This window comes from Gossypium hirsutum, chromosome D03 (genome assembly GCF_007990345.1).
Source record: "Gossypium hirsutum isolate 1008001.06 chromosome D03, Gossypium_hirsutum_v2.1, whole genome shotgun sequence".
In the NCBI taxonomy this organism is placed as follows: Eukaryota; Viridiplantae; Streptophyta; class Magnoliopsida; order Malvales; family Malvaceae; genus Gossypium; species Gossypium hirsutum.
In genome coordinates, this window is record NC_053439.1 from 35,731,579 (window position 1) to 35,803,667 (window position 72,089).

The following is a 72,089-nucleotide window of genomic DNA, read 5'->3' on the forward strand; positions in this document are numbered from 1 at the left end:
GGCAACAAAAACTTGACGCTTGCACAATTCATAAAGAAGATACAATCCTATGAGTTGATGTTGAATGGCGGCCAGTCAGTCTGAAGAGCAGAAGAGAACAAAGTTGTTGCTTCTTCCTAAAAAGGGAAAGGAAAACACGGTAAGAAAGGCAAAACTAAGGTCTCTAGGCCACCACAAGTGGAAAGGAAGAGAACTAGTAAGCCTAAACAATTATCTAAGTCTAAATGTTTCTTCTGTAGTAAGAAAAAACACTTTAAGGAAAATAGTAAAGAGTGGAAGGAATACCTAGCCAACAAAGGCAAATGTATAGAGCTCTTTATGATAGAAGTTTTTTTAGTATAGGAATTGATAGACCATTAGGTCATTGATTCAGGAGCCATTAATTATGTTTGTATTTCTCGACAAGGGTTCGAGGAGACAAAAGATCATAGAGATAACAATCTATCATTGCGGACTAGAAATGGGAAAACTGTGGAAACTGAAGTAGTAGGAGATGTACATCTTTACTTTGATAAATTTTGGAAGATTATTTTGAAAGACATTTTCTATGTACCAAGTTTCAAAAGAAACTTAGTTTCTGTTGCATGTTTATATAAAGACGGCTTGATCGTGACTTTTAATAATGCAATTGCAATATATATCACAATCTTATTTGTAATGGATGAATATCAAATAATCTATTTTATCAAACCAAATATGTACACACTGCTTGAGACAAAAAAAATAGAATAAAAGACTTAAAAATTCTCACTCTAATGAGGCGTACCTTTGGCATTTGAGACTTGGTCATATTAACCAAGAAAAAATCACTAGACTCGTGAAACACGACATCTTAAGTTTACTTAAAAAAGTTGATCTTCTATAATGTGAATTTTTCTTGAAAGTTAAGATGACTAAATGACCTTTTAATGTAAAAGGAACGAGGGTTGGAAAACTCCTAGAACTTGTGCACACTGGCGTATGTGGCCCAATGAGCATTAGTGCAAAAGGTGGTAACAAGTATTATGTAACATTTATTGATGACTATTCCAGATATGGGTATGTATACCTAATGCACTGCAAGAGTGAAACCTTTGATAAATTCAAAGAGTTTCGTGCAGAAGTGGAGAAACAACTAGGTTTACCCAGAAAGGCACTTTGGTTAGATGGAGGTGGGGAATATTTATCTGATAAATTCTTAGGGCACCTTATAGAGAATAAGATTCTATCCCAACTAACCGCCTTAGACACTCCACAACAGAATGACATGGCAGAGAGAAGGAATTGAACGCTATTAGACATGGTACATTAGATGTGAAGTTATTCGAAGCTGCCAATCTCTTTTTAAGGATATGTAGTACAAACATATTTCTATATCCTGAATGATGTTCCAACTAAGGAAGCATCAAAAACTTCATACAAATTGTGGTATGACAGGAAGCCAAGTCTAAAACATTTAAGGATTTGGGGATGCCCAGCCCACGTATTGGACAAAGAGTGGTTTGTTTTATAACCCGAAAATGCAAATTGTTATAGTGTCAACTCATGCTACTTCCCTTGAAAAAAGTTATATGAATGAATTCAAACCTCTGAGTAAAGAGGTACTCGAGGAACTTTCAGGAAATATATAAAACCTTAATGAAACAATTACAAAACCAACTCCTAGTAGTAGACTTGCAAACGATTAATGACATTGTGTGTTTTGTCACAATGGAAAGGTCTCTCATAGGACTGAGTTCTTCCAATCTAGTAGAGCTACTTTTAACACTGAGTTTCCTGAATAGGAAGATGATGACCCACTCACGTATGACGAAGCGATACAGAGTGTTGATTCCAAGACTAGGAAATAGCTATGAAAGTTGTGATGGATTCTAAGGATTCCAACTCAGTGTGGGAACTTGTAGATTTACCAACTAGGATAAAACCCATAGGGTGTAAGTGGAGCTACAAGAACAAAACAAATGTGGATGGAAAAGTGGAAACTTATCAGGCCGAACTTGTAGCAAAAGGTTATACTTAGAAAGAATGTATCGATTACGAAGAAACCTTCTCTCCAATTGCCATGCTCATGTCAATCCGCATATTGTTATCTATTGTGGTGACTTTCGATTACAAGATCTGGAAAATGAATGTTAAGATTGTATTTTTGAATGGTGATCAGTTGTAAACGTCACAGCAATAATACGAAAGCATACACTATCGATGCAAGTATAGTAGACAGATGTAAGTCTGCCAAATATCGAAAAAGATGGTTGTCTTTTGTCTATTAATTTCGGTGCAATAACTAGATAGAAACAAGATAAATTGTGAGGATATTTGTCAAAGTAATAACTCAAAAAATATAAGATAAAGTATGCTATGGATAAACTGGGTTCCCCAACGTGAATCTTTAGCAGAATACTAAGTACTCGCAAGCTATAAAAGATGGGTGATTGTCGACGCAATAAAATTCAATGTATGTCTTACTAAACACCACTCCTCTATTTAATCTAGGACTTAACCATGCACATTAACCTCACCTTCCGATGAGGGCAATATAGCACTATTAAGAACAAGTGGACTAAATTCCTTTAGCCCTTACTCAACTTCCGCTGTAATGCTTATTATCTCAAATTGTCACTACACCTTCCAGTGTTAGTGACTGCAATAAACTTTCGTGTTAAAACATTCAAACCCCCAAGATTAAATAATAAAATAGATTTAATAAGATAAAATTTAACCAAGAATTCATTGTACTTCCATACAATAGAAAATATAGATTAATCACCAGCGTTTCCAAATAAATAAGAAAGAATCGAGTGGAGAAGACTATTCCTAGTTAACTTGACTGCATCCCTCGATTTTCTCTTGTGTTGCACTTAGAACTCATCATCAGGAATGGATCTGCACCAATCTTCACATTGGCTCACCCAAGGAAAGTTTAAGCTGCCACAGCCGCAAGCTTCAAAAATAAGGTAAGAAAAAATGGTGGTCAAAAGAATTCCTCCTTTCATTCTTCTCACGTTAACCTTTTATGTTTTCCTCAACAGTACAGGTGTCCTTCCCTCAGGATTCTTCTGTCCTTGTTCGTACAAGGCAGTTACACTGCACTGGACAACTCACGTATTTTTGGGTTTTTTTATCCAGATAGCTGTCAATTGCGACGACAATTCTGGACGCAATCTGGAATTAATTAATGCAGCGACATTAGTGCGAAAAGATAGCAAAATTAAGGATAAAATAGGCTAGGATTCATTGGGTTATAAAATGTAATTTACTAAACTGAAAATGCTAAACTGTATGCTAAAGATAACAAAATGGGAAATTAACCAGTAGGTGGGGAGAAAACATATGTTCTTTCTAGTACAATCACACTTCCAAACTTGAGTTTTTACTTGTCCTCAAGTAAAATAGAAACTAGCAAGGCTACAAAAATTTTACTAAGTTAAATGATCATTCTAGCAACTTGAACCCTCTAAATTCCCAATGAATGAATCACATTTAGATGAAAGAATATTACATCGAAAATACATAAGCATGAATGACTAAAATTGCACTTTCATCAAGGCCAGCATCATGCTTCAAATCCTAAATTCTATCTACCAATACAACATTTATTGTTCAATACTAAGTATTTATATATATATATATATTTCAAAATAAAGGATATCGTTGCATTACTGTACCCTTATTCTTGAGAAGTAACAATGGGGTGCAACAAACCCCTAGGGAGTACGTAATTGCGTCGATACACACTCATGCAGCGATGGCCTTTGGCCAGATTTATTTTTCTAACGCTTGTATTGGAGTGTACCCTTTTTAACATTCCACAATACACCAACTTTGGAGTGTCTCTTATTTATAACTATCTATATATACATAAGTAACCTAGTCAAGGAATGCTACTAGTCATTTATTACTAATGCAACCTAAATCATTCATCAATGTATTGAAGATACACCATTCAATCAAATTTATCCAACCCATTCATTGACAATTCGCATAATCCAAGAATTAAGCATCAAATATAAAAAAAATTTCGAGCAATTGTGCATAAACCTTGCATGCTTTAAAAAAAATTGAAATATGGGTGTATTTCCAAATCACATATACATTCCCCCCAAACTTAAAGATTGCATTGTCCCCAATGCACTGACATGAATATGTAATGACAATAAAAATACAATGACAATGTGTACTAAACAAAATGTGACTTACAACTATATGCAATGCATGAAAACTACAGCTACAACTTTAAAATAAAACTAACTCAGTTATCTGCAGCCATTGCTATGGCTGTATGATGTTTCTTCCTTCTCATTTTCTTCTCCTCCTTCTTTTGCTTCTTGTCCTTAGAGCGCTTTCTTTTCTTTTCTTTAGGCTGTGTATGGTTTTCAGATTGCTCCTCAAAGTTTGGTACAGCCTTGGCATCATCGGTTGCTTCAGCAACTTCTGCTAGTCTCACTCTATCTAGCTCTAGATTATCAATATTTACACCCACAGACTCGGGTGCGTTGACAATGTTTACATCATTGTCTTCCTCTTCTTTTTCTTTTTTTTCTTAAACAACTTCTTCTTCTTTAGCAATGATTTCCTCTTCTGTAGCAGTAGCTTCCTTCTCAACAACAGTGTCCTCTTCACCAGCAAAAATACCATCCTCAAACAAACTATCAATCTTGCGTAGACATTCCTCAATGTCCCTATATTTTTCATCTTTGTCATTATTAGAGACTTGCACGATGGGAGGAGATGTCATCGATCGGTCTCGGTCTTCGAAGTCGTTATTCGTAGATGAATGTTTATAGTTTCGAATGATCAGTGGGAACGCTGGGAATTTTGGTAGTGTGGAGGGGTTCAATTGACTTAATGTGGCGACAATGGAACTGTTCCAGGCTTTAATGCAAGCATAAAATAAATTCTGGGAGTTCTCCATATCCTCAATTGTAGCGAAAAGTTCAATCTGTCTGTTGCTGATGGAAGTAACCATTTTCTCAATATTCTTCAGCTTGAGCCATAATGATGTCTCTGTATGCAGTTTTGTTCCACTACTGTCGGCTTTGGCCTTGCCCTTCTTTATCTTGCTGGTTCTTGCCTCCTTCAGTATTGGTGTTTCTGTGCCGCGGGTCTTTCTTTCGACAGAGGCTTCATTAATTGGACCCTTATTATCCATGATTTCTTCATCTCCCTGGGGTACAATTCCTTTCTATTGACACAGTGACATGACCAATGATGGGAAAACTAAAATGTCGGTCTACCTAGCGGTGTATTCAGTAATTTCTCGATGGAGTATTACACCTATATTAATTCTTCTACCCTTGATAATGGAATGTATCAGACACATTTTGTCAAGGTTAATGGTGGTCTTGTGGGTTGATGGCAGCAACCTGCAATTAGCAAAGTGAAACCAAATTTTACTGTGTAGCATTAGAAAACGGCGGTGCATTGTAAAATTCTTTGAATGCGACCCTACCCGCACTGCCCCTTCAATACACAAGTCCTATAGCAGCAGGTTCCTTTTTTCGCCTGTCACTTTCGTAAAGAACTCGAAGTGTTCGTTGACATTGACCGTAATGTTGTACAGCTTATTGATTGTTTTGGCGTCCCATGGAATGAGACCTTCATGAACAAAAATAAACTTTAATTCTTGGTCATAGAGGTTGGCATAGAAATCACGTACCAGGGAAGGGGAATAGCTTCCAAGGTGTGCGCAGAAATTTCCCTATTTTAGTTTAGAAATGGTTTGGTGAATTTTTTTGCCCAACTCCTATTGTTGCAACAGGGAAATGCCTTGTTCAGGGTGAAAATTTCACTGCAATATGTTGTCTTGAAATCATTCCCTTGCCACTTTATTCAAAAAGATTATTGGTTCCTTTTCTGCACTGGTCTGGAGGATTCTGACTCACGAACTACGATAGCATAGGACGCATGTTCTTCAGTAGATTTGTTGGCTTTCTTGGTCGAACCTCTTGTTCTTGCCATCTTTTGTAGAGGGAAGACAGTTTTAAGTGAAAAAGGTAAGATCTTGAGTAAGGAAAAAGAATAAAAATGGTTGCTTGGATGCTTTACAGTCGGCACAGTGGTGTAGACTTTATAGGGACTGAAAAAGGAAAGTGTAGAGTCGTGATGTTTTGTGGAGAGATACAAAGCTATCGAGCAGAGTTGCGTCCAATAAGAATTGTGCCTGCTCAAACAGATCAAATGGCTAGGTGGGTTTTGATCCAATGGTGGAGTTTGAATTTCCCTTAATTCTGATTAATGGTAACACAGTGGTACGGAATGTGTTGACAAACAAATCTTATTGTGTCAACCTTGGTACCTTATTATTCTACAGAAAGGAAAGAAAACAAGCTTTACAAAACAGGAATAAAATAAGATGAAATCTCGGAGTAATAAATTAAAAATTTAAAATGTTTGGACCAAATTAATGGTCTCTGCCTGCTCTTGGTTTTTATTTCCAGAATAGTGTTTCAATATTTGTCCATTGACTTTGAACTGGTATCCATCATGTAAATCTCGAACTATGACCGCACCATGGGGAAATACATTGACAACTTTGAATGGTCCAGACCAACGTGAACGCAATTTACATGGGTGTAATTTAAGTTGAGAATTGAATAATAAAACCTGTTACCCCGCGATAAATTGTCGCTGCTAAATAATCTTGTCATGCAAAATAACTTGTTACCCTCCCCAATGGAGTCTTGTATGTTGTTCGGAAAGCCCATATAGCGTCATCCAGTCGGGAGGACCAAACTTTCCTCGAAAGGTCTACAACCTTCTCGAGAATATTCTTAATTTGTCGATTTGATACTTTAGCTTGTCCATTGGTTTGTAGATGATAGGTAGTGGCCATTCTATGATTAACTTCATATCTCTTTAATGTGGCTGACACTTGGTTGCAATGGAAATGTGTACCCTGATCAGTAATCAATGCCCTTGGTGTACCTAAACTAGTGAGTATATGCTAGTGAAAAAATTTAAGCACTGTCCTTGCATCATCTTTTAGGACAGCAATAGCCTATACCCACTTCGAGACATAGTCAACAGTAACTAATATATAAAGATTTCCAAATGACTTTGGAAATGGTCCCATAAAATCCACTCCCTAAACATCAAACAATTCAACTTCCATAATTGGCTGTTGCAACATTTCATTGCGTCGGGAAATAGAACCGATACGCTGACATTTATCGTATTGATTCACAAAGTTATGAGCATCCGTGAACAATGATGGCTAGTAAAATCCTGATTGGAGAAACTTAGCAACAACTCTCATACCACCAAAATGACCTCCATAAGGAGCATCATGACAGTGCTTCAGAATTGAGGGCATCTCCTCTTCTAGAACACAACACCGAATAATGTTGTCATTGCATACCTTGAATAAATACGGCTTGTTCCAATGGTATCTCACTACACCATGAAGAAATATTTCTTTTTTATGGCCCTTGATACTCAATGGGAGCTTTGCACACACCAAGTAATTAACCAAATCTGTATACGAAGGAGTTGCATCGACAGCGAATAACATCTCATCTGGGAATGTGTCGACAATTTGAAGTATTTTCCAGTCTTCGCTACCAATTTCCAATCTAGACAAATGATCGGAAACTTCATTCTCTAACCCCTTTCGGTCTTTTATCTCAATGTCAAATTCTTGCAACAATAATATCCATCGTATCAGTCTTGGTTTGGCATCATTTTTCGCAAAGAGATATCGTAATGCAAAGTGATCAATAAATACCGTAACTTTTGCACCGATAAGATAATAGCGAAACTTGTCAAAAGCAAATAGTGGTGGTATAGTTGAATTGAGTCTCTGTAAGAGTTCTGCTAGCATAATAAATGGCGTCAAAAATTTTCCCTTGCGTTATCCTAGCACTGCACCCACGACAAAGTCACTTGAATCGCACATAACTTCGAAAGGTTGAGACCAATCCAGTGCAATGAAAATGGGTACATTAACCATCTACTTCTTTAATTGAATAAAGGAATCCAGACATGCCTCATTAAAGATGAATTTTCGATTCTTTTCCAGCAATGAACACAATGGTTTTGCATTTTTTGAAAAATCCCTAATAAACCGCCGGTAAAATCTCGCATGTCCAAGAAAGCTACGAATACCTTTCACATTTTTTAGTGGGGATAATTTCTTGTTAATTTTCACCTTAGCTTTATCTACTTGAATAACCTTATTAGAGATGCGATGGCCCAACACAATGCCTTTAGTTGACACAAAATGACATTTTTCCCAATTCAAAACAAGATGATTGTCCTCACATCGCTTTAGTACTTTATCTAAATTGTCAGCGTAATGATCAAAATCATTCCCATAAACTGAAAAGTCATCCATAAAAACCTCTAAAGAGTCTTCGATCATATCTGAGAATATTATCGTCACACACCTTTGAAATGTGGCTAGTGCATTACAAAGATCGAAAGGCATACGACGAAAAGAAAAAGTACTAAAGGGGCAGGTGAAAGTTGTTTTCTCCTAGTCCTCCGGTGCAATAGCAATTTGGTTGTACCCAGAATAGCCATCTAGGAAGCAATAATAAGCTTTACCAGCAAGCCGATTTAACATTTGTTCAATGAAGGGAAGTGGAAAATGATCATTCTTTATAGCCGCATTCAATTTGCGATAATCCATATAAACACGCCATCCCATGCGGATGCGTGTAGGTATTAATTCATTATTATCATTGCAAACCACTGTGATGCCACTATTTTTCGGGATGCATTGCACTGGACTCACCCATTTGCTATCAAAAATCAGGTAAATAATTTCTACATCAAGTCATTTTATAATTTATTTCTTCTTAACTTCTTTCATCTTCTCGTTTAACCTTAATTGCAATTCAATTGATTGCTTGCCTTTATCTTCTAACTTGATTTTCTGCATGCAAAAAGAAGGACTAATACATTGAATGTCCGTAATATTTCAGGCAATAGCTTGTTTGTGTTACTTGCGAATGTGAGTCAACTTATTTTATTGTGTTTCATCCAGTGTTGCAAAGACAATAACTGGAAGAGTATTGTGGTCACCCAAAAAAATGTATTTGAGATGATGAGGTAGTGGTTAAGTCTAAGGATTCAATTTGCCATCTGTGCTTGATTTCAACATTACTAGCTTCAACCGTGCTACCACAATTGTCTAAGGGTTTCGCCTCAGATGTCACTGTAATTTCTTCAGCAAGGACTGTGCTTTGGTTGTTGAATTCTTCCTCCATTAAATCATCTAGCACATCGATAGTATGACACTCTACTTTATCCTTGCGATGAACAGACTCAAAAACACTGAAGGTAATTTACTCATCGTTAAGTTAATGGTTAGTTCTCCTTTATAAACATCAATGAGAGCTTAGCCGGTACCTAAAAATGGTCGTTCCAAGATTATGAGAACCTCATTGTGTGCCTCGCATCAAGTATGATAAAATCAGTCAAAAAATAAATTTATCGACACGAAGTAAAACATCTTTTATTTACCCTTCAGGTTGAGCTAAAGATCGATCTGCCAGTTACAATGTCACTGCAACAGGTTTCATGTGACCAATTCCCAATTTTCTGAAAGTAGATAATGGTATAAGGTTGATGCTAGCTCCCAAATCACATAAAGCCTTGCCTAAATAATGGTTTCCAATCAAACATGGAATGGTAAAGCTTCTAGGATCTTTCAATTTAGGGGGCAACTTGTTTGTCAAAACAACACTACAACCTTTTGTGAGTGAAATAGTTTCAATATCAGTGAGTTTTTTTCTTCTTGGACAAGAAGTCTTTCATAAATTTTTTATAACTAGGAATTTGTACCAGAGCGTCCACTAAAGGAATGTTGATCTGCAGTTGTTTCAGTGTATCCAAAAACTGTTGATACTATTTATCATTTTCATTCCTCTTGAATCTTTGTGGAAAAGGTACACGTGGAAGTACATCTGGCTGCGGCGGTACTTTTGGTTGCATCCACAATTTCGAGGGTTGAATATAAGGCATGTGAGTGACAGTTTATGGTACTTCATTGTTGGATACATCGATAAGCTCTTCAGATGCACCCTTCCCATCAGGGCTTACGTCATCAACAGATGTTATAGCAGAATCTATAACCGACTCACCATTTTGTTTACCACTCCTAAGAGTGATGGCTTTACAGTGCTCTTTCCCTCTCGGATTGGGATTTTCAATATCGCTAGGTAATGAGCCTTGTGGTCGAGTATTAAAATTTGAAGCAAGCTGTCCCAATTGTGACTCCAATGCTCGAATGGAAGATGAATTTCCTTAAATAATAGCTTCTGTGCAAGTAACATGCTCCTACATTAACGCCTCAAGAGCAGTTAATAAGTCAGAAGTAGAAGCTTGTGTATACTGTTGTTGCCGCTATCCTTTATCATTTGGATTCATTATTTGTGGCTGCATCTAAGTTTGACGTGATTGTATCTGACCTTGTTGTGGATACAACTGAGGATGCTGATTGTAGTTCTATTGTTGATTGTAATTCCCTTGTCGTGGAGTATTCCCATATCTGAATGTCGCAGCATTTTTTCCAACATTCTAAGTTCCCCAAAAATTTTAATGGCATTCAGAGTTGTTGAAAGAACTTCCATGTGAGTTGTTGCGAATATTACTGACATAACATGCATTTTCTACAAGTTACGAACAATTTTCATAACTATGATTGTCACCACAAATTTCACAGCAGAAGACAGGAACATCCAATTGTTGAGCCACCTGTATAGGCGCGACACCACTTATCCCTTGCATATTTTTAATCATTTTTGTAAGCGAAGAGACTTGGGCACTTAGCATAGATATTGCATCTAGTTCAATAACTCCTAGAGTAGTTTTTGCTTGTGCAGCTCTAGAGATGGGATATTGATAATCATTCTGAGCAATTCTCTTAAGAATTCTCACAGCCTCATTATAAGTACAATCCAGTAGAGGTCCATTAGCTGACTCATCAACAAGATTCCTTGAATGAGAATTCAGACCATTATAGAAAATTTCAATTTGTGTTTTTGGTTGAATATCGTGCATGGGACAATGTCAAAGAAAAGACTTATAACGTTCCCATGTGGTGTGAATATTTTCATCATCCAACTGATGATAATTGGTAATATCATTTCGAAGACGAGCATTCATTGTTGGCAGGTTAAAGTGCAAAACAAATTACATGGCTAGAGCATTCCAAGAAGTAATTGATCTAATAGGTAGCTTAAGAAACCAAGTGCGAGCTCTTCCCTGCAAGGAATAAGGAAATAATTTCATCTTTAAGGCATCATCAGGAACACTTTGTTGGCTAAAAGAAGCACAAATCAATAAAAATGATTTAAGATGTTCTCTTGCATTTTCACATGGCAGTCCAACATACTGGCCATTGGAGTTCAGCATTTGAAACATCATTCGCTTGAGTTCAAAATTCCCAGCTTGTATTACTGGTCTAACAACTTTCGGTTGTAAATCATCCAAGATAGGTACTACAAATTCTCGTACAGTTCTATTTTCGATGTGAGCATTATGCGGTAACAATAGGTTATAAACATTTTACTTTTGCATCGGGGCTATGGCTGCATCGTCCCTTTGTAAATCCATATTTCTTTGTTCTCGAAGTCTTCTTTAAACAGTTCTTTCAATTTCTGGATCAAACTCGGCAAGAAAATCTAAGTTGCCTCGAGTCATAAAACACCTAAAAAAAAGTCCAAGAATTAAGAACAAAGAAAAACCAGTTAATGAGTACTAAATATAATACAAAGAAAACAAAATGCAAAAAACACATAAAAACAAAATAAACATTAAATAAGTGTCATCCCCGGCAATGGCACCAAAAACATGATCAGCTATAAACGTCACAGCAATAATGTGCAAGCGTACATTGTCGATGCATGTATAGTAGAAAAATACGAGTCTATCAGATATCAATCCCACAGGGGTGATTGTCTTTTGTCTATTAATGTCGATACAATAACTAGATAGAAACGAGATAAATTGTGAGGATAGTTGTCGAAGCAATAACTCGAAAATAATAAGATAAAGTATGTTATGGATAAACTTGGATCCCCAACATGAATCTTTAGCAGAATACTAAGTATTCGCAAGGTATAAAAGATGGGTGATTGTCGATGTAATAAAATTCAATGTATGTCTTACCAAACGCCACTCCTCTATTTAATCTAGGACTTAACCATGCACATTAACCTCACCTTCTGATGAGGGCAATATAACACTATTAAGAACAAATGGACTAAATTCCTTTAGCCCTTACTCAACTTCCGCTGTAATGTTTATTAGCTCAAATTGTAATTACACGTTCCAGTATTAGTGACTTCAATAACACTTCTGTGTTAAAACATTTAAACCCCCCAAGATTAAATAATAAAATAGATTTAATAAGATAAAATTTAACCAAGAATTCATTTTACTTCCATACAATAGGAAATATAGATTAATCACCAGCATTTCCAAATAAATAAGAAAGAATCGAGTGGAGAACACTATTTCTAGTTAACTCAACTGGAACTCTCGATATTCTCTTCTGTTGCACTTAGAACTCCTCATCAGGAATGGGTCTACATCAATCTTCACGTTGGCTCACCCAAGGAAAGTTTAAGCTACCATAGTCGCAAGCTTCAAAAATAGGGTAAGGAAAAATGGTCGTCAAAAGAATTCCTCCTTTCAGTCTTCTCACGTTAACCTTTTATGTTTTCCTCAAAAGTACAGGTGTCCTTCATTCAGGATTCTTCTTTCCTTGTTCGTACAGGGTAGTTACACCGAACTGCACAACTCACGTACTTTTTGTTTTTTTATCCAAACAGCTTTCAATTGTGGTGACAATTCTGGACAGAATCTGGATTTAACTAATGCAGCGACATTAGTGCAAAAAGATAAAAAAAATTAAGGATAAAATAGGCTAGGATTTACTGGGTTATAAAATGTAATTTACTAAACTGAAAATGCCAAAATGTATGCTAAAGATAACTAAATGGGAACAAATTAACCAATAAGTAGGGAGAAAACATATGTTCTTTCTAGTACAATCAAATGGCTGTCTTGAATAGAGCATTTATATTATGCAACCCATTAGATATATAACTAAAGGAAGCGAGCATAATGTTTGCAAACTGCTTAGATCCATATATGGACTTAAGCAAGCATCTCACTCAGGAATTAAAGATTTGATCAAGCGATCAAGACTTTTAGATTTGAGCAAAATGTAGATGGACCTTGTGTTTAAAAATATTAAGGGGACGGAAAAGTGGTCTTTCTTATTCTATATGTCGGTGACATTCTATTCATTGAGAATGATGTAGGGATACTGTCATCAGTTAAACTGTGGTTAACCCAACAGTTTAGCATGATGGACTTGAGAAAAGCTAATTTTATTCTAGCCATTCAAATCCTAAAGGATTGAAAGAATAAAGTGATAGTACTATCTCAGGCTTCATACATAGACAATATATTGGAGTGTCATGCAATGACTGATTCGAAGAAGGGAAATCAACCCACCATATTAAAATTTCATCTCTCTTTAGAGGACTATCCTAAGACAATGGAAGAAAGAGAGAACATGAGAAAGGTTCCTTATGCTTCGACAGTAGGAAGTCACATGTATGTATGTAATGCACACACCCAAATATATTTTTTTTGCAATGGGGTTGGTAAGTTGATATTAGGTGAATCCAAGGCTAAGGCACTGGCAAGCAGTCAAGCATATACTTAAGTATTTATGGAGAAAGATTATATACTTGTGTATTTCAGAGAAGATCTTACTCCTATCGGATATATTGATTCTAACTTCCAAACATGTTGGGATTTGAGAAAATAGACATCGGGTTGGGTTTTCATCCTAGGCGACGATTTCATTGTGTAGAAAAGTTTAAAATAGACTTGTACTAGTGACTCCACTATAGAGGCCAAATATGTGGTTGCTTCTGAGGCTAACAAAGAAGCAATATGGCTTTCAAAGTTTCTCATGGATCTTGAAGTCGTTCTTGGTATGAGAAAAGCTATAGTGCGGCAATAACTAATACCAAGGAGATGAAAAACCACAAGAGGATGAAACATATCAATTGAAAGTATCATATCATAAGGAGTTGCGGACGAAATCGTGTATATAGTCAAGGTCACATCTAAGGACAACCTTCTGGACCAATTTACCAAAACTCTACTAGCTACAAGTTTTGAGAAACACGTGGAGAGCATAGGAATACAGAATATGGCTCATCTACTTCACTAGGGCAAGTGGAAGAGTGTTGGACTTAGTGCCCTAACTGTAGTATATTCGTTTGTAAACATGTAATTTTTTTCGATCAAATTGGTTAATAAAAAAATTCATTGATTACAATTAATATACTTTGTATTGTTGTCCTCAAATGGTTTTTGAACGCAAAGAAAAACGGAATAAAATTTTGTCGATTGGTTGTCTAATGTTTAACTAATACTAAGCGGTATTACGCGGTCGGGTCGTAATACGAGAAGTTAACTTGTATTAGTAAACAAGCCTAAACATGTCCTTAGTTTAGTAAAAATGAGTAAACCGATTGAAAGACTAATATGTCGTCTATGAAGTCCAATTAGGGAGATGTATTGTCTTGGGCATTGAAACAGATGACTCCCAGAAGATAAAGGCATAGATATGACTAACTAGACTGACAGTACATCGAACATGACCCAAGCAAAATAAATCCTAAATTCGTTTATAAATTTATTCACTTGTGACATTCATAGTGTGGCATACCTAAATCCTGAATGGATGGTGGACTATGTATGTGTGAATCATACAATTTGATGTAAGTAAAAGCCTGAGTTTGAATAGATAAGGAATCGAAAGATGGTACATTGGGTGTACAACTTCTATAGTAAGTAGCATTATTAAAAATAGGAAATTCATAGCCCGAGACATGGGTAAATGATATCCTCTAATTGGCATTACATGGTTGATGAAAATTAAACATGGTGATGGTTGTTGATATTCGTGATGAATGACTTTATTTCTATTTGGTAGTGATTGACTTTTTATGAAGGAAGATGTAATGGTTACCATGAGATAAAGTAGGATCATATTAGGAGAGTAGATATTATCCCAAAGAGATCAAAGATATCCTATGAGGGTAACACACTTATGACAAGATAATTGGATGGGCACTAATTAGATGCTTTTGTAATCGTATGTCGTTAGAGAGAGCTCAGTCATGATACTATAGTGGAATGACTTTGTGACTAAATGAGTTTATAATTAATAGGTGAAAGTCAGAACTTAATTATAAATCATTTAAGCCCTAATTACATATGTCCAATCAGTCCCTCCGCTAGATCGTTGAAACTATAAATGAATTGTGTGTTGAATCGAAAATGAACATAATGAATACAAATAGAGAAATAGAAGACATTCAGAAATGATTATGGTTTTCTCCGAAATGGATGAGAAATGATTCATTTGCAAATGTTCATAGATTATTCAGAAATGACTAAAAGAATGAGTTTATGTTTTTGAGTAGTTTTAAAGCCCGAAAATGAAAATAAACAATTCTGTCATAGTGAACAAATTGTACTGTGAAATATTGAATATATTTTCTTAGAAATTTTATTGGGGGTAAAATCGTCAGAATTTACTAGGGGTAAAATTGGGATGTGAAAATTATTTAATTGAAAAATTAATGTTTATTTTGGACAATATAAAAACATGTATTGGGTTCGATTAAATTATAAAGTGTTGGGTTAAAAGTCCAGAAAGCACATATAATTGAGCCCAATACAATGAGAGGCCTGAATCCCCATTATAATAAATATGAGGGAAAGCGCACTCTATTAGCCCCTTTCTCTTTCCTAGTTAGACTAGGAAATTGTTTTTATATTTAAAATAAATCTCTACAATTCAACAAGTGCTTTACCTTTTCTCCCTATAAACAGATGGTATCAGTATTGGTATTTACACAACTTCAAGAGATTGTTACTCTGCCAAAAAATAGAGAGAATTTATTCTCTACTATTAAATATATTTTTTCAGAATAACAATTCTACTGGTTTCTATTAAAAAATAGAGCTTTTTGTTTTCACCCTAAAAGGAAAACAAAACCTTTTCTAGTTATGTGTTTTAATTCAATTGGTTAGAGCCCACACTCAAAGTAGATCGTGGTACATGAATAGTAGAGAAGATCGTTTGGTTGAAAGCTAAAAAACATCAAGGATATGTTTATCCGAAAACACAAGTACAATTTCAATCTAAGGTTTATTGCTATAAATATCACAAACCGGGTCGATTTTCAAATTTTAATTTTCCGCTGTGCAAGAAAACCATTTTCAAACCAGATTTTTTCCAACACATTTACCATAAGTTGAAGGAGTCGAGTTCATGAACACCAAAAGAGACTGATGATCAGACTTAGGCTTGTGGCGATGATGGATTGTAGCATTAGGAACAAAGGAGTTCCAATGATAATTACTAAGATATTTTTCTAGGCGTTCAAAGAGATTTCCTTGATTCCAAGTGAACATAAGTCCTTGAAACCCCATATTATGGATGCCATCTTGAAATAGAAAAGAGCGAAAAAAATTACAACTCGATCATCTAGTTATTGTACCAAATTTCCTCTCTGTACAATTTAGAATGAAATTGAAATCTTCGGCCATGACTTATGGTTAGCAAGAAGATCCAGATATTCCCAAAGAATTTTTCAATTGGTCGGCTGTGGGCTTGTACAAATTGTTGTACACAAAAACGAAGTAAGACCGAAATTGCTTTGAATGCGCATGTGGGCGAACTGAGGATGGACTATCAGAACTTTCACAAAAGTATTATCATTACAAAATATCCAAAGACCACCTGCATAACCATTAACTTCAACTCGAAAAAAATTAGCAAACCCCAACTCAGTAATAACATCATCTACTCTTTTTCCGTTAATACATGTCTCGAATAAAGAAACAAGATCAAGATGAAACTCCCTCCTTTATTCCTTAAGAAAATCATGAAATCGAGGATGACCTCACCCTTGGCAATTTCAGAAAAGCATTTGCAGATTCATAATCATAATAATATAACAATAAATTATGAAAACTAGAAAAAACAACTTAGGCCAAATTAGCATCGAGAAGAGTCTTGCCATCCAACACATTAACCAAACCATTGCCTCCTTATGTAGTTGAGCCTCCTTTAATTACTTGAGATAGTCTCTGAGCTATACCTTCCAATGCCATAGACACAAGTATGGTAGCCTTACCCTCGAACATACACTACATAGGTTCTTGCCCCGTGTTTTCCCCAATTTTAACTATCTCAACTATTATTGGTATTTGTCTTGTATTTTCTCTCATACTGCCTTGATTTTTTTCCACGGAAGCGGCACTTTACCCATCTTCGAAGGCAATTTATTTTTTGGTTCCACAAATTTCACTGTTTTGTTCCCGTTAACATCTAACTTTTTTACTCACGTTAATAGCTTGAAAGATAATTGGCTCGCTTACAACATCAGTACCTTTATGCCCCATCCGTGACCCATCATCAAAAGAATTGGATACTCGACCCATGGAGGACTCCCCTTTCCTATTTGAAGGCTTTAAAATATTTAGAGTAATTTTCAACCCACTTGACACCGCTATTCAGTTTCCTTTAGAATTTTAAATTACTTTTTTAGAAACCTCTTTATTAGTTCCATCTTGATCACATTATTATCTACCTCAATGCTCAAAATCTCACCCTTTAAATCTTCAATATTCTTTCCAACTTTAGAATTTCCATTAGGAGCATTATTCCCTTGATTCTTACCTAAAGTTTTGAAACGTGAACCTTCATTGCATCCACCGTCTCCACCATTCCCTCGACTCTCCGTCGATTGTGGCCTCTGTATTTGACAACGGTTGATCCAGCCTTTCCCTCATCAACGATCTTGTTCCAGATTTTAATTGGCATATGTCTTGGTTATGGCCAAATCTTCCAAAACGAAAACAAACATTGAAAAGAGATTCATATTCAATGCGATGCATTTTTCCATCAATCTTAACTTTCGAGAATAAAGGTTTTCTAAGTCACAAAACACAACAAGTTTCACAAACCGTCTTCTGGTGCTACTGTCTATGTTATCATCAATCTTATAAATCGGTTCAATGGCTCCACTAATAACCTTTAAGAGGTACTGTTCATAAAGTCCTTCAGATAATCTTGGCAATCGGATCCAAACCACCATCTTTTGGGGGGCTATCTTGAGTTGTGGAAAATAGAGGAGACCACGGTTGTACTGTAAGGTATTGCCCAAAAATGATTTGTTAGAGTTGAGTTACTTGAATCCTTGTTAAAATAAAATACAATGGTAAAATAAAATAAAAGTAAAATCCATATCGAACTATAGTTCTTTTATTTGACATTAATTAGAACAAGGTTTTTCAATCTATTTGACACTTCACCTATTCGTATTGTGGTAGATAAAGATGCAGGCAGTTCTTGCGCAAATGGATTTGGAGGATGCCTTGCTAGGGTAGATAAGATGCCTTCAAAATTGACAGAGGAAGAGAATAAGCGTAAAGATCGAAAGGCTTTAAGGAAATTACATTTGCTTTTGTCGAATGAAATTCTACAAGACGTGACAAATGAGAAGACTGTCGCTGCATTATGGGAAAAGTTATAGTGGCTATGCATGTCGAAAACCCTAACTAGCAAGTTACATATGAAGCAGCGTCTTTATACTCATTGTTTAGAGAAATGTACATCTGTGCACGAACATTTAATTGTGTTTAAAGAAATACTCTCAGACCTATAGGCCATGGAGGTTCAATATGATAAATAAGATTTTGTATAGCCGTGAACCTCTCATAGTTGATGAAGTTTATGCTTCCTTAACCTCATATGACAGGATGAAACATCTTGTGGTTGGATCCAACTCTTAGGGAGAGGGTTTCATTACTCGTGAGAGACAAGAACGAAATACTAATGATAATTGTAGGAGGACATATGAACAAAATCTTCGTGGTAAATCTAAGGGTAGGTCGAGATCTTCAAATAGAGGTAAAACATGTAACTTCTTCAAGGAGAAAGGACACATTAAATCTAAGTGTTATCAGTTGCAAAATAAGATCAAAAGGGAGGCTGCAAATAAAAGGAAAACAACCAAAACAATCCAGTGAAGCTGATGTGGCAGAAGACTACAGTGATGGTGAACTTCTAGTTGCTTCTACTGACAACTCTAAAGTGAGCAAGGAGTAGATCCTCGATTCTGGTTGCACGTTCCATATGAGTCCCAATTGGGGTTTGTAATAGCCCGTTTTTAGTGAAATCAGAGCAGTGATTTTGGGACCACAAATCTGAAGTCAAAAAATTTATTTTCTATTATTTTATTGTCTATAGCATGGTAGTAGTACCACATAAAAATTTCGTTAAGAAATTTTACTTTTTACATGCTCAATTTGATAAAAAGGACAAAATCGCGTTAAGTGCAAAAGTTGAGTTCTAATAGCTAAAGGTGTTACATAGCTATAGAACTTTAAAGTGGAAGTCATTATATGATAATTAGACCATAAATAAGATAGTTGAATATGATGGCTTGGCATTTTGTGCAATTTTTAAAGTTTTTAAAGTTTATAAAAGTAAATTAGTAAATAAATGATAAATTAAATAAAACAAAACCAAGTATCATCTTTTTTCCATCATCTTCAACCGAATTTAGTGTTAAGAAAAAGCCATTGGAGAGCTTTATCATTCGGTCACTTCTCTTGCTTGTGTGGTAAGATTTTTCATCCCATTTTTAATGATTTCTATGTTTTCGATATCATTGCAGCTTAATCTAACTAGCCCAGGGACTAATTTGTGAAAATGTTAAACTATTAAGGTTTTACCATTGATGCATGTATATGATTTTTGAAGTTTGATGTTAGAATATGGATGGTTGTTGTTAGATAAACAACTTTTATAAAGGAATTTTTGGTGAAGTTGTCAAATAGGGATTAAATTAAAAAATAGAAAAATTATACATGGTGAAATTGTGAAATAAATGAAATATAGGGTATGCTAGGGACCTAGTTGGTTTTGGGCCATAGTAGGGTGTGGTGAAATTTCATAAATTTCTATTTTTTATGAGCCAGAGACTAAATTGCAAAGAAATTAAAAGTATAAGGGCAAAATAGTAATTTTCCAAACTATGATTTTGGGCTAAATTTAATGAATTATATATTAAATTGGGCTAAATTAATCGCCTCTGTATTTGCGTATACTTGTCGAGGTAAGTTTGTGTGATTAAATTGTATTTATATGTTTTATATTGAATATTTATGAATGGTGAATTGTTATAAATATAAATGGTTGCATATCCGACGAAGTTCGACAAATACCGAGTCCCGTTTAAACCTTAGGAATCTATCGGATACAAATGACATGTCATTAGGGTTACATGATTTGAGTACTGGTCATGAACATTCTACCGACGGCTGAGGTCCTGCATGTGTTGCGGATACTCCACAGCTCGTGTGAGCAGCATTGTGTAGCTACGTTCTGACCCACAGCTCATGTAAGCATACCGATTTATAGCTCGTGAGAGAATACCGATCTACAGTTCGAGTGAGCATACTGATTCACAGCTCGCATGAGCATACCTGTACATGAATTGACAGATTACAGTTATATGAGCTAGCACACTATGTGTGAGCTATCCCAGGTATCCAACGGTATTCTAAACGGTTCAACGAGAAATGTTCTGATACAAAATGATAAGTGTTCGATACGAACTATTACAAGTATATACATGAATTAGATCAAAATGTTATTACATGGTATATAGAAACTTGAATTGGTTGATACATGTATTTGGAACTTGATCAATTGTTGTATTCATCCATGTTTATTGGCTCATATATGTGTTTACATGGCTAACATGGTTGGTGAATATGTGCTTAGGCATTTGCCCAAATTGTGTTGGAATATGCTTGGTTTACTTACCTATTATATGACTAAATGGTAAGTTAAATTCTATGCTATACGAACTTACTAAGTTTAAATGCTTACTCTATGTTATTTTTCGTGTTTTATAGTAAATCGAAAGATAGTTTGGGTTGGAAGCTTTTCGGAGCTATATCACACTATCCATCAGCTCTTTTGGTATATTCAGTTGTTTAATTTGGTTATAATGGCATGTATAGGTATTTTGGCTAATGTTGGCCTATATGTTTTGTTGTTAATATGGCCATTTGATTTGGCTTATGTTTTGACATATTTTGGTATGAATATAAGTAGCATTAACATGGTTGATGTGTGGCTTGTTTTGTGATTGAATAATGAAAGGTGAAATGGTAGTTAAATATGTTTTGTGATATGATGAAATTGTGGTGAATTGGTACTATAGTATACATAACTTATATGGTGATTTGGTGCTAGTTTATAATGGCATATTTGGTACCAATTGAGAAGTTCTGGTAAGTAAACTAAATGGCATGAATTGATGTAAATCTAGTTGGAAGTTAGTTGATCATTTTGACCAAAATGAGTACATGATTATACATGTTTGCATATTGTCATTTGAGGTGCCTAAGGGCATATTGGTTGTATGATATTATACCATATGTATATGACTTGTTTATGCTTGATTTGGATGCCTTGTTATGGCTTGTAAGTATGTGCAATGTTGTATGTACGTATATGCCAAATTGGGTGAGAAAAATAGCTTGTAAAATAGCCTATTTTCATCCACACGGGTAGAGACACGAGCGTGCGTCTCAACCGTGTGTGACACACGGCTAGGTGACAAGACCGTGTGTCCCCTGTAGCTTTCAAAGAGTTGCAAGTCAGGCTGTCACACGGTCTAGCACATGGCCTGGCACACGGGCGTGTGACTTAGTCGTGTGACCCAAGTCAATGAGTTACTCGGGCACGAATATAGGTTGGGACATGGTCGTGTGTCCCTACTTCGAATGCCTATACAACCTGAGACATGGGCGTGTCTCTTGACCGTGTGAGTCACATGGCTTGGCTACATGGCCGTGTGACCCTTGCAGTGTTGAAAATTTTCAATGTTTTCTGAAAAATTCTCTGAGTTTCTGATTTAGTCTCGACTTGTTTCTAACGCATATTTAGGGCCTCGAGGGCTCATAGAAGGGAAAATATGTATGATTTGACTTGGATTTAATATGTTTATTGATATGTTATGAAATGTTTGAAATTTCTGTCCATTTAATTGTAAACTCCGTTAATGCTCTGTAACCCTGTTCTTGCAATGGATACGGGTTAAGGGTGTTACAGGATTGGTTTACCACATATGAAACTGTGTCTGAAGGTGTTGTTTTGATAGGAAATAATGCTTATCACAAGTATTGGTACGATCAAAATTTAGATGTTCAATGGAGTAGTCAAAACACTTAGTGGCGTACGACATGTACCAGAATTGAAGAGGAATTCAATTTTTTTGAGTACTCTTGATTCAAAAAGGCATAAGTACACAGCTGAAAGTGGGGTTCTGAAGATTAGCAAGGGTTCCCTTGTTGTGATGAAAGAGCAGAGAAAGATTGCAAGTTATATGTTTTGCTAGGTTCTACTATTACTGGTGATGAAGTCATTGCTTCCTCTTCCTTGTCAGATGATGATGTTACTACACTTTAGCATATGCATCTAGGGCATATGAGTGAGAACGACATGACAGTATTAAGCAAAAAAGGACTTCTTGATGAATAAGGCATTAGAAAACTGAAGTTTTGTGAGAACTACATTTTGGGAAGTTTCACTAGAGGAATTCATAACATGAAGGGAACGATGAATTATATTCATTTTAATCTTTGGGGGCCATCTAGAGTGCCTTCAAGGGGTGGAGCTAATTATATGCTGACGATCATTGACGATTTTTTTAGAAAATTTTGGGCATTCTTCTTAAAGTAGAAAAGTGATGTGTTGTCCATGTTTAAGAATTGGAAGACTATGATCGAGAAGTGGACAGGAAAACAAATAAGCACCTCCACACAGATAATGGTTTGGAATTCTATTCTGATGAGTTTAATGAGTTGTGCAAATCAAAAGAAATCATGAAACACTTGACAATTCGTCATACTCCACAGCAAAACGGCATTACAGAATGGATGAATAGAACAATCATGGAAAAGATTCAATATATGTTGCCGAATACTCATTTACCGAAGTCGTTCTGGGCTGAAGCAACCTCTACAACATATTTTTTGATTAACCAATCTCCGTCCATTGCCATTGAGAAAAAGACTCCACAAGAGGTATGGTCTGGTACTCCTGTTGATTATTCTGATTTGAAGAATTTTCAGTGTTCTGCGTATGCTCATGTTGATAATGGGAAATTGGAACCTAGATCCATTAAATGTGTTTTTCTTAGTTATAAGGCTAGTGTTAAAGGGTATAAGTTATGGTGTCCTAAAATTAGAAAAGTTGTGACTAGCAAAGATGTTATTTTTGATGAAACTGCTATGTTACCTAACTTATCTCTTAAAGAGTCTTCCAATGAATACTAACAAAAACAGGTGGAGCTTCAGACTGATCTAGGATCTATAACAGAGTCTATTTCTCAGGTTAAAATAGAAACTTAGAGTAGAGTTGCTTATTCACCACAGTCAGCACCACCATATTCTATTGCCAAGAACAGACCTAGAAGAGAAATTAAACCTCCAAAAAGGTACGCCGAGGATAATCTAGTTGCTTATGCTTTAAATGTGACTAAAGATATAGATGCAAATCAAGAGCCATCTACTTATTCCAAGGCAATTAGCTGTGACGATTCAGAAAGTGGATGATTTCCATGTAAGAAGAGATGGAATCGCTCCATAAGAATAAAACATGGGATCTAGTGAAGCTTCCTAAAAGTAAAAAGGTTGTTCGCTATAAATGGGTGTTCAAGAAGAAAGAAAGGACTCCAAAAGTTGAAGAACCCAGATATAAAGCAAGGCTAGTTGCAAAAGGTTACAATCAAGTTCTAGGTGTAAACTTCACAGATGTGTTTTCTCTAGTTGTGAAGTATAGTTCGGTCCGTTCCTTGCTTGGTATTATGGCCATTTATGATTTGTAGCTTGAGCAGTTAGATGTAAAAACAATATTCTTACATGGAGAACTTGAGGAAGATATTTACATGCAACAACTAAAGGATTTTATAGCCTCAAAAAAATAGGACTATGTTTGGTTGCTGAAAAAGTCTCTTTTATGACCTGAAATAGTCACCAAGACAGTTGTACAAGAGGTTTGATTCATTTATGACTACTCATGATTTCAAAAGATGAAAATTGTGTTTATTTTAAGAAAAATAGTATGGTTCTTTCGTATAACTACTCATTTATGTTGATGACATGTTGATAACAGCCAAAGATAAGGGAGAGATAAGAAAGGTTAAAGCCTAGCTTAGTGAAGAATTTGAGATGAAAAATTTGAGAGATGCAAAAAAGGTACTTGGGATGGAGATTCTCAGAGATAGAAAAGCATGTAAATTGTACCTAAGCCAAAAAGGGTACATTGAGAAAGTTCTTTGCAGGTTCAATATGCAGAGTGCCAAGCCTGTTAGTTTTCCATTAGTAGCCTACTTCAGACTTTCATCGGCTTTGTCTCCACAATTAGATGATGAGATTGACTACATGTCACATGTTCTATATTATAGTGCAGTAGGATCTCTCATGTATGCTATGGTTTACTCATGTCCAAATTTATCATATGCAGTTAGTGCAGTTAATAGATATATGGAGAATCCCAATAAAGAACATTGGAAAATAGTTCAGTGGATTTTCAGATATTTACGAGGGAAAACTGATGTTTGCTTACAGTTTGGAAAAACTAGAGATGAAGTCATTAGGTATGTTGGCTTTAATTTTGCTGGAGACCTTGATAAAAAAAATCTCTCTCATAGGGTATATCTTTACTATTGAGGGTTGCACAATTAGTTGGAAAGCCACTTTGCAAACTACAGTTGCTTTGTCTACTATTGAAGCTGAGTATATGGCGATTACTGAGGTTTGTAAAGAAGCTATTTTGTTAAAGGGACTCTTTGGTGAACTCAGTAAAGACCTTTAGATCAATACAGTGTTTTGTGATAGTCAGAGTGCCATCTTCCTTACAAAAGATCAAATGTTTCATGAAAGAACAAAGAACATTGATGTTCGATACCATTTTATGCATGATATTATTGCTTGTGGAGATATTTTGTCAGCAAAATTAGTACTCATGAAATGATGACTAAGTCACTTCCTATAACCAAGTTTGAGCATTGCTTGGACTTGGTTGGTGTTCGTTATTGAAGAAACACCCCTTAAGAGGTTTCGTGGAAGAGGTGGAGAACTTGTTCGTTAATAGTTCGTGGTAAAGAACTTGTTCATTGAAAATTCGTGTCGAAGTGGAGATTGTTAGAGTTGAGTGACTCGAATCCTTGTTAAAATAAAATACAGTGGTAAAATAAAATAAAAGTAAAATCCATATAGAACTATACTTCTTTTGTTTTACATTGATTAGAATAAGGTTTTTCAACCTATAAATAGATGTAGTCTAAACTCCTCTTGTATCATTCGAATTCGACATTAGTGAATTTTCTTCTCATTTGCCCGTGACTTTTCTCGAAAGGGTTTTCCACATAAAATCTGTGTGTTTTATTTTTCTTTTTCTTATTGCTTTGCGATCGTTCTATATTGCCATTATCGACGTTAGTTTCTACAAGATCCATGGTCCACCAATCAAAGCAGCAAAGTAGTCCTCATCATCCTGAAATTTCACCAAGTAATAATCGTTTTCTAGTTCCATCAATTGTATAGGTTTCTTTGGTTTCCAAAGACTTTGAACATTCCCAAAAAGTGTACTAAAGGCTATCCTTCTACCCATCAGCTTGATAATCACAATCCTAGTCATACGCTTCTCAATATGCTTATGCACCCTCTCTGAGGAAGTAATTGATGGAATCTCATCCACAGTTTCCACTGTCACATCTCTATCAATAAGTTTAAATTCCTCCTCTCAGGTTGCTCTTGTCTCCTAAGAACCAATCCTTACAAGTTTATCTTTCCAAGACATCTTGCCCTTCAAACCATCCACTTTCACCCCATTCTCATAAACAATTGAATCTTCCAAATCAAGCAGATTTGTTGGCCACTAACAAGACTTTCTTGGTCGAACGACCAAGGTTTTTGTTCAGTTGAGTGAGATTGGAGCCAATCACAAAGTCTCCATAGGAAACTTTCATTACATAACACTAACTATATATTTTTAGTAATACATAACATATTTAACTATTATATATGATTATTTATTATATTATGTAATGCTAATCACATCATATAAAATATAGCATATCAAAAGTTTATACATGCATTAAACATTATAATATCATGTAATTTTATATCTTTTAGTATAATCTATAATATATTAATTGTTATGTATATATGCATCAATAGTTTTAGTAATAATTATATAATATGTTGTCATATTATGTAGTAGTATATCATATGTTACAGTTAACTATTAAAACTAACTTAATTGATTGAATCAAGCCAATTCCACAATTCGATCAAATTGGTTTGATTCAGTTCCGTTAAATAGGTTTTTCTTTGACTTTTTACTCCATGTTTGCTTGGCCTTTTCTAGTTTTGTTTTTTTGGTTCTTTCACTACTAGATGGTGGCGATGTTTACAAACCAAGCTTTTATGTTTTATCTTTTTTTGTTGCTCATCAGCTAGTTGTCACTTGTAAAGAACCGGTGCTTATTAAATGAAGGTCTTGTTTTATCGAATCTTAAATTCACTCTCTAAAATCCAAACCCAAATATAAACAACACACTATTTAAAACCTAAAAAGAAAAAAGAAAAAAGGAAGAGCTACTAGTGTCTACATAAAAAAAAAGTATGATGATATTCTACTTTCTATTTTTTTAATACTATTTTTCACCGTAATTTATAAGTTTAAATTTTGGATGTTTTCCTTGCAACTTTGTATAATTTTATGAATTTAAGAATACTTTTTTTTATTAACATATAACATATGTTACAAGATCTGTGTTGGATATCCAACGGCATTTGTTCTAAGTGGAAACCCATTATTACAAACGAGAACAACATAATCACCCATTCACTTAATCAAGCATTGAAGCGATAGAAGCAAGCTTGAAATAAAGGAGGGGAAACACACGTTTAAACATAAGCACGCTGTACGGTAAATTGCTTATTGAATAGTTTAGCTTCTCTCACGAGATAAATCAAAACACGCATTCAACATACAAAGTTGCAACAACCAATGGGGAAAACAAAACAGTCTCACGATGACAAGAAATAAATAAAAGACTCGGACACGACATAAATGGCTAATTAATGTTTAACTTGAGTTATGGAGTCTTGTGGAGATCAGTTCCAAAGTGACCCTGTGGATGGATTTTCACAAACAACAAATTTAATCATGAGTAGATTTAGAAAGCCAAAAGAGAAGAGATTGCACCATAAAAAAAATGTAAAATTCTTAAGAAATAAACAAGATGAACTAATATGATAAATGAAATAACTTGCTTTATCACCTGAAACAGGGTATGAGGAGGATTGCCATCATTCTCCACTTCAGGATTTGCTGCTCCCAAGGAGGAGCCAACAGAAGAATCAGGCACAATTCCTAAATTATAAATCGAAAAAATAAGAACAGGATGATTAATTCAAGGGTAAATCCAACTAAAAAAAAAAGCAATTTTCGTTAGTCCCATGATAAATTTTCAGTTAAATTCTATTATTAGTCCTTGTACTTTACGAAAGTTGTGAATTTAATATCTTTACTTTAATTTGATCAATTTTAGTCTCCATTCTTTTTAGTTTTTGAAATTTGAAATTTGAAATTTTAGTCCTGACCCAAACAGTATCAATTAAATCCGTTTGTTTAAATTTAATTACTAATCATATACTATGCGTAAAATTGTAGATTTAGTCTATATTCTCCAATTGAATCATTCTAAGTTCCTATACTTTTTGAGTTTTAAAATTGTAGTTTGGACTCAAGTGATAGTTGCTAACCTATTAATTGAATTTTCAATATGTGAAAATAACAAGATGACATGGCATTATATATATATGATAATATGTTTGCCGCGTCATTTTTTTAAAATATCAAAACTTAACTTAATATATTTAATAGGCATAGTTTGGTGAGGATTAAAATTTACAAGGCTAAAAATTACCGAATTAAAGTACAAAGACTACATGTGCAACTTTCACAAAAAATGTAAACTAATAGCAAAATTTAACCTTTCTATCCCAAATGGAGGAGGGAATTAAAGAAAATAAAATAAACAAGATAGAAACCAATATGATAAATGCAAAAAAATAAAAATCTATTACCGGCACCAAGCTCATAGTTGAAAAGGTTATTGTGATTGTTCGTAACATCAAACTCGGGCAAATCATGATTTGTACCAAGGAATCCAGCAGCAGAATTAATCTCAACCCCTAAATTAACAGACAATTAAATGAAAGACCTTGAAATTAACCAGCATATCTAACACCAAAAGAAAATGCAAATTCTTTCCCAAATTTTGGGGAGAATAAAAAAGCAAGACATAAACAATAAAAACCAAAATATAAGATGATGAATGCAGAAACCTGCTTTAGTACCATGACTATTTGGGGCAACAGAGGAAGGGCCAGCAGCAATAGAAGCAGCAGTGTTGTTATAGTACTGGCCTGCAAACATGTTAAAAGCCTATTAATACAACACCAAGCAATTCAGTAAAGGTGTGGCTTATATAAATTACCAAAACCCATTTGCTGATACAAATTGTCCATGGAAGCTTGAAAGTTGGTTGCCCTACTCACTCCCAATCCCGATAATTCATTAACATCTTGTACAACAAATCCAGAAGTTGATGAAACTAGATCATGTTGCACATTGGCTTGAGACAGAAACCATCCTATGGACTGGAATGAAGAGTTAAGTTCATCACTCAATAGAAGATGGGAGACTAAAAAATTATACACAACATAATTGGCATACCTCATCAAAAGAAGTATAGCTTTGCCCCTGCAATGGAAGGGAAACGTATTATTCATATCCACTTTATGAATAAATGATACATAGATTAAACCAAAATTTGAGTGCTATGCAAAAATCCTAATAGATATAGATTATTATAAAAATTGTTGAACTATGTAATTCAAGTGGCACTATGGGTGCAAGTAATTGGGCTATAGGTCTCAAGTTGGAGGTTTGAGTCCTCCTCGTTTAAGTAGTTCCATAATAATTTTCAAGCACAATACTAATACCTCTTTTAAGTTTTGTAGCTACCATCAACTGAGGTGTTTTTGACTCAATGAACCAAGCCCATCGACAAAGATGAAGCCAAAAAATTACTTAAAAGAGCAGAAATGAATCATAAATTATTAGAGGCCCAAAGTCCAATTTAACTATTATACTAACATATAATTTTATAAAAAATAAAGGAGCTAAATAGAAAATCTACCTTTTAAGGGAGGGGGCCGGCAATGCCGCTGTTTGCCCCCTTGCTTTTGTCCCTACCCATTGGAAAATCCCTCCCTATATGTTGACTCTCAGCATAGAACTAGAAATAAAACCCCCTACCAAGTGGTTGCTAACTGCACACTGGCTCTCGGTATACTATGGGAGACAAAACTTTGGTTGTTAGAAATCGATCAACTACCTCACAGACAATACTTTAAAGACTTCTTTAGAATAAGTTGACCTGTCGATAAAAATATATAAGCAATTTTTTTAATGGGAAAATTGTTTAGAAAATACAAATCTCCGTACATCAACTTCCCATCGAATGGGAATTTGCCTCATCAATGCCTCGTTTGCTGTCTGAAAAACACAGTTATCTTATAAACAAAAATGGGTATTGTTAGGTTATGCTTAGGAATCAGCACAAGTCTTCCTATTAGTAGGAGACTTCAAGGTTTCCCATGTTCCAAAATACAATTATTTCTAATGATCATATATGCATGTATTCAAGGCCAACCCTGACATATATTGACCTACTGACCAACTAATTTATTATTGTTTAAGCTAATTATTGTTCTAACACAACGATAATAATCTAAGAGAGAGAGCTGAACCTGTGCCTCAAGTGTAGTCTTAAACTGTTGAATACAATTTTGCATATATTGAATTATAGACTCGTTTTGCTTCAACTCCATTTTCATCTGCTGGTTTTCAGTTTGCATCTGCTTGAAGATTGGGAGCATTTCATAGTACTTGGTCTTCACCTGTTCAAGCTCCTCTAGCCTCCTCTTCAATTATAAATAAACACTCATTAATTAATTAAAGACATAAATAAACAATGGGAAAAAAGGAAAGAAAGAAATTTGATGACGGGTTAATCACTGTACTTTAGTTTTCTGCCTGTACTGTACGCAACGGGCGTTATGAGCATCCTTTTGAGCTCGGGTTTTCCCCGATTTGGTACCTTTACCCTCCATTAATGAGCTTCAGTAATATACCACTATTTTCTTCTAACCTTCACTAAGTTTTTGACTTGTTTTCTGTTGTAAAACTTTAGCTGCATCTCGATTTTATTACCCACAATTATCTACTATCAACTATTTTCCGTTCCAAACCATTTGATTTGCCTGAATCTTTCGAAAACTTGATGATTGACTCGAAGTCAACACTTCTAGATAAAGAACAAAACTGAAGAACAGGGGAGATACGAACAAAAGGAAGAAAAAAAAAAGAACAGGGGAGATAGCTCAATAGATAATGATAAACCTTTCTAAAGTCTAAAGGCTAAGAAAAAGAAAGTGATGATCTGAGATTTACGAGGATAAAGTGGCCACTGGCAGCTCCCCCCGTTTATATTAAGCAAGGGAAGGTTGACTAAACTCGCGTCTCATCGCGAGCTCTGTGCTCGCGCGAACATTCCGTATTTAATTTTGTCTCTCCCTTTTTTGGCAGGATTACTTTTGCCATTTAGACAAGCGTAATATATGATGTTATAAAACAATATTATAAATAAATCAAAATATTTCTTTTACGATAATGATATTTATAATAATGAATTCTTATTTTTTTAGGTTTTTAATTTAATTTGATTTTTAAAAAAAATTATGCATAAAATTATATATCACATATAAAATTTAAAATTATTATTAAGTTTCAACCAATTAAAAATACATATTTAAATACATTCGAATTTATATATTTTTTATTGTTACAATAGCATTGAATTAAGTTACGATCAATTTTTAAAGAATTGAATTACAAAAGCTTTTTTTTCGCAATACATGATTTTGTTGCAGGTTTTGATCTTTGGATTCAATAAAAGAAATCTTCTTCAAAGATTTTAAGTTGTAGATTTTTAAAAAATTATTTTGTTTGTAGTCATTATTTTAAAAATTAATTTTCAAATGCATGGTTCTTAAAAAATTAATTTATCAAATATAAATAAAAAAAGTTATTCGCTTTTTGATTTATCTATGCTAAATTAGTAAATTTAATGTAGGAGGATGTAGGTTCGAGCATGCTAGAACTTATTATCCTCCTATTTATGGGTTAGAAATAATTTTAAACATTATGTCAAAAAGAAAATATATGATCAAAATATTAGAAGAAAACTATATAATAAGAATGGTTGAAACCAAACGAATAAATGGATCTGAAACATATAATACATGAAAATTAATAAATTAAAGGCAAAAAGAAAAATTGTGATTCATTTATCCCCCTTCTACTCTTTAAGCGTGGCGTGTCCTATACTATTTAATAAAAGAAATAACACTTCACTTACCCAGCAGCCATATATGACAAATCATTCTCCTCGCGATGATACTCGTACGACGATCTCGTCGGATAGCAAGCGTGGCGTGCCTCGTCGCCACATAACACTCAAGTTTTTTGGAAGTTTCTAATTGTAAGCCAAGGTATTAAACAAAATGTTAAATGGGCAGCATTTTAATACAAGAGGTAAGCAAGGCTTTAGTCTTAAAAATGAAAAAGAAATTGTAATTTAATTTTTTGTAAATGATAAGATTATAAATTAATAATATAATAACTCCTCAAAAATAAAAGTAAAAAAAAAAATAGAATCACAAAAACTTATAAATATCTGAAAAAGAAAGTGAGATACCTGAGTATTTTAGACAATGTGAATATGAATTCCAATTGAACGCTCGCGCGATGGAAACGCTCGCGAAATGGAGATCTAGACTACTTCTTCGAATTCCTTTTTCTTTCTTTAGGATGATAATCAGTTTCTTTTCTTCAAAACCTCAAAATGGAAGAGCAAAAGGGAAAAAAACAGCATCGAGCAAAGATGCAGGGTACAGGTGGCGGTGCTGAAGCTGGAAGCCATTCCAAACGACCTCGTACCGGTCCTGAAAGGCATAAACTGTATCGAGAGATAAAAAACGTAAGAGTGATTCCTTAAACCATCATCGATTTTTTTTCCTTTGTTTATATATGTCTTCATTCAATCCTTGCCTTGTGTTTTCATGACTAAAGTGGATGTTTGAGGAGCTTCAACTCGTCGAAATAGATTATCACGAAAAGCTTCAAGAGTTGGCCGAGAACAAGAATGAGCTGGAGCGATGCAGATCAGAACTTGGAGATAAGGAAAATGAGATCCAACAACATAGGGCAACTCTTGAGGCACAGGTTCTGCACTGCCCATTTCTCTCTCCTTTTACACTAATATGGTGTCATGTCAATAGTACTAATTAACTTAAACAATCATAAATTAGTTTGAATCACATGCTTGGTTTTGTATATACTAATATATGATGATTATAATTAAGAGTATTTTGCAACATGTTTGGTCTTGATTCTTAGATCACATAGTTTCAGTGGAACACGGGAAACCTAGGGTTAAAGTGGAAATAAAGAATTGTGCTTTTTCCCTAAGCATTTATATGATAATTGTGTTTTCTCAGAAAGCAAGCATGGAATTGATGGAGCAAACCGTCGTTCATATAATGGCACACTTGGTACGGAAATTTGTATAGTATTAACCGTTTCTCTCTTTTTCTTACTAAAGATCTGTTGCTTATATATTTTTATAACAATATATTTATTATGCTTTTTACTCAGTACCCAACACTTGGTTAAATCCATGTTATCTTCTAATCGGATGAGTAATTCATTTCTCTTCAATTGCAGGGGCTTAACTGTACTTCTTTTAAGGAGGTATGCCAATTATTTGTATTTAATAATTCTGAGTTTCTGATACATTAGTTGAGTGATGAATAGGGGTGTAATCGAGCCGAGTCAAGCCTGAATACTGTCAAGTTTGAGCTCAATTGAACATCTATTTTTAAGCTCGTTTACCAATTTTTATATTCAAGCTCAGCTCAATAATTAAGCTTAGGGTTAATAATATATATTAAGGGCAACAATGTAATTTAGTAATATAAAAATATGAAAAGTTTGATAAGGCTCGCGAGGCGTTTGAGTCAAGTATTACTAAACTCGTGTTCAGCTCGATAGATAGCTCGAGTTGCTTGAGCTCAACTCAATAATTACCAAATCGAATTCAAATTTTTTTCGAGTTGAACTTGAGTAACTTACAAGCACTAGTGGCTCATTTACACCCCTAGTGTTGAACTTTATTCTTCATTGCAGATGGAAGAACGGTTTCTGGCGCAGAAGTATGTGGGAGATCATCAAGGTTCAGCAACTGTGACCGCCAACTTTCAAACTTCCATGGCTGATTTTTGTCAGCCAATGGGTCTTGGTAATTTTATAAGCCACAAGCCACCCCTTGATTAAATTGCTTAGTGTTGTATTATTGACTTTTAACAATGTTTTCAGGCCAGTACCAAACCAGCATTGCTGCCTCTACTGCTGCTGGCTCATCCTCTTCTGCAGGTTTTTGGATTTGTCATCATATATTTTGGTTCATCCTGTTGATCTTTTTCCTTTTTTTCTCAATTTTTGGCATAGGATTTACATGTTTTGTGGTATTAAAGTTTTTGTTTTCTTTAATGTGAAAATTAGTTAATTTAACTCTTTGATTACATGCTCTTCTTATGTCTCTCTAAATTTCCTTGTTAATTTAGGAGTTTGGATTAATTCTGCTGCACGCTCTCCCTTTGGCACAAATGATATCTTGTCTGAGTATGGTGATCCGAACAATATTGGTAACCATTTCGGCAGTGACCTTGCTGCTGGTAATAAATTTAGTTTTTTGCATTTATCACATTGGTTTATCTTGTTTAATGTATTTTCTTTAAATCAGCCCTCCAATTGGCAAAGAAATTAATTACATGTTTTTACTTTTTATCATGCTAAAAAATTTTCACTTTTAGAGCTGTTTTACAGAATTTAATCAATTAGAGGGCATTTGGTTAGTGGAAGATAAGATTTTGTTATTTGGTTGATGGAATGTAAAGACATAAATTACCAACTTTTATATTATTAAAACATAGTATTAACTATGGTTTAAAGGTAAATTTGACCAAAATGATAAATAAATAAATAAGGGAAAGACATTTCTATCCCATTTTTTGACAGTTGTTTAACTGTTGGGAATGTGAATTGAGATTATCGGCTAAGATAATATTTGAAATCCAGATATGAGAATCCTATTTTGGTATCTCATATTACCCTGAAAATGTTCCATTTCTTAGCCATCTCTCCAGGACATCTAGTTTTGTTAGATTGTAACCTTTTCTCACCTTACTAAAAGAATCCTTTACAGTGTTATTTTATTGACTTTTAACATGTTTTCAGGCCTGGACTACACAAGCATTGTTGCCTCTAGTACTGCTGCTGGCACCTCTGCTCCCCCAAATGGTCATGGTAAAGCAGGTTTTTGTATTCATCATCATATATTTTGCTTTTTCTTGTTTACATCTTACTCTTCTTTTTTTCCCCCAAATTTTGGTAAATGATTTACCTGTTTTTCGGGTATTAAAGTTTTTGCTTTTGTTTTGGGTAATTTTATTGTTGATTATAAGGTCTTCTCATGGCTTCCAAAATTTTACTTTCTTGTTTAGGAGTCTGGATTAATTCTGATGCTGCAAATTATGACTCGTGTGAGTTTGGTGTCCCTTACAATGAAGATTTCCTTCTCAGTGATTTTTGCCTTTTCATCGATGACCTTGATGGTAACAAATTGAAAGGTTTTTTTTTTTTTTTCTGCATTCATCAGATTGGTTTATACTTTTTTTTAAATTCTTCCCTACAATTGGCAAAGAAATTACATGTTCTTTTTCTTTTTGGGGTTAATAGTTTAGGAGTTGTCACTGATTTGCTGCAGGAAATGATCATGAGAATGATGGTGGTCCTTTCCCCCCGTTTCCTTGATGCAGGTAACAAATCATGTTTTGCATTTATCATATTTACTCATCTTGTTTATTTCTTATTTCTCCTTTTACATGTTTTTGATGGTGCAATATCTTCTCTTTTGGCTTCCCAAATTCCCTCATCCTTGCTTAATTTTCTTGTTAATTTAGGATTTCAGCTTTGTGAAAATCCATCTTCGGAGTCACTTTGGCAATGGCCCCCAGATCCTTTATTTATATCTTATTATCGCCATAGTCTTTCCTCCATTGTTTTGCAACTGCGTTTTTGATTGATCAGTTTGAATATGTTAATAGAGATGCTTGATTATTCAGTTGGTACTTTTAAGACATCTTTCTCTTGATGACTGAGTCACCTTTGACACGCATGGTTTCCAATTTCCTTTAAAGTTAAATATCAGTTTTTGTAGATTAATGTGAACAATGATGTATCATGTTGTATGCTACGGTTTCAAATTTGAATATGGTACAGCATTTATTTGCCTTAGAAACAAATAGAGCTACCCATCATTGAGACTTTTAACTTGCTTCTTCCACACAAGTAGGATGAAGATCATAATCACAGGCATCACAAGAAAATGCCCAGAACTTCCCTTGTCTTTCGCAATAATTGCAGACATATGCTTTAGCCATGTCCAGTTTAAGCACATGTTGATGCTTTATGTCCTGGATTTGCCTTGGCAATGAATCCCCTTCTTTTCTCAAGCTTTCTTCAATTTCTTCAATGCTTGATTGCGTGAATGGGAAAGCCTTTGCACCATACAGGGTGATTATCTTCTTCCCATTTGTGCTAATCGGTTTCCCATCCGGTCCAATAAGAACTAGTGCAGGAATGGCTTTGATGTTGAAGATTCGGCACAGATCTTGTCGAGTTCGGTCTTCAAATGGAAGTGCCAGCCATGGCATACTGCTTATGTTGACATCAAATTCTTTCTGGTCTCTGTCTGAAGAAACCAAAACAACCTCAAAACAGTCTCCCCTGCTGCTCAATAGCTGGTTGTAAGCTTCTACAAGCTGTGCAGTGAAAGCACGACATGGAGGACACCAGTGTGCGCCGAAATAAAGGCCGACTGTCTTCCCAATAAGTTTCGATACTAAAGCCTACAAAAACCGAAACATAACCGGGCTCATAAATTATACCTTAACCCTACATTAATATAAAAAAATCACAGATAATGTTACCTTTCCACCATCGCTAGCAACAACATAATCCCGTCCTGGATGAGCTAAAAGTTGATCGATTTTTCCTCCTTGACGCATTGAATCATCGATAGCCGTCAATTCTTCTCGTCTCTTCTTGGTGAAAGGAAATGCATCCTCGCCAAAATCTTCAATCAATCCAATCAAGTCTTCTTCAACTGATTGTCCATCCAAGTTTAAAGGAACGAGCGAGGGAATACGAACAACATGAAACCTTTCACGTAATTTCTTATGCAAATTCTCATCAAAAGGAACGGTAAGCCAAGGCATGGTCTCGAAGTGAGCATTGAATCCATCTTCATCGTGGTCCAAGGAAATAAACACAATCTCTAGCTCTTTCCCCATTGTTCTTAACATGTTGTATAGCTGCACCAGCTTTGGGGTAAAACTTTGGCAGGGCCTGCACCAGTTTGCAGAGAAGAAGAGGCAGATCGTCGTTTTCTCATAATCAAATGAAGATAAGGGTACCTAAAAACACACAGCAAAGGAACTAACCGTTTTCTTAGGATAATCAAATCACTAATCTTATCCATATAGTCCAAGTAAGATAATCAAAATTTATCGACAACTAAAGAAAGCAAAAAAGGGGTATTTGAATTTTGTCAAGAGTACCTTATCTTCTTCACCGGATAACAGGAAGTCAACCCCTTCAGATGCCAAGATGGTGAGGAAGTCCCAAAGGGGCAAGTTTGTGGCCTGATAATCAGGCTTTGACATGGCAACTGTGTAGTTACAAGGCTTAAAACATGAAGTTTGGGAGGTTATTTTTGTGCAGGGTGGCCTGAATTGCAAACGCTTGGTATAAAAGGTTTATTATATTCTGCTACGCAACTTACTGTTAACTTGATGAAAAAGTTTTATTCTCATCAAACAACCAGGAATATTCGATGAGCAATTTTCTGGGAATTTAAGCCATAAATGGGAGAAACATATCCAATTTTCTCCGGATATATTCATGACATTGACTCATGTTTCGTCGGCCCTATTTCTTTTTTGTAAGGATAGGTTCGAAGTTTGGAGCCCACTTTTATGATATACCATTTAATTATTGATTATTATTTTTATGCGTAACAAACAAGATGGCCTTCAGGAAAGCTACGTTAAAAGCCTTCCATCTTGTCACCCTCTTCTATGGGTTTATTGTTTAAGAGAAAAAGAACAAAGAAGATAATTTCTTAAGAGTTAATTGAATATAGGAGTCGTAATAAATTGGAATACTAACATTTTCTACCATGGACATTTACTGGATTTTTCTTTTTTGGATCAAGAGTACCAGATTCAATCATAGATAAAAGAGATTTCAAGTTGCAGGGGACAAAGTCATGAAAACAAAAAAAATATCCGTTAAAACGTATTCATTCACCCAAAAATAACATCCGAACAAAGGGGGATATACTTCTCCCTTTTTTAACTTCTACCATGGAGAACAATTACAGTATATCCTCATCTCACCTACCTATGCTCTCATCCTTCTCACCCTTTGCTTTTCTTTGCTTGTTTCAGCAATCAAAATGGCATTACCAGTTTTTTAAAGTTCATCATGAGAATCATCATCTTCTTCAGTTGATCCACCACCTGGGGCTCCACCAGATCTTTGGTACACTGCTGTGATGATTGGGTTGCATACTGCCTCTACCTCCTTGAGCTTCTCCTCGTAGTCTTCCTTCTCGGCACTCTGGTTGTCATCAAGCCACTCAAGTGCCTCTTTCACTGCGGTTTCAACTTTCTCCTTCTCATCGGATTCAAGCTTGTCAGCGAGCTTATCCTTATCATTAATCTGGTTTTTCATGTTGTAGATATAGGTCTCCAGGCTGTTGCGAGCATCAATCCTCTCCTTCACCTTCTTGTCCTCCTCTGCGAATTCTTCTGCCTCACGAACCATTCTCTCAATCTCCTCCTGGCTCAGACGACCCTTATCGTTTGTGATAGTGATCTTCTCAGATTTTCCAGTGCCCTTATCTTCTGCCTTGACGTTTAAGATGCCATTTGCATCGACTTCAAATGTGACTTCAATTTGAGGGGTTCCTCTGTAAATTGAGGGATCAAACCATAAATGAATAATTCAGGTGAAGAAATGCAGAAAATACAAATGAGAATTGGTAGGGAGAGCAAACCTTGGGGCTGGAGGAATTCCAGTAAGATCGAATTTTCCCAACAACCTACAATCTTTTGTGAGACTCCTTTCACCTTCAAAGACCTGACATCAAACCACAGCAATTCAAATAAGGTTCAAAGTATTACAGTTATTAGCATTAAAAGGAAAGGAAAATCCAATTCTTGAGTTTTTACATGTAGGCAAGCATATCCAAGTGTACCTGAATCGAGACGGTAGTCTGCTGGTCCTGATAAGTGGTGAAAACTTGTGACTTCTTGGTTGGGATAACAGTGTTTCTAGGAATCAACTTGGTCATTACTCCACCAACAGTCTCAATGCCAAGGGTAAGTGGAGCCACGTCAAGGAGAAGAATATCTGTGCAGAAAGCATCAAACACAAATATCAGCCAAGTCGATTCAGTTATAGAAAGGTTTCATCCCCTATAGAGTCATGTCTCGTCATTATAGACAAAACTACTTACCTTTCGTTTCATCACCACCCTCTCCACTCAGGATGCCTCCTTGTACTGCAGCACCATAAGCAACAGCTTCATCTGGGTTAACACCCTTGTTGGGCTCCTTTCCATCAAAGTAGTCCTTGAGGAGTTGTTGAACCTTTGGAATTCTAGTGCTTCCACCAACAAGAACGATCTCATCAATTTGGCTCTTCTGCAAACCAGCATCTTCCATCGCCTTCTTCACAGGTCCCATGGTCTTTCTGAACAGGTCATTGTTCAACTCCTCAAAGCGAGCTCTGGTCAGTGGCTCGGAGAAATCAACACCGTCAAAAAGTGATTCAATCTCCACACGGACCTGGTGCTGGCTGCTGAGAGCTCTCTTGGCACGCTCAGCTTCCCTCCTAAGCTTCCCAAGAGCTCTGTTGTCCTTGCTGATATCCTTTCCATGCTTTTTCTTGATCAATTTAATGAAGTATTCCATAATCCTCTGGTCAAAATCCTCACCTGCATATAAAATATGACCATAAGCAAAATACATTGTAAAAACAATTTTTGAAAGCATTAAATCAAACAATGAATATCCGTACCTCCCAAGTGAGTGTCTCCATTTGTTGAAAGAACCTCGAAAACACCATTGTCAATTGTCAAGATACTGACATCGAACGTCCCACCACCAAGGTCAAAGACAAGAATATTTTTCTCACCGCCCTTCTTGTCCAAACCATAGGCAATGGCAGCTGCAGTTGGTTCATTGATAATTCTAGCAACATTGAGCCCGGCAATAATGCCAGCATCCTTTGTGGCCTGCCTCTGGGCATCATTGAAGTAAGCTGCAAATAAAACATAAATATATTGAGCATAAAGGAGTAATCAAGGATCAGGCGAACAACTTTTCCCCAACAGAGAGCATTGCTTCTTATTATGCACTCACCTGGAACAGTAACCACCGCATCCTTGATTTTCTTCCCAAGGAAAGCTTCAGCTGTTTCCTTCATCTTAGTCAGAACCATAGCACTGATCTCCTCAGGACTGAAGACCTTGGTCTCTCCATCCTTAATCTTTACTTGAATATAAGGTTTGCCATCCTTGTTCACAATCTTATACGGAACAAGTTTCATGTCCCTCTGGACCTCCTTATCTTCGAACCTGCAAATAACAAAATTGCCCTGAGAAGCATATTACATATACCAATAAACCATAAAAAAACAAAAGAAGAAACATGAGAAGAATGTCAATTACTTTCTTCCAATAAGTCTCTTGACGTCAAAGATGGTTCTTTCAGCGTTAACAGCTGCCTGATTCTTTGCAGCCTCACCGATGAGCCTCTCGCTGTCAGTGAAAGCCACCCACGATGGAGTAATACGGTTACCTTGGTCATTGGCTATAATTTCAACATGACCGTTTTTGTACACACCAACACAAGAATAAGTTGTACCAAGATCAATTCCGATGACTGTTCCCAATTTCGCGGCTTCCTCCTTGGCAATTGAGATTGCAAAGAAGCATCCTGTTTGCAGAGTTTACAGGATGTTAAAACCATTATAGTTATAGAGGCCCTACTGAAAGGGCCACGTGAACCACAGATCAAGAATCCAAACGAACTTTCTAGAACATTCTCGTGCAAAATTTTAATAATCTAATAAAGATATTGCACCATAAATGAATATATAAAATAAAGTGAAAAGGAGAAAAATTACACGGTTTAATTCAAATTTAAATAATTAGATCATAGTTCTAGCCCGGCAAAGTATTTAGAGAGTCGTTATCCTCTAAATCCAGAGAGTTCTAGTTCTCAATTCAACGGAGAGTAATGAAATGATATGAGATCGCTGAAACGCTCGTTCGACGATCTAATGCATCTCGAAAACTCATAAAAACATAAATCAGATCTAAAAATGCATCAATTCATGGGAAGAACATCACCAAACAGAACTAGATCTACTACATTTTCACTCAAACAGAGCAAGAATCAGAGATCACGAAATCAAGCGAAAGCAAACAGATCTAGCAAAAAACAGGAACAGCATAGCACTCACCGGACAAGACTATAGCTAGAGCCACCAAAGAGCCGCTTGCTCTCCACGAGCGAGCCATCGCACGTACTCAAACTTTCCTCTCACTACGTAGAAGTTTCGAGGTTTCTCTATGAAAATCGAAACGCTGTACCGTTAATACCAGGACGAGTGATTTTCAAATGACACTTTAGCTTTGTTTTTTCTTTTGATCTGTGAGAGGAAGTCGCGGTTCGAGGTTTTTATACGTGGAGTGCCCGCATCAAACGCGAACTTATTTCAGATGGGTGTATGTCATCTCTGGTGACGTGGACCAATAAGGATTCAAGAAGGGAATTGTTGAGCCAATGAAATTAGATCTTGTGTTGGGGAGATCCTGGCCGTTTATTTTCTCTGACGTTTGCGTGTCCGCTTTTCCGTTTTTCTAAATTATTAAAAGTAGGATATTCAAAACGCGCAAACACTAAGTCGTTTTTGGCCGGCTCAAAACCTGAAATGCTAAAATTAATACTCATTACGGTTTTAATCACTACGAAAACATTGTACAAATATATTATCATCTTTTTTCCCATATGGGGAAGATTACTTTTAATTTTTATAAAAAAAATTATAATTTGGAAATTAAAATGAAGAAATTTTAAATATTAATATTTCATTTTTTTATATTTATTAATTTCCATCATTTAAAAATATTGTATAAAGCTATCTAGATTGTAAGAAGATGCAAGAAAGTTCTTCTGAGAGTTGCTAATTTTAAGAGATTAATGTGTATTAGATTAGAGAAATGGAGTTTGAGTTGAACCTCCATCGTTGAATGCTTACAGGAAATTTGACTGTTTAAGTTTAAACAGATTCATGAATAAAGTTAGTTCACGGAAAAAGCATGTTAAAAGTGTGATTGATGATAGTAAATCAAGCTTTGATTATTTGATAAATTATTTATTATTGAGGACCTTATTGAAAAGTGTGAAAATTTTAGGGATTTGTTAGCAAATAATAAAAAAAAGAGGTTCTTATACTATATTTATAAAGTTCGATCGGGTAGGTTGTAAGAAATTAGCATTTCGAATATTCGTGTGTATAGAGATTAAATTGAATAGAATGCATTCATGTATATAATGTATTTATTTGTGCTTGAATTATGTAATCAATGAATTTTTCATATTCGAATTTAATTCTGTAGTTAAAGACGATGTAGGACCATCTCGAACCAAAGAGAAACCCAAAGCTGCCGACGAATATATATTTTGGTTTGTGCTCTCATAACTGGAGTTCATAAAATAATTAAATATATATATTTAAACCAATATATGTTTGGAAGTGGTTTACTATCAATAAGAATGTGTTTAACACATATGTATATACTTGATTGGGTGATTTGTGATCAGTTGGTTGAATGAATATACATATATATATGCTTGAAGATGTTATACTATTAATAATGACGACATTTGCCTTATTAACATTGTCGGATAAAGTCACTGGTATAGTTGGCATGTCATAGGATCCATATTGACAGGTGGGAGATTCAGCGCTATGTGTCACGAGGCTAGAACTTAAGTTTGGCAAACTATGCGACTGTAAGCATTTTTTTTTTTTTTGCTTCAGATCCACCTAAGTCAGCCTTACTCTCGAAAGATGAGAACTCTTATGAAAATTCTCTAAGGCACCAAAATATAATGGAAGCAACTCAAAGATAAAAGCAACAAAAGAACTGAAAAGCCACAAGAAAGAAATGCACATAAGGCGTTTGATTATCTCGGAACTATCTCAATGCCTCGGCCAATTCCTAACTAGCCTCTCTATTGGTTAGTTTATCCCCTTAGAACATTTGTCTCGGTTTATGTCTCTGTTGTCCTTTAACTCTAATTGTATTTCTCTCTTGTACATCTCGATCATAAAAGGCCACCACTATTACTTGCCCCTATTATGACTTGCCTCGACCAAGATGTTGGATCTGCTACCCTAAGTATAGTATTTTCGTCTATTTACACTTATAATTTTTTGAACAAATTGGTTAATAAAATGATTCATGGATTACATTAATATTCTTTACATAATTTCCTCGTATGGTTTTTGCATGCAAAGCAAGATAAAAGTAAATATTAGTTCAATGGTTCTCTAATGTTTAATCTAATACTAAGCGGAATTATGTGGTTGGATCATCACACGGAAAGACAACTTGTAACACTCCTCACCCAACCCGATCGCTAGATCCGAGCTATGGAATGCTATATCCGTTGCTATAGCAACTATAATCAAATACATAATATAACAATCATCCACACATGCAATTTCAATGATAATCACACTCATTTCATGCTAAACAATCAATTTCGGATCTTAATCGAGCTTATGAAAGCTCTTTTATTAACCCGAGCATGAAATAAGACCAAATTGCAAAATTTTTAAAAGTTCAGGGCTGACGTCGTGACATTGCCAACTAGTTTATCACATCACGACGTCAAGCCACTCAACACTACGACGTCACATATGATCGACCAACGTGGTGATGAGGAGAAATGGTCATCGGGACAATATCCTATTTTTGGTAAAAATAAACCTTTTGGTACCTATTTCAAAGTTCCAACTACAACCATTCAACATAACCAGTTAAAAACATACCCAAACACATAACATTTCATACCAAAACAAGTCATTTAACCATTTCCAATTAACCATTTCAATATGAGTTCAACCTATTACAAAACTGTCCATTTCCATACATTCCATCAAATACCATTCCAAACAAACCAACCAAAAACATTCAAATGCCTAACCTTACCTATACAAAATCTATCAAAACATGTCATTTCACTTTCAATACAAACACAATTCATTCATCCACACCTTTAAGCCATTAACCATGAACCAAATTAATCATTAATCAACATATACCTCAAGCATAGCATTCAAGTTCACCATTCCAATGCATACTTCAACTTAACCATACCATACCATACCATCCCATATGTCATTCATATAACTATAAATCAAATCATCATTAAGCATGAAATGCATATTTGTTCATTTCCATACATAAATCAAGACATCAAGCCATCACAAGTTACTAAACTCATCAAGACATCTTATACATCAAAGTATATATACCAAAACACTTATATACATATCACAATCCTTGACACAAGATGACTAAAAAGCTACCAAATTGAGGATAGTGTGAGCTTTTAGACGATCCAGCTTGACATGTTTCACAAGGTGACAATCTATAAGGAAAAAGGAAAATAAATGGGGTAAGCATATAGAATGCTTTGTAAGCCCATATGGAAACTGAAGCTTACATCAACAATTGAGATTAGTGTCTATCTATAATATGAGAATCCTAAGGGATTTAAAGTTTATACAATATTATCCCTTAGGATTTACATTAACCATGGTAACTTTAGTTTTACTAGAGTGTTTCACCGGTCCACCAAGGTTTCAAGTAGACGGGTTTTTCCATGGGTTCCACGAATTGGGCCAGTTCAAGTAGGTCAAATGAGTCTCATTTAATCAGTTGACCTCCATGGGATGCTCTGTGTGCAATCGTCACAAACTTTTAAGTCGTGACATGTGCATACATATTGTAATAGTTTAATACCCTAAGGGTCGAAAACATATCACCAGCTTAAATACACTGAGGGTACAAGTGTATTTTGGTGTGGTTGGTAGAACCGATACAGTTGTGTCTGATTATCACTTTTGTGCATATTTGGTATGATGGTGGACTAATTTGAGTATCCATTCTTATATCCAATTTGGTTAATAGGGATTATAATGTAAAAAAATGATATATTGAACATTTCTTGAATTAAAATGAGATATTGTTGTTAACATGAGATATGATTTTATATGTTAAACTAGATGCAAATATCGTGAAGGTGCATCAAAAATTATATCGAGAAATTGAGTAAAACATTATTGAGAATAAGATAAAATGATAAATAAATGATCGATATATATGTATCTTTGATATTAACATGAAATGGTTAATTGGTTAACTTGAGTTACTATGTTACTTATGTTATTTGAATTTTGTTTTTTTTATAATTGAATTCGAGTTATCTAACACCACTGAGTAACCATTACTCAACGTACGTATTTGTTTATTTTTGTGCGCAGGTCTTGGATAAAAGCTAAAGAAATTTCATGGTCAAACAGCCAACTCTCTAACTTAGCTCGGAAGCCATTACAATCCTATTTTGTATGTATATATATGTTTAAGGTATTATGGCATGTACCTAGATTGATTGGCTTATTGCTTAAGTTAGTTGGGGAACTTTTGGTAAGTGACCTATAATTTTATATTTGTTGAATTTTATATTTTGGTTACTAGTTAATTAAGCTTGATTATGTGAGTTTTGATGTGCAAATTGGTTGGTTTAGTAATGATATATTGAAGGTTATGATTTAGGAATATTTGAACATGTTTAGATAGGTTAATTGGATGAATATGTTTTGTGGTACGTTTTAGGTATGTTTAGGTTTATTTGGTTAAGACTTTGGACACTTAAAAGTGCAAGATTTTGACCATTTGGTCATTGAGTCTAGAGATAGAAATAACATGTCTCGAGACTGGTAGAACAAGCTTCATTTAATTTTTGCATTCAAAAGCATGAGGTCTCGAGAAAGAAGTACATCGAATCTAAATAGATTTTGCCTTTCTTTAGGTCTCAAGACATTCAAACATCGAAGCAAAACTAGGAAAAATAGCGGAGGTTGGTCTCGATACCTAGTCTTGAGACATAAAAGACCTTATCTCGAGACACGAAATGTAATGTCTCGAGACATGCTAACTTCAAAGCTCAAAATTCCAAAATAATTTATGACCTATCTCAAGACATGGAGACCTTAGTCTCGAACATAAATTTGAAATTTGACATTTGAGTTTGGATTCGAATCTTAACTCTGGAAATAACTTATCATAACCATGTAATTAGATGAAATAGATTATTATATACTATGGATGCTTGTGAATGATTTTATTAAATAATTTATTGGTTATACTATTGAAATTATGTTGAATTAGCCTGAGTTGCTATGACAACTTAATATGATGTTACACACTTGGACTTGAAAACAGGAGTGGGGTGTCACATTTTGTGTGTGCATTCATCACGGGCTTTGATCCGTGGCCAGTGACACTTACACCTCTATTATGCCTAAACTTAAGATTTAATCTACATACTTTAACTTTTTACATTACTTAGCTTTTTTAATTTTATAATATATTTAATCGGTACTCTATTATGCTTAACTTAAGATTTAATCTACATACTTTAACTTTTTACATTACTTAGCTTTTTTAATTTTATAATATATTTAATCGGTACTCTATTATGCTGACATCAATTTTTCTTAGGAACACAAATCTAACAAAAAATTTGATTTTATCATGACGAGTCAAATTGATGTTTTTAAGAAAAAATCCATATAAACATTTACAATGTTATTTTTATTGTTATATGACTACTAAATGATTTTTTTTTTAAAAATTCAAAATGTCACACTAGTGAATTTAATAGAATAATTTTGAGAATGGTAATAATTGGATCTAAAATTTTAAATCCAAAAAGTAGAGAAGCTAAAGTTCTGAAAATAAAAATGGGGGATTAGATTTTAAATGTTCAAAGTGTATAGGGACTTAGAATATATTTTTAGCTTCAAATTTTTACTTCATAATTTGACACAAACAAATAATCAACCGAATGCGAAGTGTGGGAACCATACTAATATTTTACAGGTATATAAATTGGGAGGGATCCACTTATACCAGTGTAAAACTAACTACTTTAGTTTTACACCCTTTCGTATCTTTTTGTACAACTAATATTTTCACGATCCAATCATCATATTTCATATTTCATTCATATAGATTATACATATCAAATTTGATGTAAATTAAAAACAACTAACTATTTGTTTTATACAAAAATCTTTCAACCATTCAAAAAATATTAATATATGCGCTTTTTTATATTTATATTATAAATATATTAGATTGATTCGAAAATTTACATGCAAAACAAATACAATTATATCGATAAATTCAACAATTGAATTGTGAAAATGTTAATTGTAAAAAAGATATGAAAGACATATAAATGGATTTCTCTCATTTAAATTTAATATAATTGTATAAAGTTGAATAATTAAATTAATCTAACGAAATTAATTAAATTATGTCGATTTCAAGTTTTAACCGGATTTTTCTCATTCTTTAGAGGAGAAGAAGTTGGGCTACTTGGGGTTGTGTTGAAGCAACTGGGCTTGGCTAGGCTTGTCTTGTGTCCAATTTGTTCTAAGACATATGAGGCTGCAATGTTGTTGTTTCCAGTGAATGAAAGATTTCACTAGAAATAAGTCTGGGCCCAAAGCTCAGAAAAATACAATAATTAAGTCCGAAAACCCAATCCTACAAAAACCCTTCGTCGCGCCATTGTGCAAGGAAGAAGAGGGAGAGAAAGAAGAATGCCAACATGAAGCCTAAAAAAGAGACCGGAGTCCACCAGTGAGAACTTAAACAGAGGAGGAGACAAGGCTAAGAGTCCAGAAAGTGAAGTAGCCCATTAAGCTAGACTGGGGGCTAAAGTGTTGAACGTGTAAAACTAGGCCTGCGATGGTGCTCTTCGGGTTTTTTATTAAAATGGGTTAAAAAAAATTTTTATGTACTGAAATGGGGTGTCAGAAAACTTATTTACGAAAATGGGATATTTTTTTCATTGGAGCCTATCTCAGAGGCGCCAATGAATAAAAAAATATTAATTTTTTTTTCCTTTTTTAATGGCGCCTATTAGATAGGCGCCAATGAATATTTTATATTAAATTTTTTTATAAAATATAATTAAATATTTTCCCGGGTCAGTATATGACCCGTATAATACATAGTATTGGCGCCTATCTCAGAGGCGCCAATGGTGGTGTCTATCTGAGAGGCGCCAATGGTATTATTTTATGTAAAAATTTGTTTCAAAAAATTAATAAATACTGTTAAATAAATACAAAATCAAATAAAATTACATAATATAAAAGTTACATTATATAAGAATGAAATGAGTTAACAACAACTATATGATTAAAAAATTCAGTTATAATTAAACTTTTAATAAAATGATTTTTAATTTTTTTATAAACTTTTATGTTAAACTCACCAAATACTAAACTAAACACAACAATTTATAGCTTAATCCTAAATTACTAATAAATTAAATTTTAAATAATTACAAACACAAAAATTTATAACATAATCCTAAATTACTAACAAATTAATTATAAAATAATTACAATATTCATACAAAATTACAATATTCATACAAACAATATTACAATATCCATACAAAATTACAATATTCATACAAACAATATTACAATATTCATACAAAATTACAAAATTACAATATTCATACAAAATACTAATCCAAAACTATAAATACAAAATTAATTATAAAATAATTAAAATATTCATACAAAATTACAAAATTACAATATTCATACAAAATTACAAAATTACAAAATTCATACAAAATACTAATCAAAAACTATAAATACAAAATTAATTATAAAATAATTACAATATTCATAAAAAATTACAATATTCATACAAAAAATTACACTATTCATAAAAAATACTAATCCAACACTATAAATACAAAATTAATTATAAAATAATTACAATATTCATACAAAATTATAATATTCATACAAAAAGTTACAATATACATACAAAATTACCCATTGGCGCCTCCCTATGAGGCACTTTTAATGGCACCTCCTTATGAGGCACTTTTAATGGTGCCTCCCTATGAGGCGCCACCCGACTCATTTTCCCCTTTGACCCGTTGACCGTATTTTGACCCGTATTTTTATTTAAATTTTTTTAAAAAATAATATTTTATTCAAAAAAAGAAAAAAAATTAATAATTTTTTATTCATTAGCGCCTCTGAGATAGACATCAATAAAAAAAAGTAATTCATTTTTGTAAATAATTTTTTTGAAACCCTATTTCAGTAAAAAAAAATTAGCCTAGTTTAGTAAAAAACCCGTGCTCTTCCGACCACATGGACAGCCATCATTTTAAAGGAACAAGTGGTGGATACCGCTCAGCTATAAAAATTCCCAACATATTCATTATCACACTAGAATTTGGACAAAGTAACTTTTGAGTTTTGATGGGGTTTTCTTTTTCCTTCTTTTATTTAAAAGATTAAACTCAAAAAAGTTAAATAATTTTAATAGTAAATAAGTATTAAAAATAATAATAATAAAAAGTTGTGTAGTATCAGTAGAAATTTTAGCTAATATATTATTTCAGTAAAAATATTTGAATTTTTTTAAAAATAGCAACTATATCTTTATAACAGTAAAAATGGTATTATAAAGTATGAAAAAGCAAAGCATAAAGGGTAACAACTTTATGGATAGATCTAAATATATTTAAGGACGAAAAGCTAAATTGTATAATGAAAATTAATGATTACCAAATCAATATATACATATTACATCATACGACGATATTTTATTTACTTAAAAATATTTTTTAAAATATGCATAAATATTTCAAATTTTATATATTATCAAGTTATGTAAATATTAACTATATTGAAATATTTAAATATAATATAAATATATAAATTGTCAGATTTATGCGCAATACTATCTAAATAGAATTAAGCTGCCCATCTAGTTTTGGTAGATTCGTTCAAATTCAAGCTCTCTCCATCAATATTATTATATAATAAATAAATTATCTTTATTTAAATTTATAAAACTTAATATTAAGAAATTTAACTCTCAATTACTATTGAAGTTTAAAAAGTCTTTCGTCTGCTAGGGTTTACCTACAAAAAAGCTTACCACAGATGGAGGCAAACATCGCTAATCTGAGTTTGGAGGATGAAGAAGAAGAGTCGATTCCCTATGAAAGAGAGCCAAATAATGATGAAGAAGATCGTCGGTTTTGTTTAGTGGGGAGAGCTCTTATAGATTGCGTAATTCATTTTCCGTCTCTTAAGAGAACTATCGCGGACTTATGGCATCCGTTAGGAGGAGTTATAATCACAGATTTAGGGAAAAAAACGATACTTATTTCGATTCTTCTATGAAGTGGATATTAAAATAGTATTGGATGGAATGTCGTGGACTTCTAACAGGCATCTATTAATTTTCCACCGATTGAATATCGGGGAAGATCCAAAGCAGATCCCATTGTTTTATTCTTATTTTCGGATCCAAGTTCACAATCTACAGTTTGAAGTAATATCAGAAGGTTTAGCAAGAAAATTGGGGGATTTTTTTGGACAATTTATACAACACGATGCTCCTTTGATTTCACAAGGAGAACAAAGATATATGAGATTTAGGGTGAAAATTGATGTAATGCTAGCTTTGAAGAGAAAGAAAAAGCTGACGCTGACACAAGAACAAAAGGGCTACGCGTATTTCCAATATGAAAAAATCCCCTTATTTTGTTTTCTTTATGGAAAATTAGGTCATGGGAAGGGTTTTTACCTGGTACGAAAGACAATTTGAATTCAAGAGGTTATATTTGGATGGAACCTCTCACTAAGATCACCATCTAGAAACAAGTTGCTTGCCGGAAGTATATGGCTAAAAGAGGAATTGCCAAGTGGAATCAAAAGGGGTAATAGCTCCGTTGGAATGGAATTAGATGGAAGAGGAAGAAGAAGAATAGATGGTGAGGATTTTTCTCAATGAGATTGGTCTATGGGACAAAGGGAGGCCATAATGGAGGATACACCAATCAAATATGGTGAATGAAAAAAAGATAAAGAATAAGGAATGACCATTCGTGTGAGGGGAATGACTCGAGTGCTTTGATTCAATTTAAAGATAGATCAGTGGCAGCTAATCAGCGTGCCGACTGGGCACAATGAAAATCCTAAGTTGGAACCTTTGTGGATTGGGGCATCCACAAGTGGTTAATCGCCTCAGGAATAAAGTGAGACATGTACAGCCCTAATTTTTTTTCTAATAGAAACAAAGTTAAGTGACAAAAGAATGGAAAAAGTTCGAGTGAGATGTGGATTTACCAATGGAATAGACGTGGGTGTGTAAGGTTCCAAAGGTGGATTGTCAATTGGATGGAAAGAAGAATATGATGTACAGTTGCAAAGTTATTCAACCAATCATATCGATGTGGTTGTCATGGAGAAAGACGGAGCACCAACATAGAGATTAACAGGTTTTTATGATTATTCAAAGGAACATAATAGAAGGGAATCTTGAAACCTCTTACGGAGGTTAGGGAATTGTCGGGGTATGCCATGGATGGTCATGGGAGATTTTAATGAAATCATGTATTCATTTGAAAAAGGGGTGGTAGATTAAGGAGTGAGAGAAAAATGGCCCGATTTCATGAGGTTTTTGAAGAATGTGACCTTAATGAATTAGAGTTTAGGGGGAGGTGGTTCACATGGGAAAGAGGTAGATTGCTAGAAAATAATGTTCATGAAATATTAGATAAAAGAGTGGCTAATCAAGCATGGTAGGAGGCCTTCCCAAAGTATTCTTTAAGACATCTAATACATGCTATATCTAATCATTGCTCAATATTGGTAAATTTAGGGGTAGAATGCAATAGATCTAGTGAGAACGGGAGCTTCAGATTTAACCCAAGTTGGGTGCTAGAAGAAGAATGTGAATGTCGAATAAAAAATTTTAGTGAGGGGAACGAGGAGAATGTTTGTATGAAGCTGCGTAAACTAGGAAAGGTACTAAACAGATAGATGAGCCAATTTACGACAAATAAAAGAAGGGAATTTGTTTTCTTGAATAAGAGATTAGAGGAGCTGAATATTATAGACCCAGATGATGAGACGTTAGCAGAGATGGAAGAGGTCAAATTGGCTTTAAATTTGGAAGCTGATAAAGAAAAATTAATGTGGGAACAAGCTAAGGAAAATTGGCTCAGATTTGGTGACCGAAACACGAACATTTTTTTACAACTTCGCAAATTAAAAAAGGAGAAGAAACAAAGTGAAAAAATTGAGAGAACTGAATGTAGAATGAATCACTAATGAGGAAGGGAAATTAAAGATTGTGATAGAATACTTTAAGGAATTGTTTACGGCTTCAAATACAAGGAATGATGAGAGGGCGCTTTCAGGTATTACAAAGTACATTCAGGAAAACATGAACAGGACATTGTTGGAGGATTTTCAAATGGAATAGGTAACTTTGGCAGTAAAAAACATAGGCTCATTAAAAGCATCTGTAATGGATGGTTTCCCCCGCATTATTTTATCAAAAGTATTGGCATATCGTGGGTGATGAAATCTCTAAATTTTTCTTGGACATCTTAAACAGGAGAAAGAAAATCGGAAAAATCAATGACACCAATATTGTACTTATCCTAAAAGTTAGCCAACCGACCAACATGACACAATTCAGGCCGATTAGTTTGTGCAATATGGTGTATAAAATTATTTCTAAAACTGTGGAGAATAGATTCAGAATGGTGTTGGACAATTGTATTGACAAAGCACAAGCAACTTTTGTTCTTGGAAGGCAAATCACGGATAATGTCCTTATTGCATACAAGATACTTTAGATTTTAAAGCATAAGAAAGTAGGGTTATGGGGTCACTTTGCATTAAAGTTGGACATGAGTAAAGCATATGACAGAGTGGAGTGGAATTTCATAGAAACAGTTATAAGACGAATGGGTTTTTACGAAGAATGGTTGAGTCTAGTAATGAGCTGTGTTCGAACAGTGGAATATTCAGTTATCCTTAATGGGACAAGAGGAGGAAAATTCAGACCTTCAAGTGGATTAAGACAGGGGGATCCACTCAGTCCATATTTTTTCTTATTATGTGTAGAAGGGTTCTCCTCACTACTGAAACTAGTAGAAAATGAGGGAATTATTAAAGGGGTAAGGGCGGGGAGAAGTGGTTTATCCCTAACTCAACTATTTTTTGTAGATGATAGTATCCTATTCAGGGAAGCAAGTTTGGAAGGACCCAACGCTATTAAAACGATTATAAAAAAATACGAAGGGGTTTCAAGCCAACTAATTAATTTTGATAAATCCCTTGTTTATTTTAGTAGCAACGTGCAGAATGAAATTAAATATTAGATTGGAGCAGCCCTTAGTATGAAGTTTGAATAATTCGGAAAAATATTTAGGTCTCCCAACTATGATTGGAAGATGGAAAAAAAAAGCTTTCGTTAATTTCAAAGATAGGTTCGCAAAAAATATTAGAAAATTGGAGTATCCAGTACCTATTGCTTGGAGGTAAAGAAGTTTTCATTAAGTCAGTTTTACAAGCCATACCAATTTATTCTAGGCAAATTTTTTTGTTACCCTTAACTTTATGTCGCGAGCTTGAAAAAAAATTAGTAAGTTTTGGTGGAGAAACTCCAAAACAGGGAAAGGGATACATTGGTACGAGTGGAAGAGCCTATGCAGGCCGAAAGCGCAGGGTGGTTTAGGATTTAGAGACTTAGTTAAATTTAATATTACTTTGCTCGCTAAATAGGGTTGAAAATTAATCATGTACCTAGATTGTTTACTTGCTAGAGCCATGAAAGCTAAATGTTACCAAAATAGTGAATTTTTAAAAGCAGTTTTAGGATCTCACCCATCATATACCTGGAGAAGCATTTGGAGTGTGAGAGGCCTTTTAGAAGAAGGTATGGGTTGGAGGGTAGGTAATGGCAAGTCCATCCTCATCTAGAATGAGGCATGGCTTCCGGGACCTAGGCAAGGGAAAATTACTGATCAAGACATTAATGTTAACTTTACAACAATAACAGATTTGATCAATTCAGACCATTCTACCTGGAGGTTGGAAGTCCTCGAGAAGCTATTCGACGAAGACCAGAAAAATAGGATAATGACCATCCTAGTTGTAGGTGTCGATATCATGGACGTTAGAGTTTGGAAGGGGGACAATACAAGTGAGTACACAGCAAAAAATAGGTACAAATGGTTACTTACAGAAGATACAACAACAAGGGATGCAACGCTATCACAAACAACTCTATATAATTTTTACAACAGACTATGGAATTTACAACTGACAAGCAAGATTAAATTTACATTATGGAAAGTAATAAACAATTACATTCCTACTTTCAACAATTTACAAGCCAGAAGGCTAATGGTGACGACTATTTGTCTTTTTTGTTGATCAATGAAGGATTTAGTGAATTATATTTTCTGGGAATGTCTGATTTCCAAAAGCATTCTGCAAGAGGTGGGGATAGAAACCTCTCCTAACACCCATGGCCAAAACTGGAAAATCTGGTTAGCAAATGTTTTCACCAACATGGAAGAAGAACAAAGAGAATATTTAGCTATTGCTTTATGGGTGATTTGGTAGAAAAGAAATAAAATCCACCATCAGGGCGAAAAGATGAATACAGACAGGGTAATAACATTTATCAAAGCATACAAGGCAGAGAGTACCAGTACAGTAAAAGAAATAGCAACATCTGCAGGGTTATATAACAGAATGTGGTCACCACCAAGAGCAAACACGATCAAATGCAATTTTGACGCAGCTTACAACAATTATTTGCTTAAATTAGTTATGGGAATCATGTTCAGAGATAGTGAAGGACTTATTTTGGCACTGTGTACTTACCACAACCCCTTTAACACAGACACTACCACGATGGAAGTGAAAACATGCCTCCAAGCAGTGACGGTGGCTGAGGCTCCAAGCAGTGACGGTGGCTGAGGAGTTGGGCTTTTGAAATCTGACAGTAGAAGGGGATTCTTTGACTGTAATAAAAAAAATTGAGCATCAAAGTTGGATAAATCGAACATAGTAGTGATAGTTCATAAGATAAAAGAAAGAACGCGCAGATTTGAAACTTTTACATGCTCTTTCGTGGGACGATCAGCGAACCAGGCAACGCATGAGATGGTTGAAAAAGGCAAGAAATGGCCAGATCAAAGGGTATGGATTGAGGAGGCCCCTCACAGGGTGGAAATGATACTCAGAAAGGATAGAAGGCCACTGAACGACGGATGGAATGGGTCGGAGGAATAAATCATTTAAAAACTCTGACGGTTTCTACTTCGACAAGGACCTATCGCGGACGATTTTGGTATAGACCGACAAAAGATGGAATGATGGTGGTAGACGAGAAGTCTTGATCAGGGATTTAAATTGCGGTCGCGGCCGCGTTTTCAGTCGCGTTGCATTTATCGCGGTTGCGAACATAACGGATGCTATTGCAGTCATTGCGGGTATCGCGATCGTGAATTTTTAAAAAAAATTCACACAACTTATTATAAAATATAATAGCAGTTTTCGCAGTAGCGGTTTCGGATAGTGCCGATACCGCTATATAACGGCCACTATTTCAATAACGGACCGCTATTTAAATCCCTGGTGTTGATTACAAGACAAGTGAAGCTACTGAGTTTTCTCAGATTTTTGGAGTAATTTGGGTTTAGTCTCTATGTTTATTTTACTGTTTTGATTTTTCTGTTAGGGTTTCAAGTATGGGTTTCTTGTTTTTGGACAATTAAAGTCCCTTAGGAAATGATTTGACAAGTATGGTTTTTTCATTAATTATGAATTTTACCACCGTTTGGTGGATTAGGCTGAAAAGGACACGTGTCCTCCATACAGGCAATGTATTTATATTTCTGATTTATTGGAATCCACTCCCTATTTTTCTAAAAAAAAACTTAATATTAAGAGAAGTACAATATTTTCTTTTGACAGGATATAAGATGTTACATAATGTTAAGATTCTAACTATAATAAATTTTCAAAAAAAAATAATTTATACATGTAAAAGTACTATAGAAACCTCTGGATGAGGAGCTGAATTGCATTTTGTCTCTTCTACTAAAAAGTTAGACAAATTAGTCCTTTCACATTGGATTAAACAAATTAGTCATTACACATTGGATTAAAGAAAAAAATTAGTCTTCTATTAAAAATTTCATTCATTTCTGTTGTTAATAATTGGTCTTTGTATGTAAGCATGAAATATACATGACATGTCATGTGCCACTGTTCGGTATTTCGTCAGCTAAACCAAATTTTAATAGTGCAAATGGATGAAATTTTTAATAGAAAAGACCATTTTGCTATTTGATCTAACTTACAGGGGATAATTTGCCCATTTTCTAAGTAGAGGGGATAAAGTACAATTTAACTCCTACTATAAAAGCCTCTATGGTACTTTTGTCAGCTTATACCTCATTTAGTTACTTGTGGAATAAAAAAACCCTATAGATTACACCAATTTTAAATGGATTATAAAATCACAATAAATAATTAGTACAATATTTCACAATGTAATACATGTATTTTACTTTGTTTGGTTAAAGTTTTGAATATGAACTTTCATTTATGCCCTTAAAAATTAATAAAGTAAACTTTGAAAAACTTAGTAGTGTTTGGAAAGTCACGTAGTAATTGAATTTGGATGTAATTACTTGTACTTACACAAGGGCGGCATGTTTGGTAACCATTATAATTGGTGGGTCCTACTGAATTATATGTAATTAGAGTGCCCCATCCTTTTCAATTTTTAAGGGAGGGTGATAATTAGAGTAATTAAACCCAAATCTCATTTAAAAAATTTATTTTTATGCAAGTTATAAAAATTATATTATAAATATAAACACGTATGAATGTTCGAGATAGTTACGAAAAAAATTTCTTATATTATAAATTCTAAAAATATATATTATAAAAACAATTTATGTAATTTTATAAAGTTATAACAAAAAATATTATTTAAATCCTTAAAAAAATAAATTTTAGCCAAAAAATTATTATAAAAAATAGTTTACATGTTATAAAAGTTTTATAATATATTTATTTATAAAAAATATGACCAAGAAGTATAGACATAATTTATTTGTGTGTCCGTGTTATATATTATAAAAATAATATACTTATTCATAAAAAAATGTTATAGTCATTTTTATCATAACTTATTTGTAAAAAAATAACTTTATAAAGTTATAAAAAAATTATATTATTTATAATAAGTGTTTTGAAATGTCTAAATAATTTATAAAATGTTCTTTATAAAGGTTATATATTATAAATTTTATATTTTTTTACTTAATTTACATATTATAAAAATATATATAACCTAACATAGTCTTTTTTCAAATTAAGTTTATATAAGTTTTTATAATTAAAGCAACAGAATATTTAAACTTACCCAAATATTATAAGGTTGGTGCTAATTATGCAAATAAAAAAAATTCATGCACCATATCATGGGGTTTGGTACAGTTTGAGAGAATGGTTGTAGAGGCCCAATTTACCCCGGGCCCGAAACAAAACTAAAAAAATAATAATAAAAAATATATCAGTCCATAAATGGCCCATTGGGGCCCAAAAACTAAACAGCACAGGAAACCCTAGGGTTCCCTGCCCTTGCCTCGTGCTGTTGCTACCCATGTGCGCCTTCAGCGTGCACCACGCCCGAGGTTTGCCACCGCCAGCTGCGCCAGCGGTGGCCGGAGCGACGGCGTCAACGGCGGAGCTTCACCGAACCCTTGGTCGGATTTCTGGAGAGGGGAGGGGATTTTGAGAGAAAAATCAGTTTTTTTAAGAGAAAGGGCAGAAAATGAAGTTTTTTTATTTATTTATAAAGGTATTAGAAACGGCGCCGTTTTGCCCTTAGGGGTCAGGTGCCAAAACGACGCCGTTTTGGCCCTGACCCGCGTGGTGACCCGACCCTGGGGGGAGGATCCACGTGTTTTCTAAAAGGGGATATTTGCGCGCGCAGTCCCCCTGTTTCTTCAGCGCATTACAGCTCGGTCCTATTTCATTGTTTTCTTTTATTTTGGATCTAGCCCTGAAGTTTTACTTCTGTTTCATTTTGGTCCATTGAGGTGCTGCGTTTTAGAACTTTGGGTTTATTTTCTGTTTCGGTCCTTCCATTTTTACGCGCGTCGCAATTGGATCCTTTTTGTTTTCCTTTATTTCGAATTGGCCCTATATTTTTTATTTCATTTCGATTTAATCCCTTTTTTAGCATCTTTTATTATTTAGTCAATTTTTGTTAACTTTATTATTTTAATGTTACCATTATTATTATTATTATTAATATTAATATTATTATTATTATTATTATCATTATATTTCCATTTATATTTACTTATGTAATCTCTAAATATATGTGCCATGTTATATTATATTATTATTATATAAATGCTTATATATATATTTCATATATAATTTATTTAATATATATAAATACTCTTTTTTATATATATGCATATTTATGTACGTATATCTATATACCTTTTTTTCTTCTCATGAATATATGTATACATATTTATATATATATATGTATTTTACTTAATTATTTTAAAATACTCATATGTACATACATTTTTTTTATATTTTATAATTTTCATATATATTTTCCTTTATTTTTATGTTCATTTATGTACTTATTTATATGTTTATTTTTATGCTTTAGTTTATTTATTTGTTTATTTGCTATAGTATATGCATGATTGATTTATTATTCGTTTTTGTTCATTTTTATTTATATAATCATGTTTATTATTCCATCATGCATATAAATATCATATTTTAAAAAAAAAAGAGAAAATATTTCTAATTGAGGCAATATTTAGCGTTTGGAAATTCGAGAAAACGTGCCCTAAGGTGCTGGGTGTTGATTTTTCTCGTTCAACCAAATAGCTAAATATCCTTTCAAAAATTTTAAAATAAGGCAATGTTTTGCGTTTGGAAATTCGAGGAAACATGCCTTAAGGTGCTAGGTGTCAATTTTTCTCATTCAACCAAATGGCTTAATATCCTTTTAAAACCTTTCAAATAAGGCAATGTTTTGCGTTTGGGAAATTCGAGAGAACGTGCCCTAAGGTGCTGGGTATCGATTTTTCTCGTTCAACCAAATGGCTAAATATCCTTTTAAAAAATTTTCGAAATAAGGCAATGTTTTGCATTTGGGAAATTCGAGAAAACGTGCCCTAAGGTGCTGGGGAGGGGAGGGGATTTTGAGAGAAAAATCAGTTTTTTTTAAGAGAAAGGGCAGAAAATGAAGTTTAAAACTTTTTTTTTATTTATAAAGGTATTAGAAACGGCGTCGTTTTGCCCTTAAAGGTCAGGTGCCAAAACGACGCCATTTTGGCCCTGACCCGCGCGGTGACCCGACCCTGGGGGGAGGATCCGCGTGTTTTCTAAAAGGGGGATATTTGAGCGCGCAGTCCCCCTGTTTCTTCAGCGCATTACAGCTCGGTCCTATTTCATTGTTTTCTTTTATTTTGGATCTAGCCCTGAAGTTTTACTTCTGTTTCATTTTGGTCCAGTGAGGTGCTGCGTTTTAGAACTTTGGGTTTATTTTCTGTTTCGGTCCTTCCATTTTTACGTGCATCGCAAATGGATCCTTTTTGTTTTCCTTTATTTCGAATTGGCCCTATATTTTTTATTTCATTTTGATTTAATCCCTTTTTTAGCATCTTTTATTATTTAGTCAATTTTTGTTAACTTTATTATTTTAATGTTACCATTATTAATAATAATAATAATATTATTATTATTATTATTATATTTCCATTTATATTTACTTATGTAATCTCTAAATATATGTGCCATGTTATATTATATTATTATTATATAAGTGCTTATATATATATTTCATATATAATTTATTTAATATATATAAATACTCTTTTTTATATATATGCATATTTATGTACGTATATCTATATACCTTTTTTTCTTCTCATGAATATATGTATACATACTTATATATATGTATTTTACTTAATTATTTTAAAATACTCATATGTACATACAGTTTTTTTATATTTTATAATTTTCATATATATTTTCCTTTATTTTTATGTTCATTTATGTATTTATTTATATGTTTATTTTTATGCTTTAGTTTATTTATTTGTTTATTTGCTATAGTATATGCATGATTGATTTATTATTCGTTTTTGTTCATTTTTATTTATATAATCATGTTTATTATTCCATCATGCATATAAATATCATATTTTTTTAAAAAAAGAGAAAATATTTCTAATTGAGGCAATATTTAGCGTTTGGAAATTCGAGAAAACGTGCCCTAAGGTGCTGAGTGTCGATTTTTCTCGTTCAACCAAATAGCTGAATATCCTTTCAAAAATTTTAAAATAAGGCAATGTTTTGCTTTTGGAAATTCGAGAAAACATGCCTTAAGGTACTGGGTGTCGATTTTTTTCATTCAACCAAATGGCTTAAAATCCTTAAAAAACCTTTCAAATAAGGCAATGTTTTGCGTTTGGGAAATTCGAGAGAACGTGCCCTAAGGTGCTGGGTATCGATTTTTCTCGTTCAACCAAATGGCTAAATATCCGTTTAAAAAATTTTCGAAATAAGGCAATGTTTTGCATTTGGGAAATTCGAGAAAACGTGCCCTAAGGTGCTGGGTGTCGATTTTTCTCATTTAACCGAATAGCCAAATATCCTCTTGAATTTCAATCCATATCATCCTAGTTTTTTTAGGATCGTATTTTTTAACTTCATTAAAGTTTTCAATTTTTCGACACTAAGACATTAAGTAATCAACTAGGTACCAATTTTGGGCGTGTCGAGGGTGCTAATCCTTCCTCGTGCGTAACCGACTCTCGAACTCGTTTTTTGAATTTCGTGGACCAAATTTGTTGTTTTAATAAAATCAAATCATTTATTAAAAACAACCACTTTTCAAGGTGACCCGATCACACATTATCAAAAAGGATCGGTGGCGACTCCCATTTTCGTTTTCATTTTCAAAAACCCAAGTCGACCCTGTTTTCCATCAAAAAAATGGTGTCAACAATGGTGCTAGACAGAAACACCATAGACAACTTGCAAGCTATTTAATTTGAGGCTTCAAAATGTGATTAAGGAAACATATTCTATTAAAAAAAATCTCATATAAACAACACCACTTTAATATAGTGTAAAAAAACAATGTTGGGCTGTCTAGTATGTTGCATAAATCATAACTTTAATTATAGATGAAATTGAGATGATCCGTACTTTGAAGAGTACATTGAAGAATGAGATCTTGATAATATTAATGTTGTAGATTAAAATTCAGATGATCATAAACTCGATTAAGGACCAACAGATGATGATAATAAGCATATGTTAAATATTAGAAAGGGAATAACTTAAAAAATATGCACTAGAACAATTAGATAAAATTGAATATGATGTTTATTTTTCTTGTTATTTTATTAGTATTCGTATTATTAACTACTTTTTAGAACTAACATAATACATATGATGATTTGATTTTAAGTATTGTTACTTGTTTAGAAATAATTTTTATCGTATTAATAATTTTTATAATAATTAATCTTTTTTAAAAATATATATTATGTAACTGTATAATTACAATTTGTACTACCAAACATAGAAAATTACAATGTAATTACACTCTGTCAACTAAACATACCTAGGGAATTACAATTTCTTCTAATTAACCTAGGGAATTACAATTTCTTCTAATTACAAGAGTAATTACACTTTTATTCAATTACTCTATTATGTCCAAATTGATCTTTAAGCATTTTTTGATAAATTAAAAAAATCAAACGTTAAAAAACTAAGTCCATATTTAATAAACTGTTGAAAAAATTCTTTGAAAATTAATATCATCAAAAAGTTTCTTTAAATGTGTTTGATAATTCACTAAGAAAAGAATTTTGTCCATTAGAAAGAGTGAAAATTTATAAGTAAATGGATATCTATTTATTATTTAATTGAGATATTTTTTTATCTTATTTTCATTCTTTTAAGACTATATTATCTTTAAATTACTTTACATTTTCCTTTTCTTCTTTTAATCTATTATTTTCTTCTTTTAATCTATTATTTTATTCAATAATTTTTTTCTCAAACATAAACCTTCAAATTGAATGATTATAATTTGTAGTGAGAATTTGTTGTATTTTATTTTTAATATTTGATTTTATATTGTTGATTAATTAAGGTTTATTTGTTTTGGCTTCATTATCTTTGTTCATTTTTTTTATTTCCTTTCGTATAAGTATAGATAGTATCATGATTATTAATTTTTTTATACAATGTTTAATATTTATTCATTATTTTTTTTTGTGAATGAAAAAAAGGAACTTTATACAAAATTAAAAGTATTCAAAAGGAGAATCTTCGAATAATTATAAGCCTTTCCCTCTATCAAATGCCAATTTGGTAATGCGATTAACTTCAGTATTTTATTCTCTAGGAATATATTCAAGGGACCAACTTTGCAATTCTGCAAGAGTTGAGATATATGTCTAATCAATGCAGAATTTGAGGACTTCGACAAGGATTCTTTGATAGCCCCAATAACTTCCATGTTATCTGTCTGCACTAAAACTTTGTCATAATGTCTTTCTTGCACCAACATCACGTCGTCAAGAATTCCCCACAATTTAGCTTCAAATACAAAACAGTTCCCCAAGTGATGATTAAAGCCAATGACCCATTTCCCATTATGGTCTCTCAAAACTCCTCATGTAGCAGCGCTTCCTATGTTAATCTTAACAATTCCATCTGAGCTTAATTGAATCCATCTTCCTGCTTCAATTATGTCCACCCTCGAGGTTTGCCTCACAGAACCGCCATTACGACCAGCAAGGTAATGCGTAGCCCAACTATAAGCATTTTTAACAATTTCCTCTACACTCCACAATGTACCTGAAAAGATACATAGGTTACTATTCTTACAAATACGCCAATCAACAATGCCAAAGAAACACGACCAATCAACAGTCATCATAGCATAATTATGGTGATTTTGCAATTTAGATAGAAGCCAATCCTGCAAATTACCTAAAAAGAAACAAACCTGCTTTTGAGATGGGATGATCTAAGACCATACCTCTTTCGCTACAACACAATCTCTAACATGAATTACATCCTTCACATTGTGTCCACAAATCAAACATCTTGCATCGCTACCAAATCCATGCCTTAGCCGCTCCTCTTGAATAAGCAGTCACTGTTTGAGAACCAACCAAAGGAAAATCTGAACCCTTTGAGGACCATGAACCTTCCATGGCACATTCCAAGCTTCCTCTCTAGGATTCCATGAACTCTTCTTAATTATACGATAGACACTCTTAATTATACGATCCTTTTTCTGTAACCATCTCATTAAGAAGACAATTAGCAACAATGTTTGCACTAGCTGAGATTAGATTGACTAGGGGACCAACCTTCAAAATCCAACTATCCCTCTAGCATCTAATGTTATTACCATTTCCAATTGATCAAAAAATAATTTCTTGAAGCAAAGGCCATACCTTAGATAGGTCTCTACAGAGGAAAGAACAATTGATGCGAGAGATACAAGGGGGTAAGCCATCCTTTAGAGAACAATTTCTTCTAAGCATTATTTAGAATAGATGACCTTATAATGCTTCAACGTAAATTTGAATGGAATAAAAAAAGGATTCAACAATTAAGACATATTTAAAAGTTTCAATACATTAAGTGGAACCAAACTATTTAAAAAAAATCAAAAGATAATTCTAATCTCTTGGGGATGTGTCTTATATATACTTCAATGTACGAGGAACAAAAGATCTTCTTTTCATTTCCTTTTAAGCATTGATTCTGATAACTTAATATTCTCTGATCCTTTTTTCCTTCCTTCAACTTTTATTTTTCTTTGCTTTCGATTTCTATTCTTTGCTTATCACAAGTGAATCGGTATCCATACAATCATCACCTACTCCTCATTGCCTCTTCCTTATTGATTCTTTATATCAATAAGTATATAAGCCAAAAAATATATAATAAAATTTTAAATTTTTTTGCTTTAATTTTATGTAATAAAAATAGTGAAAAATAGGGTGTACCTATAAAATATTTTATGAAAAATATTTTCACTATTTTTCATTGTTTTTTTGGTGGAAAATGAAATCCCACTGTAAAACCTTCTCCAAAACAAGTGAAAAGAAAGCTTTATTTTAGGAAAATGTCTCACTGTTTTCATTTTGGTAAGACATTTCCAAAGCTTTTCTCTTCACCAGCATAACCCAAAACCCCTTCCCCTATCCGCTTTCTTGCCACCCCGATCTAGGTGTTACTTTTTCCTTCCGAAGCTCCTTTAGGTTCACTGTCCCTCTCCTTTTTTTTCCTTTGCAAAAAAAAAGGGGAAAAAAATGAAAAGAAGTCTCTAGGTTTAACTTCTCTCAGCGTAATTAACATCAGAGTATGTTTTTTTTTCTTTTTATTTTTATCAGTTTAAGATGCTTCAATTGCTTTTGTTTTTGTGAATTACTTTCTTTCTTTATTCTCCGATAACTTAATATTCTCCGATCCTTTTCTCCTTCTTTCAACTTTTTTTCTTTGCTTTCTATTTCTATTCTTTGCTTATCATCACCTACTCCCCCTTGCCTCTTCTTTATTGATTCATTACATCAGCAATTATATAAGCCAAAATATATATAATAAAATTTTAAATTTGTTGCTTTAATTCGTGCAACAAAAATAGTAAAAAATAGGGAGTGTTTGTTTACCTGTAAAATACTTTACGAAAAATATTTTCACTGTTTTCCACTATTTTTTTTTGGTGGAAAATGAAATCTCACTGTAAAACTTTCCCAAAACACGGGAAAAGAAAGCTTTATTTTAGGAAAATGTCATACCGTTTTTATTTTGGTAAGACATTTTCTAAAGCTTTTCTCTTCACCATCAATCACCCAAAACCCCTTCCCCCTTCCCCCTTCCCCCTTCCTTTTGCTATCCCTCTCCCTTTTTTTCCTTTGCAAAAAAAAGGAAAAAAAAATGAAATGAAGTTTCTGGGTTTAACTTCTCTCAGCGTAATTGCCATCAAGGTATGTTTTTTTTTCTTTTTATCAGATGCTTTAATTGCTTTTTTTTTGGTGAATTACTTTCTTTTTTTTCCTTTAGGTTAGTTGTCCCTTTTTTTTTTCTTTTTTCCCCCTAACATCAACGTTTTTTTCTTTCTTTTGGGATTGTCTAAATTAGGCATTTTTATTATGTCCAGTCCATGCATGTTTGGGACCAAATTATGTGTTTTAAATTTGTTTTTTGGAGTCAATTCTGTTTTGATTTCTAATGTATCAGTGGTGAGCTTTTTTGGGTTTCATTCACTCTTCTATAACTCGAAGAGTAAAAAGGAAAAAAAAATGAATACATTACTTCGTAGTTGAGTTTAACTGTCCATGAACTAGCATATTTGTAAATTGAAGAGAGCGACTGGGTCGACGAATAAGATATTAGTGGCTATCTTTATTTCTTATTGTTGTTTCCTTTGATGTAAAATATGTAAAAGTAAATAGATTAGGCAACTCGGTTGAGGAGGGACCATGTTTTTGTGTCTGTTATGTTATGTTATAACTATAATCAATTAACTAGTTAGTTAATAAACAAACTATTACGTCTGTTGTTAAAGTCAGTTAGTGCAGTTTAACCTTCCTGCTCTATAAATAAACAGCAACTTTGTACTGAAGTTTTCAAGAGTTTTAATAAAAGATTAGTTCGTATCATATCTTAACATGGTATCAGAGGTTTATTACTTCTTGTAGTTTTTTTTTTCTTCTTTTCTTATTTTTGTGTTTGATGGATCTGCCTTCCAGTCCTTCTGGTGTGCAATCCGCTGCTTATACAATGGTGTCTAATCTTGCTGATGGAATTGTTGATAGTCGTTTTTTTGCAACCAAGAAAATCAGCGTATTGCTTGATGATAATAACTATTTGCTATGGCGTCAGCAGATTCTTTTGGCGCTCAAAACCCATCGTCTACAGTACTTTCTTGACATAAGCACGACTGCTCCGCCTCAACAGGTTATGGATCAAAGTGGGGTTCCTCAGGAGAATCCGGAGTTTGCCAGGTTTGAGCAACAAGACTGCGCTCTTGCCTCCTGGCTGTTATCTTCTGTAAGTCCGGGTGTATTGCCACATCTTATTGGTATGGATTCCAGTGCTCAAATCTGGAATGCCATTGTTACTTTGTATGGTAGCAAGACAACATCTAGGTTGATGTCGTATAGGAGAGCCTTGCATGCACAAAGGAAAGGAGATCTCTCTATGAAAGATTTTCTTGTGAAAATCAAAACCTATTGTGATAGTCTTGCGAGCTGTGGGGAAATTATTAGTGATCATGAGCACATCACTGCCATTCTTAATGGCTTGCCACCTGAGTATGAGTCCGTCATCACGATTGTCACCTCCAGCCAGGTTCCGTATACGCTCCAAGGAGTTACAACCATTCTTCTTGATGCTGAGACACGACAACAAGTTATCGTATGTGAGGTTCCTAGTTCGGCAAATTTAGTATCTAGTCAGGTTCCGAATGTTGTGAATGAGAATGTATCCACACCAGATTATCGACCTTCTTCTAATAACAGAGGACGTGGGCGTGGTCGTTCGTATGGGTCAAGAGTGCAATGTCAGTTGTGTGGGAAGACCGGGCATCTTGTTGATCGGTGTTACCATCGCTTCGATGCGTCATATAAAAGTATAGGTTACAGACCTTCTTCAGCCCCTCAAGCAAATCTCAGTATGTTTGGAGCAGGTTATCCGACTCCATCTTGGGTCGGCCCTACACCTGCAGTGAATCCGAATGTTTCCCCAGGTTGGTATTGTCCACCTACTCAAATTTCTAACTGGTCTAATCCATTTCTTCCTGCCTCTCCACAGCATGGTAACGTGTCTCAGGTCTCTGCATCCACTCCAACTCTACAGTCTCAAGCCTTTCTTACAACTCCTGGAACGGTGGCGGATAATGCCTGGTACCCCGACTCTGGAGCCACTCATCATCTGACCAATTCAGGGGCATCAATCAGTGAAACTATACCGTACAACGGTCCAGGTAAAGTTTATGTGGGTAATGGATCCGCTCTTCCTGTTATGTCAATGGGTCAATCATCCTTAATTACTCGATCACGACCTTTGCTTATGAAGTCGTTGCTGCATGTTCCCGGCATAACAAAGAATTTGCTTTCTGTTTCCAAATTTACCAAGGATAATAATGTGATGTTTGAGTTTTATCCCACACAGTGCCAAGTACGTGATCTACAGACGAGAAAGGTTCTTCTTGCTGGTTCTGTAAGTGACGGGTTATACAAGCTACACTCGAATGCTTCTGACTCAAAGATGAACTCTGCTCACTGTTTAACTGCCAGCACTATGGTACCACTTGATGTTTGGCATTATAGACTAGGGCATCCCTGTAATGCCACGCTTAAAAAAGCGTTGACTCAATGTAATATCTCAGTTGTTGAAAATAAAAATACTGCTTGTTGTGTTGCTTGTCATTTAGGGAAGGAACGCAAGCAACCTTTTGCACACTCTAATTCTGAATACACTGCCCCATTACAACTAGTAGCTGCTGATGTTTGGGGACCTGCTCCAGTCACATCAAATGGCTTTCGCTACTATGTTGCTTTCACAGATGCCTATTCAAGATATACGTGGATATATTTTCTTAAAAGAAAGTCTGATGTTCTGAGTGTGTTTCCTCTTTTTCATAGACAAGCTGAACGGCTTCTTGGGTGCAAGTTGAAAGCTTTGCAAACTGATGGTGGTGGAGAGTTTCAATCTTTGGCTGGTTATCTGTTACATCATGGTATTATTCGACGTGTCACATGCCCATATACGTCTCAACAGAATGGTCTGGTAGAGCGCAAACACAGGCAAGTTGTTGAAATCGGTCTCTCTATGATGGCTCACGCAAGTCTACCCATCACCTACTGGAATGATGCGTTTTCTAGTGCTGTTTTCTTGGTGAACAGGTTGCCTACTTCTCCCTTAGGGGTATCCCCTTATGAAAAGTTGTTTCATGAGCGTCCCAACTATTGTTTTCTACGGGTATTTGGTTGCTTGTGTTTTCCTAATCTACGGCCATTTAATAACTCCAAGTTGCAGTTTAGATCCAGTCCATGTACATTTCTAGGGTATTCCCCTAGTCATAAAGGCTATCGTTGTCAGGCAGTTGATGGTCGGATGTATATCTCTCGCCATGTTACTTTTCATGAAGGAGAGTTTCCGTTCAAACAGTCTCCCTCCCAGACAACAGTTGCTCAACCTCCTACTTCTGTTTCTAGCTCCAAGTTGCTGGTTCTTCATTCCAGCCCAACTGTTTCAGCTCCATCCACTACATCAGTTTTACCTGAGCCTTGTAATACTTTAGCTCGACAGCACAGTCCAATGGTCTCCTTCAGTAATAATTTGCTTTCTGACAGCACTAATTCAGATCATGGTTCTCGGTTACATACCAGCTTACACCAGTCTTCAGTTGGCCCTACTATTCCTACTGAACCTAGTTCGTTGCCTGTAAACTCACATGCAATGACTACCAGAAGCAAAGCGGGTATTTATAAACCAAAGGCATATCTTAGTAGTATTAGTCATGAGGTTCCAGAGACTCCTACTAATATTCATGATGCCATGCAACATGGCTGCTGGCAAACTACTGTTCAAGAGGAGTTACAGGCCCTACTTCGCAACAAGACGTGGGATCTCTGCCCTCTCCCTGACAATCGAAAGATTATTGGCTGCAAATGGCTTTTTAAGGTCAAAAAGCGGGCTGATGGCACTGTGGAACGGTATAAGGCGCGGTTGGTGGCCAAAGGGTTTTCTCAACACCCGGGTTTTGATTTTCGAGACACATTTAGCCCCGTTGTTAAAGTAGCAACAATTAGAACTGTTTTATCTATTGCAGTCATGCATGGCTGGGTTCTAAGGCAAGTTGACGTGAATAACGCTTTTCTTAATGGTGATCTGACAGAGGAGATATATATGGCTCAACCTCCTGGGTTTGAAATAAAAGGAGCTAATGGGCAGACACTTGTGTGCAGACTGACCAAAGCGCTTTACGGGCTGAAACAAGCCCCTCGTGCTTGGTTTCAGACACTCAAACAGCATCTTGTTTCTCATCTTGGTTTTCGGGCTTCAAAAGCAGATCAATCTTTGTTCATTCGCTCATCTGGTGGACATCTATTACTGCTTATGGCATATGTTGATGATATTGTAATCACAGGGAGTTCTGATGAGGAGATAGACACTGTTGTTCGCTTACTGCACGAAAAATTTGCACTCAAAGATATGGGGCAACTGAACTACTTCTTAGGGATTGAGGTTCATCACACAACTCAGGGACTGTTCCTCAGTCAAAGAAAGTATGTTTCAGAGATTCTTCAGAAAACGGAGATGACAGGAGCTGCATCCACTCCAACACCCATGGTGAGTAACCAAAAACTTGTTACATCTGATGGTCATTCATTGTTTGCTGATGGTCAGCTATATCGAAGCATAGTTGGCATGCTTCAATATTTGTGTGTTACACGTCCCGACTTGGCCTTTTGCGTCAACAAGCTAAGTCAATATATGAACTCTCCTAGTGATGATCATTGGAAAGCAGTAAAACGTGTTCTGAGATATCTTATTGGGACTATGGACCATGGTTTATTTTTTTCCAAAGGGCAGTGCGAGTTAGTGGGTTACTCGGATGCAGATTGGGCTGCCTCGGTTGAAGATAGGCGTTCCACCACGGGGTACGTAATTTACCTTGGTCCCAATCCAGTTGCATGGTGCTCTAAAAAGCAATCAGTTGTATCTCGGTCAACTTCTGAGGCTGAGTATCACAGTTTGGCTAATTGCGTTGCTGAGTTATTATGGATTAAACAGTTACTTGACGAGGTCGGGGTCTCTTTGTGTCAAACACCAGTTGTCTGGTGTGACAACACGTCTACTGTCTCCATGGCCGCCAATCCAACCCATCATGCACGCATGAAGCACGTCGAGATTGACCATCATTTCATACGAGAAAAAGTTACTGCAGGAGCTCTCCAGGTCAATTTTGTTCCCTCTGCAAGACAGATAGCTGATGTTCTCACAAAACCCATACCTCCAAAGCAGTTTGCTGGTTTTCGACAGGATTTAAAAGTTCAACTGTGTGATCAAAGTGAAAAAATTCAAACCGAACCAGGAGAATGTTATAACTATAATCAGTTAACTAGTTAGTTAATAAACAAACTATTACGTCTGTTGTTAAAGTCAGTTAGTGCAGTTTAACCTTCCTGCTCTATAAATAAACAGCAACTTTGTACTGAAGTTTTCAAGAGTTTTAATAAAAGATTAGTTCGTATCATATCTTAACAGTATCTAGGTTAAAGACAAACAAGTTACTAATTGATTGGATTTAGAAAATAAAAGGTGATACTGACTCATGGTTTGGCTTTAGAAAATTAAGAAAAAAGTTATGATTAAGTGGTCCTCTCAGCTTCCAATCTGCTTATCTATAAAAAAGATTTGCTAATGGAGGACAACATCCTTGTTGCTGGCTGGTAGTTGAGATTTTTTTCAACCCACTTAACTCACTTGATCTATGCTATTTGGTTTAGTTGCTTTCCTCATATATATATATATATACAACCATTGGTTTAGTTGGCTACTAGTATAAAAAACTTTTCTTCCTTGAAGGCCTGTGGGTTGATCTCTTTGCTTATTAGGTCATCATCTTTCAATGACTATATGTAAATACAATTAATTAATTATTTCTTATGTAAATACATATAGTAAAATTAAAACTTTGGTTTGGTTGGTTTATTTGTTGCTGAAAACTGACTAACAGACATCCCCATTGCAAGCGTGCAAGTTTGTAACTTATGCTGCTCGAATTTGGGTGTGTTGTGTATGGATGTGTGTTTGATTTTGATATGTTTATTTTAAAAATCTTTTTACATATTATTAGAGGATAATATCTTTATCCCGACATAAAAATATGTGGTTATGGATACTTCTGGGAAAATGAAAAGTGCAATAATTGTTAATGTTAGCATTTAGGAGACATGTTGGGTAGAAGCTGAGATGCCATTCTTGAGTGCATCAAATATTCAAGTTATATAGGTTTTCTTCATTTTCTGAAAATAATATCCAGGCATCCAATAAGAAACCAATTATGGAACTGAAAATTCCACATGATATTTGGATTTGCACTAGAAAACATGTTCCACACTATCTGTTATGTCTTCTTATAGATTGTCCCATCTGTTTTTATTTTATTTTTATATTTCCCCACACTTAATTGATATATACTAGTTTCATATTCGCTATTGTTTTTCTTTTTGTTCGAATTGAGTACTGTAATTACTAAAACTAGAATACCAATATATTTAAAGTTGACAAGTTGTATATAGGTATTTTATTTTTACTATATTTTGTATTTCAAAATGTCAGGTGCAATTACATGCATTTGCAATTTTGTAAAAAACGAAACAGTATTGCAAAAACTATTCAAAATGCCATTGACATTAAATTCTTCAGTTTTGGTAAGCTCTTCAAACCTGCTATCAATGATCTTAAAGAGCATTAATAGTAGTAATAAGTGATAGAAATTCTTTAAACTTGGGCGTAGCTATTTCATACATATAATTATATAATATTTTTACTATATGTATTGACATAAATATTAGATTTCAGTTTTTAATTGACTTGTCTAATGTGTATTTACATGTGTATATCTTTGTGGGCTGTTTATTAGGTCGTCCTCTTTTAGTGAGCCATAGGTATTCTTGTTGCAAGCTTATAAGTTGTTCACTTATGTTTTTCTGAAGTTTTAACTTGTTGCAGAACTTAAAAATCTGCTTGGTTTGTATTGTTTATTGTTGATGTTGGCTTCGTTAGTTCTTGAGCTCAAATACAACTTGAAATTATTTTTTGTTATGATCAAATATTTGTTTGGTATTATTTTGTGTAGATGGACCGTAATCAAGATCATAATGCAATTGTTGGGGTCGTGACTTCAGTTTTAGCTTTTGGGGCTCTTTGGATTAAAAAATTTAAAAACTAGAAAGGAAATCATTTCTCACCCTCGTGTGAATTAAGATTATGAAAGAAAAAAAATTATATTAATAGTATTTTATATGGAGATGACCAGCATTGTATTGATGTGATAAGGATGAGACCGGTTGCATTTTATAATTGGTGTGATATTCTTAGTAGGAACAATTTGTTACAATCAACTAAATCAGTAAATATTAGGGAGCAAATAATTATAGTTTTACATATAATTGGTTATAATGTAAGGTTTCGCGTGATTGGATCTAGATATTATAGATCAATTAAGATAATTCACTGTTACTTTAGGGTTGTATTGAAAGCTATTTTGAAATTGTATAAATTAGTTATTAGATTACATGATGAGTCAACTCCTAGTAAAATCATAAACAATCCAAGGTTTTATCCTTATTTTGAAGAT

At 34.3% G+C, this 72,089-nt stretch overlaps 4 protein-coding genes and 1 long non-coding RNA gene across 10 annotated transcripts; 1 reads left to right on the top strand and 4 right to left on the bottom strand.

The window, feature by feature from the left end:
• Positions 1-27,023: 27,023 nt before the first annotated feature.
• Positions 27,024-31,516, bottom strand: LOC107950137 (uncharacterized). Of its 2 annotated transcripts, none has more exons than XM_016884920.2 (8): positions 30,214-31,516; positions 29,941-30,114; positions 28,862-28,888; positions 28,623-28,785; positions 28,483-28,551; positions 28,210-28,317; positions 27,402-27,493; positions 27,024-27,251 (listed from the first exon to the last, which is right to left on the bottom strand). In XM_016884920.2, exons 1-8 carry the CDS (start codon positions 30,301-30,303, stop codon positions 27,216-27,218), a joined length of 759 nt encoding a protein of 252 aa, XP_016740409.1. In that variant the 5' UTR covers positions 30,304-31,516; the 3' UTR covers positions 27,024-27,215. The 2 variants fall into 2 exon arrangements, with proteins under 2 accessions (XP_016740409.1, XP_016740408.1); XM_016884919.2 differs by having other exon boundaries at positions 28,471-28,551; positions 30,214-30,791.
• Positions 31,517-31,753: 237 nt separating this feature from the next.
• LOC107950136 (uncharacterized) lies at positions 31,754-35,449 on the top strand. 4 transcript variants are annotated; one of them, XM_016884914.2, is made up of 11 exons: positions 31,754-32,231; positions 32,324-32,476; positions 32,752-32,805; positions 32,978-33,004; positions 33,440-33,551; positions 33,629-33,685; positions 33,877-33,987; positions 34,550-34,627; positions 34,816-34,941; positions 35,079-35,130; positions 35,275-35,449. In XM_016884914.2, the coding sequence occupies exons 1-10, from the start codon at positions 32,097-32,099 to the stop codon at positions 35,123-35,125; spliced, it is 900 nt and encodes a 299-aa protein (XP_016740403.1). In that variant the 5' UTR covers positions 31,754-32,096; the 3' UTR covers positions 35,126-35,130; positions 35,275-35,449. The 4 variants fall into 4 exon arrangements, with proteins under 4 accessions (XP_016740403.1, XP_016740405.1, XP_016740404.1 ...); XM_016884916.2 differs by having other exon boundaries at positions 34,816-34,926; XM_016884915.2 differs by having other exon boundaries at positions 34,550-34,618.
• An 89-nt stretch (positions 35,450-35,538) lies between these two features.
• Positions 35,539-37,319, bottom strand: LOC107950134 (probable nucleoredoxin 3). Its single transcript, XM_016884912.2, has 3 exons — positions 36,934-37,319; positions 36,304-36,789; positions 35,539-36,222 (listed from the first exon to the last, which is right to left on the bottom strand). The coding sequence occupies exons 1-3, from the start codon at positions 37,036-37,038 to the stop codon at positions 35,641-35,643; spliced, it is 1,173 nt and encodes a 390-aa protein (XP_016740401.2). The 5' UTR covers positions 37,039-37,319; the 3' UTR covers positions 35,539-35,640.
• A 289-nt stretch (positions 37,320-37,608) lies between these two features.
• Positions 37,609-41,092, bottom strand: LOC107950133 (luminal-binding protein 5). The gene is made up of 8 exons (NM_001327564.2): positions 40,910-41,092; positions 40,113-40,380; positions 39,805-40,019; positions 39,461-39,703; positions 38,898-39,377; positions 38,637-38,791; positions 38,436-38,518; positions 37,609-38,348 (listed from the first exon to the last, which is right to left on the bottom strand). Exons 1-8 carry the CDS (start codon positions 40,965-40,967, stop codon positions 37,850-37,852), a joined length of 2,001 nt encoding a protein of 666 aa, NP_001314493.1. The 5' UTR covers positions 40,968-41,092; the 3' UTR covers positions 37,609-37,849.
• Positions 41,093-53,826: 12,734 nt separating this feature from the next.
• LOC107950132 (uncharacterized) lies at positions 53,827-55,370 on the bottom strand. Of its 2 annotated transcripts, XR_001697952.2 has the most exons (3): positions 54,736-55,031; positions 54,497-54,636; positions 53,827-54,153 (listed from the first exon to the last, which is right to left on the bottom strand). It is a non-coding gene; the product is annotated as an uncharacterized lncRNA (long non-coding RNA). The 2 variants fall into 2 exon arrangements; XR_001697951.2 differs by having other exon boundaries at positions 53,827-54,636; positions 54,736-55,370.
• Positions 55,371-72,089: the final 16,719 nt, after the last annotated feature.

Coding starts and splice junctions, on each gene's coding strand:
- LOC107950137 (XM_016884919.2), bottom strand. CDS start 30,303: ATGGAGGGTAAAGGTACCAAATCGGGGAAAACCCGAGCTCAAAAGGAT. Junction 28,889..29,940: donor AGACTACACTTGAGGCACAG/GTTCAGCTCTCT, acceptor CTTCCATTGCAG/GGGCAAAGCTATACTTCTTT. Junction 27,252..27,401: donor CTCCTCATACCCTGTTTCAG/GTGATAAAGCAA, acceptor ATCCATCCACAG/GGTCACTTTGGAACTGATCT.
- LOC107950136 (XM_016884914.2), top strand. CDS start 32,097: ATGGAAGAGCAAAAGGGAAAAAAACAGCATCGAGCAAAGATGCAGGGT. Junction 32,806..32,977: donor TTCATATAATGGCACACTTG/GTACGGAAATTT, acceptor CTTCAATTGCAG/GGGCTTAACTGTACTTCTTT. Junction 33,686..33,876: donor TGGCTCATCCTCTTCTGCAG/GTTTTTGGATTT, acceptor TTGTTAATTTAG/GAGTTTGGATTAATTCTGCT.
- LOC107950134 (XM_016884912.2), bottom strand. CDS start 37,038: ATGTCAAAGCCTGATTATCAGGCCACAAACTTGCCCCTTTGGGACTTC. Junction 36,790..36,933: donor TATCCGGTGAAGAAGATAAG/GTACTCTTGACA, acceptor GTGTGTTTTTAG/GTACCCTTATCTTCATTTGA. Junction 36,223..36,303: donor TTGCTAGCGATGGTGGAAAG/GTAACATTATCT, acceptor CGGTTTTTGTAG/GCTTTAGTATCGAAACTTAT.
- LOC107950133 (NM_001327564.2), bottom strand. CDS start 40,967: ATGGCTCGCTCGTGGAGAGCAAGCGGCTCTTTGGTGGCTCTAGCTATA. Junction 40,381..40,909: donor TCTAGCTATAGTCTTGTCCG/GTGAGTGCTATG, acceptor CTCTGCAAACAG/GATGCTTCTTTGCAATCTCA. Junction 38,519..38,636: donor AGACTACCGTCTCGATTCAG/GTACACTTGGAT, acceptor GTTTGATGTCAG/GTCTTTGAAGGTGAAAGGAG.